This window comes from Anabrus simplex, chromosome X (genome assembly GCF_040414725.1).
Source record: "Anabrus simplex isolate iqAnaSimp1 chromosome X, ASM4041472v1, whole genome shotgun sequence".
NCBI lineage: Eukaryota > Metazoa > Arthropoda > Insecta > Orthoptera > Tettigoniidae > Anabrus > Anabrus simplex.
Genome location: NC_090279.1, coordinates 57,918,665 through 57,990,753, shown reverse-complemented (window position 1 = coordinate 57,990,753; position 72,089 = coordinate 57,918,665). Strand labels below are relative to the sequence as shown.

General features: G+C 39.9%; 1 protein-coding gene across 1 annotated transcript; it reads left to right on the top strand.

The window, feature by feature from the left end:
• The first annotated feature begins 11,997 nt into the window (after nt 1-11,997).
• LOC136886136 (uncharacterized) lies at nt 11,998-49,607 on the top strand. The gene is made up of 6 exons (XM_068230814.1): nt 11,998-12,067; nt 15,322-15,451; nt 18,301-18,396; nt 20,082-20,164; nt 29,157-29,320; nt 49,423-49,607. The coding sequence occupies exons 2-6, from the start codon at nt 15,386-15,388 to the stop codon at nt 49,605-49,607; spliced, it is 594 nt and encodes a 197-aa protein (XP_068086915.1). The 5' UTR covers nt 11,998-12,067; nt 15,322-15,385.
• The last annotated feature ends 22,482 nt before the right edge of the window (nt 49,608-72,089 follow it).

Sequence of the window (72,089 nt, the reverse complement as noted above, 5' to 3'; positions counted from 1 at the left end):
CCTAGGCCCCATCGTGCCGGGCGAATCGTATATGAGCGTTTCAGTTTGATGTGCGAGACATTCATTGATCTGAAAATATGGTCCCAGATGAATTAAACCGAATGTTTTCCGGCGATTCTGATGTTGTTGACTCGAAGAGAAGCCTGTTGCCTTATATTTCCAGTGCCATTATAAGTTCCATTCTAACTGAAGCCCCTTTGTTATTTTATGATATAGCGAAATACCAACGTGAAGATCAGTGCTGGCTCCTATTATGGTAACCCTTTCTTCTGGGGAACATGTTGTCTATTATGTCTTGATGAATGGGGTTCTGTGTTGCCCTTCGAGGCATGATTAGATGATGCAAATTGTGGTTCCAGCTGTTCTAGCGCTTATGATTTTCAAGCATTACCATGAGGCCCCATTAAATGGACATCTAGGCGTCTTCAAAACTAGAGGAAGTACAAGGGACATGTTTATCTGGAAGAGTATGGACAGCGAGATTAGGGAACTCGTGAAAGCATGTATGTCTTTTTTAATTAGCGATTTCGTCGCCATAAGACCTATCTGTGTCGGTGCGATGTAAAGCCCCTAGCAAAAAAAAAATTAGCGACTGTACATCGAATGCATCGGACCCTTCCCTCAATCTAAAGGGTCGTCGCCATAAGACCTATCTGTGTCGGTGCGACGTAAAGCAACTAGCAAAAAAAATCTAAAGGGAATGGGAATAAATTCATTCTTGTATGTGTATGGTTCCAAACGTTTCTCATTGCTGTTTCCGACTGGGATTGACACCGATCAGTCCACTGTTTCTTGTCTCAATACTACTTTTCCATTTTTAGGACCCTGTCAATATATGGTTTCTGATAACGCTAATTCGTTCCCTCTAATTTATTTCCGAAGTTCTGTTTCGATCTCTCTATTCACATGTCACGACGTCTGCGTACCACCCATAGCCATCTCTAGCTCAGCGGGTTAATCATAATCCCCGAACTGCCCTTATTGCTTTCCACTAGGAAGATCATCCTCGTTGGGACACTTCCTTACACTGGTTATCATTAGCTTTTAACTGGGCCGTTCATGAGTCCCACAAGTTTTCTCCACTTTCTCTTATGTTTACGTTTGTCCCAAATGTTCCTTTGTCAAATTTGTTGTCAATCAATGAGCTATTGCCAGAGACAATAGATCCAGAGAATATCCGAGATTTATGGAGAAAAGCTAGAAATAACCTTAAGTCCTCTCATAGGGAAGTAAAAATTGGGCATGACCGTGGACAAAGACCCACCAATTTAGGAAATTGGAGATCAGGTTGTGGTTAAAATATTATTCCCGCGGGCAACCTTGCCCCCAGATTTCAGGGAACTTGCATAATACTCGGTTTCCTTACTCCTGTCACCCTTTTGGTGAGTAACCCGAGAAACGAAAGGATTTTAGGGATCCACCTGTCTCAAGTAAATCCTGTGTGAAGGCCTTCGCTTTTTCATTATATACCACCAAATGATGATATTGCTGATTTAATTATATTTCTTTCCTTAGCATCTTATTAATTTAAGTTTTATACAAGCAAGTTAGAATAAGGAGGCCTTCTGACCCAGTGGGTTGTGAAATATTCTTTGTATTTAAGTTATATCCAAGTTAACTTCCATTTTTTTGTTAAAATACTTTTTGAAAACCTTCCCATCAATTATTTCATTACTATTCTGCCTTTAAGTATCCTGCCTCCAAACGTGTGCTAGAAAATTCTTGCATTCGTCTTCCAAAGTCGCCAACCTTACCTGTCCCACATGTGATACTCTCTATGAATCAGTTACTGTTGCCACGAAGTTCAATGTTACAGCGCCCAACTTTCACCTGAGGCCACATCGTGTCAACCTGCGAGAGATGCCGGCGCGTGGTATGGGCCCTCCTCTTTCCGGCCGAGACTCCGTCTAAACTGCCTCCTTTGGGACTATCATCCTTAGGAGTGACTTGGAAGCTGGACTCCAATGGCCGACTCTATCCTTCGCCCGAACAATGCTATTTGGTACTTTGTGACCATGCCTTGGTTGCTCCCCACAATATACGGAAGGATGGTATCTCAAGGTACCTTGGGAGTCCGGGCGACCCCATCCAGTCATCGTCAGCGGCAGCCGCTCTTGCCATCGACTCTGGGCGCAACAGCCCGAAATTCTACTACTTCGCAAACACTATCTGAAATACATTACTTCAACAAATAAACAAGAAAGGACTCTCTATCAAGTGATACTCCAACTTATATATATGTTCTCTCAAAAATTATGCATGGCAAGATTCAAGATTTCAATGCTGCTCATACCGTGGTAAGAGCTTGGGGGGTGGCGGTCCTTACCGAGTGTGCACCTTCTCGGTCCGGTCGAACTTCGTGCCTTATATAAGGCCATCTATATAATGGAATTTGAAATAATGTTATGCAAGACACTTGGATTTTCAACTGTTAGATGTCTCTACCATCGGCCTAAGTGTCCCCTCTGACGGGATAAAGGAAAATTAATTCTTAAGAGAAAGCTAATTTTAGAGGTGGCTTAGCTTAGTTTTGAAAATTATTTTGTTCTTGTGTCAAGGTTGTCAACACATCTGCCTCCCCCCTCTACCTTCTGTATCTGTCAAACAATTCGTAATTTTGTGAATATTTTCTCTAGCCAAATAACATTTGGGGTGTGTACAAGCATCCAGACTATCAGTAAAGAGTTCACTAACATCTGCTCGAGATACTATAAAAGCTGGGCGCGTTAAGGCCGCATTGTAATTGTCATGGCTCCAGTTTATTGTGTGCGGCGTATACTAAAGTAGCAGAGGTCGCAGATCGGCATTCGAAAGGCCCAGCAATACAAGGTATTGACAGAAATTTCTTAACATGTGATAGCTCCCGGAGATAGCACGAGGGGAATGTTTCAAAGCTCTTTTATTTCGTGTACATTTCCAAACCCGCTGGTTTAAATGTAAAATTTTCGCCAGTCTAAGGACTCTGTTTTATTCCCTACTGGGAAATATGTAATGCAGGGGACAAGAGAGATTACCCTCTGTTGACCACCATTCAACTCGGTATGGGGTGACTAAAGTTTCTTATCCTCCAAAATTTTTAACAGTGTTTGGTATTTAATGTGTTTTGTTTAGTCGCCCTGGCGCGGAATAGCCTTAGCCTCTGTGTCTTGGGGCCATGAGCTCACTTAAGGTTTCAACAGTTTTCTAGAAGGAGTGCAGGATTTTCGCCTCCCTGCGTTTTGTTTTTGGCCGATGATTATCAACTTTTTCCTGTTTACTTTGTGGCCATTTAATATGGGCACCCATTTTGCCTCCTTATATTTCCGGAAAGTAATACGAAAATAATTGTGCAGAAGTGACTGTACCGTTTCAGAGATAAAAGTACTCATCCATCGTATATTATCATGGTGATAATTTTCTCTAGTCTTGTACCTGATTTTGGACTTTAAGTCGCTGTTGTTGGAGCTACATTATTTCATTGTTACTGTTTATTCAGATCTCCTATTTACCAAATTTTAAGTAAGAGAAACAAGAAGGAAGGAATAAAATTTCAAAACTTAGTGCATGAAATTTTGCTCTTGTCAGTTCCTTGTCCATCCGTTCAGCCCAGCACCTCCTTACACCCCTGTGATCCACGATATTTCTGGAATAATATAATAATAATAATAATAATAATAATAATAATAATAATAATAATAATAATAATAATAATAATAATAATAATAATAATACATTTTTTCCTAGTTGGTTTACGTCGCACAGACATAGATAAGCGACGATGGGACAGGAAAGGGCTAGGAGTGGGAAGAAAGGAAGCGGCCGTTGCCTTAATTAAGGTACAGCCCCAGCATTTGCTTGGTGTGAAAATGGGAAATCATGGAAAACTATTTTCAGGGCTGCCGACAGTGGGGTTCGAACCTACTATCTCCCGAATACAGGATACTGGCCTCCCTTAAGCGACTGCAGCCATCGAGCTCGGTAATAATAATAACTGATGGTTTATGTTGTGGGTTACTGTAGTCACGTTCTAGTTCGTGAAATATGGGCAACGGCTGCGTGGCCTAGTAAGTGGTCCTTAGAGTATGGATATCAGTTGCTATGGAACGGGAATGGGTTCTGGGATATAGTCCGTGCAATGGCGCTTCTTATGCTCAGGTGGCTAGGAATACAAAATCCACCCGTGGTCCCTAACCCGTTAGAGGAGAGATCCTATCTTGGACTATGTGTAAGTAGGGTAGCATCCTGCTTCATGTATTTACCGAGTTCAGAACGTTTAAAGCAAACCTCGGACCTATGGGAGTAATGGAGTCCCACTACCAGTCCAGGCGATGGACTCCTTGCAAACGATTGGGCGAACGAAATGGAATTCGACGGTTAACTATCAGGATTAATGGGGCTATTCGAAGAAAGAAAGTAGAACTGGCTGATTCAGCAAAGAGGACGCATCCGGATGTACTAGGGGTAAGTGATATTCGGGTAAGAGATAACGAGGAAGAGACATGAGATGGTAAAGGATACTTGACTCGTGTTAAAAAGGAAAGGGCAGAGTATGTGGAAGAACTCTTTATGAGGAATACTACTGTACGCTGCATAGTTTCTTTTAGGCACGTAAATGAGCGAACGATGTGGGTATATATGGCAGTTGGAGGAATTAGGACGAGAATTGTCTCAGTGTATTCACCACGTGAGGTTGCAGATAAGGATGAAGTTCAAAAGTTTGATAAAACATCGAGTGACACCGTAGTCAGCGTCAACAGCAAGGATGAGGAGGGTGCTAATGGGCGATATCAATGCGAGAGTTGGAAATAGAACTGAAGTATTCGAACGGGTGATTGGTAAATGTGGGGTATACATGGAAGCTAATGGGAATGGGATGCGTTCGTTGGACTTTTGTGGTAGTTTGTGTTTAGCAGTTACGAATACATTCTTAAGCATAAGGCTATTCACATGGGGGCTACGGATACCAGATCCATAAAATAGACCACACCATAACCAACATTACATTCAGGAAGTCTGTTAGGAATGTATTAGTTTTTCGGGGATATTTCTGTGATTCAGACCACTATCTGATATGTAGTGAACTAAGCATTTCTAGGCCTACGATAGAAAAACTGAAATCTGTCTGCAAACGAATAAGAGTAGAAAATCTCCAGGCCGAGGAAATTAGACAGAAGTACATGGGAATGATTAGTGAGAAGTTTTGAACAGTGGACTGTAAGCAGGTTCAGGATATAGAAAGAGAATAGTTGGCATAAACGGATGCTATAGTATAAACAGCAAGGGAATACCTAGGAACGACTATGTGTAAAGGCGGGGGAAAGCGAACAACTTGATGGAATGATCAAGTGACAGCAGCTTGTAAACGTAAAAAAAAAGCTTATTAGAAAGGGCTCCAAACAAGGGCTGATGCAGACAGGGAGTTGCACGTAGATGAATGAAACAGAGCTAAACAAGTAGTAGTTGAATCCACAAGGAAACCGTGGGAAGATTTTGGTAAAAACCTGGAAAGACTATGTCAAGCAGCAGCGAAACCTTTCTGGACAGTAATAAAGATTCTTAGGAAGGAAAAGTTAGAGCAGTGTTTTGGGTAATTCAGGTGAACTCATAATAGATCCCTGGGAATCACTGGAGATGTAGAGGGAATATTTTGAAAATCTTCTCATCGTAAAAGGAAACTTCCTGGTGGTGTCGTGAACAACCAAGCTAATGGACAGGAAGAAAGTGATTTTGGTGAAATTACGATAGATGAAGTGGAATGGATAGTAAATAAACTCCATTGCCATAAAGCAGCAGCAATGGATGAAATTAGACCCAAAATGGTGAGATATAGTGGGAAGACAGGGATGAAATGGCTTCATAGAGTAGTAAGATTAGAATGGAGTGTTGGTAAGGTACCTTCAGATTGGACAAATGCAGTAATTGCACCTACCTATAAGCAAGGGAACAGGAAGGACTGCAACAATTATCGATATACCGGGATCTCATTGATTAGTATACCAAGCAAAGTATTCACTGGCATCTGCGAAGGGAGGGTGCGATCAGTGGTTGAGAGGAAGTTGTATGAAAACCAGTGTGGTTACAGAGCACGGAGAGGCTGTCAATGTCCGATTTTCAGTACGCGCCAGGTAAATGCAAAATGTTACGATATGAATAGGCAGTTGTGTTTATAGATCTAGAGAAAGCATATGACGGGGTACCGAGGGAAATGTTGTTCACCATACTGGGGGGCGGGGGGGGGGGTTGAAATTAAGGGTAGATTATTAAAACCAATTAAAGGCATTCATGATGACAATTGGGCTGCAGTGAGAATTGATGGTAGAACGAGTTCATGGTTCAGGATACTTACAGGAGTTAGACCAGGCTGTAATCTTTCACCTTTGCTCTTCGCAGTTCAAGTGGATCATCTGCTGAGAGGTATAAATTGGCAGGAAGTGATTCAGGCAGGTGGAAATTTAGTTAGCAGTCTGACCTCTGCTGACGACTTCGTCTTAATGGCAGATTGTGCCGAAAGCCTGCAGTCTAATGTCTTGGAACTTGAAAATAGGTGCAATGCGTATGGAATGACAATTAGCCTCTCGAAGACTAAACTGATGTTAGTAGGTAAGAAAGTCAACAGAATTGAAAGTCAGATTGGTGATACAAAGCTGGAACAGGTAGATAATTTTAAGTATCTTTTGTGTGTCCCCCCAGGGCGGTAATATGGTATGTGAGACTCAATCAAGGTGTAATAAAGCTAATTTAGTGTGCTGACAGTTGCGATCAACAGTGGTCTGTAAGAGGGAAGTCAGCTCCCGGACGAAACTGTCTTTATATCGGTGTGTTTCCAGACCATCCTTGCTTCACGAGAGCGAAAGCTTTGTATACTCAGGATATCTTATTCATAAATTGGAAGTAACAGACCTGAAAGTAGCGAGAAGTATTGCTTTTACAAACAGGTGGGAAAAATGGCAGGAGAGTACTCAGAACAAGCAGATAACGCCTAAGTTAGGAATGAACTCGATGGATGAAGCTGAACGCGTAAACCGTCTTCGGTGGCGAGATATATGCGACGAATGGAGGATAGGTTACGTAGGAGAATAACAGTCTCTATTATGGAGGGTAAGAGGAGTAGAGGGAGATCAAGATGACAATGGTTTGACTCAGTTTCTAACGATTTAAAGATAAGAGGTATAGAACTAAATGAGGCAACGGCACTGGTTGCAAATGGAGGATTGTCGCGACGTGCCATTTTGTTAAATTCACAGAGGCCTGCAGACTGAACACTGAAAGGCATAACGGACTATAATGGTAATGAATGTATGTATGTATGTATAGAAAACCGTACGATTTTATTTCCTTTAGTGTACGAAGAATTGGATCATTAAATTCAGTCAGTTGATCCCTCCTTCTATGGCTGTCCACATACACGGACCTGCTTTCGTATTCTTCCAACCAACCAACCAACCGACCGACCGACCGACCGACCGACCGACCGACCAACCAACCTGATTTGCATTTAGGGCAGTCGCACAGGTGGCATATTCCCTATCTGTTGTTTTCCTAGCCTTTTCTTAAAACCTAATGATTACAATGACATTGGAAATTTATTGAACATCTCCCTTGGTAAGTTATTCCAATCCCTAATGCCCCTCCTATAAATGAATATTTGTCCCAATTTGTCCTCTTGTATTCCAAGTTTATCTTCATATTGTGATCTTTCCTACTTTTAAAGGCACCACTCGATCTTATTCGTCTACTAACGTCATTCTACGCCATTTGTCCGCTGACAGCTCAGAACATATCCTTCAGGCGAGCAGCTTGTCTCCTTTCTCCCAGTTCTTCCCAGACCAAATCGAGCTGCTCTTCTTTTGATTTTTGCTGGTTCTTGGATCAAGCAATCCTGGTGAAGGTCCCATACACTAGAACCATACTCTAGTTGGGGTCTTACCAGAGACTTATAAGCCCTATCCTTTACATCCTTACTACAACCCCTAAACACCTTTATAACCATGTGAAGAGATCTGTACCCTTTATTTACAATCCCATTTATATGATTACCCCAATGAAGATATTTCCTTATATTAACACCCAAAAGGAACTTTCACCCCATCAACGCAGTAATTAAAACTCAGAGGACTTTTCCTATTTGCGAAACTCACAACCTGACTTATAACCCCGTTTATCAATATACCATTGCCTACTGTCCATCTCACAACATTATCAAGGTCATTTTGCAATTGCTCACAATCTTGTAACTTATTTATTACTCTATAGAGAATAACATCATCCACAAAAAGCCTTACATCTGATTCCACTCCTTAATTCATATCATTTATATATATATATATAAGAAAACATAAATGTCCAATAATACTGCCTTGACGAATTCCCATCTTATTTCTCACAGGGTCAGATAAAACTTCGCCTAATCTAATTCTCTGAGATCTATTTTCTAGAAATATAGAAACCCATTCAGTCACTCTTTTGTCTAGTCCAATTGCACTCATTTTTGCCAGTAGTCTCCCAGGATCCATCCTATCAAATGCTTTAGACAGGTCAAACATGATACAGTCCATTTGACCTCCAGAATTCTAAATATCAGCTATATCTTGCTGGAATCCTATAATTTGAACTTCAGTGGAATAACCTTTCCTAAAACCGAAATGCCTTCTATCGAACCAGTTATTAATTTTGCAAACATGTGTAATGTAATCAGAAAGAATGCCTTCCCAAAGTTTACATGCAATGCATGTCTAACTTACTGGCCTGTAATTTTCAGGTTTTTGTCTATCACCCTTTCCTTACTACAGCAACTCTCCATTCATTTGGTATAGCTCATTCAACCAAACAATAATCAAATAAGTACTTCAGATATGGAACTATATCCCAACCCATTGTCTTAAGTATATCCCAAGAAATCTTATCAATTCCAGTCACTTTGCTAGTTTTCAACTTTTGTATCGTATTGTAAATATAATTTTTATCATATGTAAATTTTAATACTTCTTTAGTATTAGGCACCTCCTCTATCTGGAAATTTTCTTTGTAAACAACAATCTTTACATACTGCTGACTGAATACTTCTGCCTTTTGAAGATCCTCACATACTCACTCTCCTTGTTTATTAATTATTCCTGGAATGTCCTTCTTGGAACCTGTTTCTGCCTTAATATACCTACACATACCATTCTATTTTTCACTAAAATTTATATGACTGCCAATTATGCTTATGCTTATGCCAATTATCCTTAGCTGCACTCTTTGCTAGATTCAATTTCCTAGTAAGTTCCTTCAACTTCTCCTTACTTCCACAGCCATTTCTGACTCTTTTTCTTTCCAATCTGCACCTCCTTCTAAGTCACTTTATTTCTCTAAAATAATAAGGTGGGTCTTTACCATTCCTTACCACCTTTAAAGGAACAAACCTGTTTTCACATTCCTCAACAATTTCTTTAAACCCATTCCAGAATCTGTTTACATTCTTATTTACCGTTTTCCACCGATCATAATTACTTTTTAAAAACTGCCTCATGCCTTCTTTATCAGCCACATGGTACTGCCTAATAGTCCTACTTTTAAAACCTTCTTTTCTATCACATTTATTTTTAACTACGACAAAAACAGCTTCATGATCGCTAATACCATATATTACTTCGGTTTTTCTATAGAGCTCATCTGGTTTAATCAGCACCACGTCCAGGATATTTTTCCCTCTAGTTGGTACCGCCTCTTTCTGAATCAGCTGTCCTTCCCATATTAGCTTATTTGCCATTTGTTGGTCATGCTTCGTATCATTCACATTTCCTTCCCAATTGACATTTGGTAAATTATGATCTCCCGCTACAATCACATTCCTTTCCATGTCGTTTCCCACATAGCTGATTACCTTATCAAATAATTCTGAATCCATGTCAGCACTCCCCTTCCCTGGTATGTACACTCCAAAGATATCAAGTTGCCTATTATCTTTAGAAATAAGCCTTAGACCTAGAATTTCATGTTTCTCATCTTTAACTTTTTCGTAGCTTACAAATTCTTCTTTCACCAGAATGAATACTCCCCGTCCGACCATTCCTACCCCATCTCTATGATACACACTCCAGTTCTGTGAGAAATTTTCTACATTCATTATATCATTTCTCAGCCATGATTCAACTCCTATTACAATATCAGGTAAATATATATCTATTAAGTTACTTAATTCTATACCTTTCTATACAATACTTCTACAGTTCAACACTAACATTTTTATGTTATCCCTAATTGACTTCCAGATCTCTGTACCCTCATCACCACTACCTAGAGAACACCGTTTTTCCTGAATGTACCTCCCTGTTACCCTTCTAAGCAAATTTCCTAACTTGTACGTACCACTGCGATTTAAGTGAAGGCCATCAGAGTGCAGGTCCCTATCTCCTGCCCACCCATTCGTATCTAAACATTTCACTCCCAGTTTTCCACATACCCACTCCATACTCATTTAAATCCCCAATCACCCTCCAGTCAGTATCCCTACTACACAGTATTCCACTGATAACAATCTCCACTTTCTTAAACTTCACCTGTGCTGCATTTACCAGGTCCCACACATCTCCAACTATGTTGGTACTTATATTAGCTTGCCTTACGTTGTTGGTACCAAACCGAAAAACTACCACCTTCTCCTTCCTCTCCTCCTTCTCTTCTACTTTTCTCAGCATCTGCTTTAACCTAATTTCTGTATAACACTCTACCCTGGTTCCCTTTCCTCCACGCACTTTCCCCACGTGTTTAATGATGGAATCCCCCATGACCAGAGCCTCAACCCTACCCACCTCCTTTGACCCACTCCCCTCTTGGTCAGCCCTATCTTTTCTGATAGGCACAGAAGCTACTTCCTCCTCCCTTTTCTCCCTCCCATGACCCTGTTCCACCTGTCTTTTCCTATTCTCTACCCTACATTTTCCTTTCCTACTTTTTCCCTTCCTCCTACTTCCACACATCTCAGCAACAGTTCCATGTTCCTCATCTTCCGTCTGTTGCTCTACCTCATAGATACCTGTCCTGAGTTCTGATCCTGAATAGAGCCCTTAGTCTGCAATCTCCTTCCCCTTAGAACATTAGACCACCTGTCTTCTGCAGTTCCCTCCTTTCCTTCCCCTCCCTCTTGTACACCTACTATAACCTGTACGTTGTTTGAAGGAGTACCGGTACTATCTTCCTTCCTGTCTTCTGTGAGAATCCTAATTATCTCCATCAAACTCTCCAACTCCTCCCTCATACCCCTCAATGCCACGCCACACACGGAGTTCCTACACTTGCACTATTTATCCATTCTTTACAAAAAATGAAAAGAAAAGGAAAAATAAAATAACTTGTTTTGTGCAAAAAAAAAAATGAACGAAAAGAAATATTGTCTACGATAGTACTCAAAGATCACACGACAATTAGGTAATTAATATACTACTACACTATAATACTACTTAGTCGTATTCTATGTTTATCCCACAACACCCTAACAGGAAAAAACTACTGTTAATTACTGAATACCGAAAGGAATCCACAAAAAATTACACAATTCTATACTGCAGTTAAGCCTCTCCTAATTACCCCAGAATTTTAGTAAGAGAGTTTCTACAGATACCTCTACTATACTACACAAACATTCTACAATAATAAAGTAAGCACGACTATTTCTAATAAAATATTACTCGTATACTACTGTACAGTATACTACAATAATTTTAAACTACGTTCAGGCGCATCCTAATTACAATACCGGTACCATACGTCCCTACTAAGCACAAACATAAAGATAAATTTCTCTCTTCAGTAAGTGTCTCATACTCTGTAGTTGTCACTAGTAATACACCCTTCCTAAATTCAGCCTATTCTACCGACTGTTACAAATGAAATTTGTTCTTCAAGAGTTTGTTAAAGGTGTTTTTAAGTGATTAAACCACATTCAAATATCCGGTTTGGTTTCGAAGTGGCTTGTATGTTGTTATGAAAGATGCGTTTTAGCCAATCCTACAGCTTATTCCGTTAAGTGAGTTACGGATTTACTTCATTGAGGAATTTGTGATTTCTATCATTTTACGCTGTGTCCACAACCTCTAACCTATTGTCGGTAATGTTCAAGTTCAATAATTTGCTGTTGCTAAATTTATTGATCTCAATTGAGAATATTAGAAGTTAATACTAATCTTTCTCAGTGTCAGCATTCTACATATTTTTAATACTTAATGTTATTAATTTTCTTAAATTGTATTTTTAATTAAGCATTAAAAATGAATATGCATATAACTAGCTTGCTTGTTAGAAAACTCCCAGCCTATGCGTTGAAAGTGCCTGCAAGTTGTGTCTAGTAGCAATATATCGTATATCTTAATTTACTGGAATGAGGATTTTTTTCTGAAGAGCAACGCAGATGAATTTTAATTATTGTTTTGCTGTGTATTTACCTCTGTGTGCAATTTTATAGTGAAGCTGTGAATGTTAAGTTGTTCTTTACACTGTATGCTGCGACATATGTTAGTACGGTTCAAAATTTTGAGATGTTTCCATTTAGGATGTATGTATCTTGTTATATCAGTGTTGTTATGGAGATTCTTCTGTATCACATCGTTACCCCACAGCAGCTATATCCGGTATTTATTCGTAATGATTTAAGTAACAGTTGCCTACCTCTCTGATTTATGGGTTTGTAAAAGATTTTCAGGGGCGAGAGGCGGTTAGTTTGCATGGGGTCGAATCCTAGGATCTGCAGCCTTGAAAAACGTTTCCGTGGTTTCCCCATTTTATCATTAATTAACGTTAATTAATGCTGATGCGTACCTAAAATTATCCCTTTCCCTTGGAGTTGTTAGTGCAATATTAAAGTGCTAGCAGGAATGGAAGAACAATCTTCAGGAAGAAATTCTGGCTGTGGAAACTGTAAAAGGTAGTTGCTTGAAAGCAAAGCCAATAACATATTGATAGAATAACCTGTGATGGCCAGAACAAGTAAATATGGCACACTACAGTAAGGATTGACTCAATTAGCCACAGGTACGAAGCTTGTATTACCTGTAGAAGAAATTGTAGTATTAATTGTTGGTGCAGTATGATTACATTTACAGTAAAATATTACAAAGTGGCTAATGAACACCGCTATTGGTTGAAATGGATTCTCTGAGGCACTACTCGAGGTATTCAACATAGACAATTTTTGTACCACCTGGAGAACAATAAAAACTGCTAAACATTTAAACCAATTGTTTGACATGGAACTCCCTACAAGGGAAACTCTCGTAAACACCACTCGGTTGTGTCATTAGATATGACATGCAAAGAAAAAAAAAGAAAGGACACTTAAATTAATGTTGGTGGCATTGTTCGATCAAATGAGCTATAGCAGCATTGGTTAAATTTTTGTCTTCATTTCAACAGAATTTTCTTCATTTTCCATTTCCAGTTTACTGGGTTGAAATGTGAATCAAGAACCTCCTCAGTTTTTCTCTCTCAACCACTCCCTTATTTCCTCGAATATTTTTTCTACTTTTACTACACTCTTCTCTGTACTCTCCTTACCGTATCCATTCACCCCTTTCTGGGCATTCTCCGATGTCTTTCTCCTATGACTTTCTCTGTATATACTTATTTTGGAACTCTATCCCCATCCATTCTCATCATGTTTCCATACTATTTTAGCTTACGGGTCTCTATCTTGCCTTTCAGTTCAGGGAATCCGATTCTCTCCCTGATTTCTATGTTTCTGACTTGATATCTTCATGCCCTCCCTATTATTTCTGTAAGGAATTTCACCTTGGCCTCTTGCATTCTGCTTTCATTATATTTTCTTGTTGTCCATGTGCCTGATGCATATGTCAAAATTGGTGTGTAATACATTGGGTGCAAAATTTTCTTGCATTCCGTTTGGACATCCCAGTTACAGACTATACATCTCACACATTGGTAAAACTCATTGGCTTGTTCAATTCTCTTTCCAATTTTTTAATTTATTTTCCCATCTTCTGTAATTATTCTCCCCGAATACTTGAAGCATTCCACAACTTATAGTTGTCTTCCTTTACTTCAATATTCCCACTTCCTTCTCTATTACCTCGCATCACCACTACTATCATACACTTTTCCACACTTATTTTCATTCCATATTCCTCTGTCTCCTGATTCCATACAGTATCTTGTTCTTGTACTTCCATTTCATCTTTTCCACATATTACTGTCTCATCTGCAAAGATGCCATTTTTTCTTGTATAGTTTTGTGGATTTCATCCATGACCATAATGAATATTGGCGGGGATAAAACACATCCTTTTTGAACTCCTGTTTCTACTTTGAACCAGTTTGTTAGTCCTGTCATAGTATTCATAACACCCTCTTATCGTTCATGGCCTTTATAATTGGTTCTTCTGCTCTCCCTGCCTTCTTTTTTATCAATGCATCCAAGACCACTTGCCGTGGTACACTGATATATGCCTTCTCAATATCGATAAATATCATAACTGAATCCAGCCTAAATTCCCATCTGTTCTCCATCATGTTCTATAGATTCAACGGATTGAAAAATTTAGAAATAATATTTACACTGAGTATGGAGTACGACGCCATATAGAAGTGAAACATAAACATTAACTGGTGCCGAGAAAACAGCGTTGAATATTTGATGGCCATGTTATCAGAAGTTCTTGAAAATCAGATTGATAATATATGTCTCAAATAAAGAGGTAGTGAATCAGCTTGATGAGAGGAGAATGGTTTGAGAAAATTTGATCCCGGGAATAAAAATCTTTATAGAATAAATCGGAAAGAACTGTGAACTTGTTAGGTTAGTTTTGAAGCTAATTGCAAAGGATAAAATTAGTAGGAAGATTCCAAGATATAAACACAGGTGATCAGAGTGGTATACCAATGGAATAGTCACTGGAATTTCAAGAAGTGTTGTGAATTTCGATCACAAGCAATGTACGTTGGATTTTTAACAAGAAAGGTCATCTTGTTGTGGCTTCAGTTCCATATAAAGCTGTATGTTATATAGCTATTTATATGATATAATGTGTCATGTAATATTAGGGGTCCTTTAACTATGATCTTGATATCGACAGATATGTTAACTTATATTTCCTATGGAAGTGATCACTGTTGTAGAAGTCATGCAAAACTGGAGGTCTTTAGCGTTGATTGAAGTATCAGTCATAGAAAACTGAGGTCCTATAGGTATGATCGCAATATCGAGTCATGTAAAGTTTTGAGTTTTTCGGTATGATTAATATTGACGGTCATGTAAAATTGCATGTAAAACTTGTTGCTTACTCAGTTGAAAAACAACATAACTAGCAATGACATCAATAATGTAGTATAATTTTCTGGCTTATGTTTCAGTGTAAGGTCATTGGAAGTAATCAAAGACCTCAGCACATTCTAACTACTTCAGTTGGAGTGCGAAATGGACCTGGAAGTAAAGATCAAAGAGGAACCAGCCTGGCTTGAAGGAATAACAACTGCATCGGTTGTAAGTCTCATTCCAGATAACTTTATAGAGGTCAGAAATTAAACCTTAATAGCTGAATAAGTTTGGAGGGGGCATAATTTTCTGTGTGCTTCCTGATTATTAACACCAGCAGTCATCAATTTCTGAATGAGCATTTAGGCATAATATGACTGTTTGATTTCTATGTCTGAGAATACCCCACAGCACTCTACACAAAGCTGCCAACTCTTAGGAACTTAAGGTTGGGGATGGATTAGTCTGTACTTTTTACTGTCAGTATCAAAATTACTTTGGTTTAGGGGTTGCACCTCTTCTATTTTTCCTCTCTGATTATAATAGAGGATGGTTGGCCCATTGTATTTTAAAAAAAAACTAAAATCCTCTAACTCTTGCTGCACCACCATTAGCACCACATGTTAAAAATTATTACTACTACCATAATTCATGTAGAAGAAGTTAAATTACAAATCTTTTGTTAGTGTTTTTGAGACTGGATGCACCAGTCTGCTAAACAAAATGTCAACACAGGTGTGATTATTCTGTGTTATCCTCACATTCACAATGTGCTGGTAGATATTATGTGTGTTAAGGAAAGAGAAGATTTGTCTATGGCATACAAGGGATAAAATAGCTCAAAATCTGGATGTACGTTCTCTCAAAGTAAGTATTTTGCTCAAGACGTTGAATTCATTTAGAAAGGCAGAATAGTGATTAGCTCATTTTATTCCTCAGATACAGGTTAGATTCTATGTTATATAGAGAAACATGCCTAAAGGCTCTTAGAATGCATGATTTCTGAGAATAATTTCTTTAATATGTCCCTTCTTATTGGGCTCTGACACTTTAAGGACTTACGGCACATTAAACATATTTTTTTTCTTTTCTGTTTGTCATTATTTCCCTGTCCTTTTTGTGCATTCTTTTTATCAATTCCTTAGTTCAGCTACTGTTGCCTTTTGTATTGAATGGGTTAAGTCAGTATATTGTAGAACTTGATATTTTAATTCACATTTATTAGTAAGTTAACTTATATTAGAATATAAGCTTTTGGTCACAGTCCTTCTCCCCAACCCTTTAGTGCTGGCAAGTTTTTATGAATCCAAGTGAGAAATTTAAATGTCTCATAATATATCATAAAAGATCTTCTGAAACTGCAGTTGTACACTCCAACTCTGCTGACTCTCCACTGACAGTGTTCTTATCCCCACAGTTCTTCTAAAAACACTTCATAACATGTTTGTAGTAGTAAAATATTTCATTTGTGGTTGGTTTGACTTTGGGCTACATCACATCTTTTGCCGGTGTATGACTGAGACAAGCCTTCTTCTTTCATATTTATGTTTTTTTTATTTTACACTTAACTGTCCTAATGCTTTATGTAGTCCCTGTGATTTCAGCAAAACCAGAGTAGAGAATGTGATTCCATTATTTCACGTTATTTTTATCTGTCCATAAACAAACTATACTGAGAACAAAAAATTATTATTATTTTTTTTTTTTTTTTTTTTGCTAGGGGCTTTACGTCGCACCGACACAGATAGGTCTTTTGGCGACGAAAAAAATTATTTAGAACAGTTGTAACACTTCTAATTGGTTCAAAGAACTTTTAAGATTTGATTTGTATGATTGTACATATGAAAACAGTTCATACAATTTAGTGTTTATGCCTATGGTTGCTTCCTTCCAAATTCTGCACGAGATGGCCCCAATTCCATCCCTTGTAGTACATCTTCTGATATGGCTAGAAAATGTTTTTGCATGTTATATTTTGTTCTCAGTCTCATTATTTCTGTGATATAAGGAGTGAGCAAGAATTGTAACACCATTCTCAGTACAACCTTTGGTTATAACAATCCTGTGCTGGTAGAAATCTTCCTTAACCCTTACCCCTCGAATTGAAGTTCTCTGTGTTGCCTCTACTACTCGTATTTAAAATGTACATTTTTGTCTTATATGACCTGTATTAATCTTTCACAATTTTGGAGATAGCACTTGGTTTTAAATGATGTAGTTAGGCTATGCACGTTTACAGCAAGCTATACGGGAGCAAATAAAAGCAATATGTGGAATTTAAGACGAATTATTGTGCATTTTATTATTATTATTATTACTACCGTTATCGCATACCGATTGGTTTCTTTAATAATTTGGTGTACAAATTATCGCTAAAAAGCAATTGAAAAACTCTATTCAGTCTCTGTTTTCATACCTTGCGGTAGTTCGTAGGCTGAAACCACTGTAAACGGCAATTTCTTGAAATCTGAATCCGTTGATTTATAATTGTGCCAGCCGTCAGCATCAGGTACATGTTGGGTTACGGTACACAAACCGACCATCGTCAGTTCACTTTTAGGCATCGTGAAATGCTATTAGATATATTCATTAGGAGCAGAGGTGCGAGAATACTGAGGTTTTGTGTGTTGCCTGACATATACAACATATATATGACTAGAAGAGCACATGGCGGCCATGTTTGTTTACTACGTGCGTGATTTGACAGCTGACGGCTACACTCCCATCTAAATAATGGATTTTTGACTGATTGTCGAATAGTATCTGGATTCTACAAAGTTCCACGCGGAACCAAAAGATGGCAGTACAGTATAACATCGTGTATTTTGTCGGCTAAGAGTCGGCAGACGAGCGGTGGGCGATAAAATGCCGTGTCGGGTCTCCCCCAACATGCGACCGGAACGGGAATATCGTAATGTCGGGCCTCACCCGACAGACGAGTGGTAAAGGTTAAACATTAGTGAAATATCTGAAAGTAATTGTAATACTGGAAATTAAAGAATGAACATGCTCATTTTTTGTGGCTATATTTGTAGATGTGTGTTATGAGCATACCTAATATATCTTATTTTTCACAGGAAAATTTTGAATATGTATCAGAAGTGATAGCTCTGAAAGAAGAAGTTAAACCAGAGTTAGCAGAGCCAGGGTCATTGCAGGAAAACTATCTTGAGGTAATGTACATAATTTGATAAGCCATCGTCAGGTAATGGAAATGTTTATAAAATGGCTCAACAGATACCAGGGTTTGATCCTTCATTTCAGTGGCACTATGAGAGTATGAGACCGTCACCATTATTACTTGATTAGAGAACAGGAAATAATTCACAGAAACAGCTCCATTTCTTGTAGGTGTTTTCTGGCAAAAGAGTTGTGTTACAGAGATGTTGCAAAGTTTTGACTGGGAAGATGAGGAGAAAGGAGACAAGTTGTTCAGTTAAGCAGTATATTCTGAGATGTCATTGGAGAGATGACATGGTATGGCACTATTGGATTAATACATTTAAGTTGTGTTCTTTAAATGTAGGAAAGGTCACAACATGAAGATAAGTAGGAATTCAAGGGGACAAATTTTGGCAAATGTTCACTTATAGGAAGATGATTTAGTGAATGAAATAATTTACCAAGGGAGTTGTTTCATACATATCCACAATCTTTTGCTACATAAACAACCAAAGCCCTAAATGCTGTTGATTGATTGATTGATTGATTGATTGATTGATTGATGTTTTTCTCTTAATGTGATGTACAGAGAGGGACGATGGATTATTTCTATGGTTATGATTTAAGCGTTGTCCTCTTAATGAGAAAGTGGTAGCAATAATGTGTGATTATTTGATATTACAGTGAAGTGTTTTGTGAAAAAAAGTATATAGGAACATGGAAATGAACAAAGAGGTGACAAGTCAAGTCATGTGTAGAAAGAAGGGAACAGGGGAATGTGAATGTAAGAGGATAAAGAAAATTGCTAGTCATTGTAGAAATAGGAATCAACAGAAAGAAAAAGAGAAGCATGAAATGGTATTGGGTAATGATTTGGAGATAGCAATTATTATTATTATTATTATTATTATTATTATTTATGTATTTATTTATTTATTTATTTTCCTTATATTGTACATATACACATAGACGGAAGTGCCTCCATCGCCACATGTATTTGTACATATGCTCTGCTGAATATTCACAAAGTGTAGGTAATTTTTAATTTTTATATTTACAAATGTTCCTCCTTTTTTATTGCTCCCTTGTGTACTGCTATCCTACAGTGTGTTCCTTTTCATGTTCTTATCTCTCTTATCAGTTATCCGAAAAGCAGTGGAAAGGGACTAGGGTTAAAGATGCAGCAGGTCATTATGCAAGTTAGGTTTAAAAAATGCTGTGTAAATTTTATTCTAATAGGGGTTGTGTAGTATAATTTTTAGTAATTCCACATGTTGTATATGAGTTGAATATGTTTGTAAATACAGAAGATATTGTGAGTAGAATTTTATAAATAATATAAATTCACTATGGATGAGCTTTTTGTGTGATAGAAAAAATTCAGTATACATTTTTTATATTTTATATTGTATATATTTTAGGAAATGGTCTTCTTCTCTGAACATTTAATATTTAGTGCTTGATAATAATGTATTGTTATGTACCATTTGCCGCCAAAGTAGACTCCTCTTTTGCATTTAAAGTGATTTTGATATGATTGTTCCTTTCCATTCTTATATTTTTAAAATGGGAGATAAACTAATTATACTCTTTTTCTGCCTCTATGAAATTTATTTTCTCAGCTATTTCTTGTTTAGGTCTATATATTTTTGTTCCCTTACATCTTAATTCTACTTTTCTTATTTCTTGCTTATAGCCTTCCAAAGATATTAAGGAGGAGATATTCATAGAAGAACATACCGATGATCAGCTGTTGGCATACATCAAAGAAGAAATGAAGTATGTACACTATAAAGCCTTTAAAATATGGAATATGTTTTAACTAAACACAGTTGTGTTAAGTAGTGGTTGGTTTATCTCCGAAAACTGGCCATTTTCATCAGTTTAATCCTTTCTTTACAAGGTTACATTTAAACAATAATATCTTAAAATTCTGTTATTTAAAATTATCTACAAATTCAGGAACTTTAAGATCATATTTAATGTTCTGTCATGTAGTTGTATTGAATATATATCTACAAAAGGAATCTCTGGTAAAGATAGACATTTTTGAAGTGTATTGGTTTACAATACATGTAAGGAACCATGGAAAATGTGTTCTTTCTTTCACGGTCACTGCATCATTTGCTCTTCACATTCTTATCATCTGAAATGCCATGTGAAACTATTACCTCCAGATATTCTCGGTAATTTTGTACATTCGTACCAACAGTGACATGCAGAAAAAGCCACGTTTGTAGATCATGAAATAAATCTACAAATTCAAAATTTTTAAGTTTTATGTACATTGTAAACAATATAATAATTTCAAACTAACATAATTAGGTTCATTAAACAATAATATGTTGGCTGACTTCAATAGTGCAATAGCTCAAAGAATGTTATATTTAAATTATTTATTTTGTTAGATTCCTATTTTTAATGATTTTTCTGTTCTCTTTTGTGTTAAGTCAGATTTGTCTATTTTTGGACGCCAAACCAGATAATGTGCTGTAGAAATGAAACGTTCAGATAAGTAGTGCTACATCTTAGATATCATAGTTTTCAAATAAAACTTTCTCATTATTGTAAGCTTAAAAAAATCATGGTATTGAACTTATGTTTGTTCCAGTTTTGTGGTCACACTTGATGATTGTTGCCAATTCCCACTTTTCATTTTAGTGCTCATTGTCAGTTAATTGCTTGTAATGTGTTAATTGTAAGCACATTTACACAATTAGTATAAACTAATAAAATGGACAGCTACAAGTGAAGTTTTAAAATCTTGCAGGTTGTCTAAAAAAAATTCAGGATTCCTCAAGTAAGTGAATTTATAAACTCGTAAAAGTAAGGTAAATAATAATGTAATGATATAATATTATTATTATTATTATTATTATTATTTCAAAATTGTAATTTTATCACTGACATTAAAAAGTCGCACAAGTGTGTATCATGTTTTCAAACATTTAATGCAGTAGTTACTTTTGAAGTGTAGGTGTGCCATTGGACTACTTGCTAATTAATTTTTGGCTGCCATGCCTTTGTTGGTTACTGTGTGAAACGATCTTCGAAAATCCCTGGGAAATGCTTGTATAATCTCGGATTGGTGCTATTATCAGATAAAAAATTAGATGTATGGCTTTTCCAGCGTTTGCTCTATTAACCAGCGTTTCGTCTTAGGTCTGACACTAGACTTTTCAGAGTGGGGTGTGTCAGACCCTGACGCTGGGGTGTATGCAGGTGAACTTATCAGAAGCCCATTTAAGAGGCCCAGTCTGACAACTGCATACAGGAGATAAAAGTGCACAATGGAATTAATGCCCGCTTAGCAATTCCGAATGGAAATTCTAAGTTCCCATCGAGGGAGTTAGATATTTTTTCACCAATAGAGCATATCAAAAATCAGATAAAATATTATATGTATAGCTATTCTGGCGTTTGCTCTATTAACCAGCGTGTCGTCTTAGGTCTGACACTAGACTTTTCAGAGTGGGGTGTGTCAGACCCTACCCACTGACGCTGGGGTGTATGCAGGTGAACTTATCAGAAGCCCATTTAAGAGGCACAGTCTGACAACTGCATATGGGAGATAAAACTTCACAATGGAATTAATGCCCTTCTAACAATTCTGAATGGAAATTCTAAGTTCCCATGGAGGGAATTAGATATTTTTCCACCAATAGAGCATATCAACGTCAGATAAAAAATTATATGTATGGCTTTTTCGGCGTTTGCTCTATTAACCAGCGTTTCATTTTAGGTCTGACACTAGACTCTTCAGAGTTGGATGTGTCAGACCCTACCAACTGACGCTCGGGTGTATGCAGGTGAACTTATGAGAAGCCCATTTAAGAGGTACAGTCCGACAACTGCATGCGGGAGATACAACTCCACCATGGAATTGATGCCCCCCTAGATATTCCGAGTGGAAATTCTACGTTCCCATGGAGGGCATTAGATATTTTTCCACCAATAGAGCATATCAACGTCAGATAAAAAATTATATCTATGGCTTTTTCGGCGTTTGCTCTATTAACCAGCGTTTCGTTTTAGGTCTGACACTAGACTCTTCAGAGTGGGATGTGTCAGACCCTACCCACTGACACTCGGGTGTATGCAGGTGAACTTATCAGAAGCCCATATAAGAGGCACAGTCCGACAACTGCATGTGGGAGATAAAACTCCACAATGGAATTGATGCGCCCCTAGCAATTCCGAATAGAAATTCTACATTCCCATGGAGGGCATTAGATATTTTTCCACCAATAGAGCATATCAACGTCAGATAAATTATATGTATGGCTTTTCCGGCGTTTGTTCTAGTAACCAGCGTTTCGTCTTAGGTCTGACACTAGACTCTTCAGAGTTGGATGTGTCAGACCCTACCCACTGACCCTGGGGTGTATGAAGGTGAACTTATCAGAAGCCTATTTAAGAGGCACAGTCTGACAACTGCATATGGGAGATAAAACTCCACAATGGAATTGGTAGAAAAATATCTAATTACCTCCATGGGAACTTAGAATTTCCATTTGGTGCTATTAACCGAGCCCTTGTATCGGTAGGTCCTGCAATGGCTAGTCATAGCCTGAGGTTTGACTTCAAACCAGATTAGTGATGAAAACTATTATTCTGGAAGGTTTATTTGATTTTGTGGGTGGTTGGAGTCTTTTCGACTGTCATGTGACGCATTGACTTGTTCCTACTCTACATTCACAACTAGTGGCAAGAAATATTCATTTCAGTCCTCAGAACTGCCCAGCACCAGATTACACACTCTCATTAGTAAGAGTAGTACCATGCACACAACTGAAAATCACCCAAATACGTCAACTCTTTGGGATTCTAATTCCGCTGTTTCTTCGTAATTCATGTGTAAGAGGACATGATACGCTACGTTAGAGGACAGTAATATATTATGACCACCAATAAAAATGTTTCTTATGAATACTTTTCACACACAAAATGCATATTTGTATTTTTGTATGGAGTTTAAATTGGCTTTCTTCCTCCTAAACATATCTTGTGCAGAGCCACTCTCGAACCAGCAAAGCGACAAGCCATTAATGTCTATTGTTTTTCCTTGGTACTGTATATAAGGCAGGGATCTGTCTATTGTCTACGTAGCTTAGTCCATTATATATCACATATTTTAGATGCTTCTGAAGGATTCAGTCAGCCGGATCTTAATCTATTGCTTCCCACTTTGTTTTATATCTCACCTCAGGTGCTATGTCATCCTGACTCTCATTTCAGAAGTCTACAAATATCATGCAGCGACTTTATTGAATTCTTTTAAAATGTATAAATGATTTGCCATGTCAGTTTGGTACTTAATTCCATAAGAACAGGTTTTTGAGATTTGTAAAATTTCCTAAATGCTGACTTGTGGAAAGACAAATATTTCTGAGCTTACCAATTAGTGATGGTATTACCTTCTATTTGTTGAGAGACACATCGCCCTGAGCTAAACAATTAGTGATGAGGCTAACTTGCGTTTGTGTAGACACACATGGTCCTGAATTAATCACGTAGTAATGGGGTTTCCTTCCACTTGTAGAATGTCGAGTGCCTTACAGTCCTGAGCTGACCACTTTATGCCACACCTCCATTTTCCTGATATTCATGGAAATGATCGGGGTAAAACTATCTAATTGATAATTCTGATCGTCTGCTATCTATGACGGATGTAAGCAGAAATATGAATTGCAAAATTCCCTTCAGGCTAGTATACACTGACGGACGGCCCTCTTGTGGTACTCGTAGAATTTCACCAGATACTCAAACTGTCACCCCAAATAATACAGATAATCCTGAAATTTTTATTTTGTTGAGTTATATATTTTTCTTTATAATGCATTTGTAGGAGTCACATAAACACAAAATCCAGAAGTGTTCTGTCATTCAAACACTATTTTGTGAAAATAAATCCTTATAGGTATTGGACATAGGCTTTAGGGGGAGAATTTGAACATACTAAGTTGAATGATAGGATGTGAAAAATATTCATTGTATCTCGTTTTTATAACAAAATATTCATCAATCTGCTTCTTGTTATTCTGCTTCGTTAGTGTTTATCCTGCCTGGTGCCAGGGTCCGGCGTTGTGATTCATTGTCTCCAGTTATTTCGGTCTTGGGCCATGTCTGTGTGTAGTCTTACAGGTTTCAGTACGTTGGGTAATTTATCTGCCCTATGCTGTCTTGTTCGTCGCTTGTGCCTCTCTTCACTGACTTTCTGTGTATGCGCTGACTTTCGCAGGGGGCCCCGTTGTCCGTTCTCCACTTCAGCCAGGCTTAGTATATCCTTAAGTTGAATTCATCAGCAACTTAGCCATCATCAGAGATTGTGGAGCCATGATACTTAAATTTCTCTACTCGTGCTATTTCACCGTCAACATGCATGGCTCCAACTTCTCGACCATGTAATGTCCTGTTTCTGTCTTCTTTTTGTTGAGGCGCGTGACCTATTTCGCTAGTCGATTGTTCCAGTCTTGTGTTTGAAGCTGGAGATGAAGCTTATCCTCTGCAGCCAAGGTGACATCATTTGCATAGGGAAATGTCCATGGTATTGGTCTGTGCAGGTCTGATCTTATGGTGCCCATCACAAGAATGAACAGCAGTGGTGATAGGGCAGGGCCTTGATGGACTCTTAAAGTTATGCGGAATTTATCAGATGCTCCTGCGCCTGCTGGAACTCTTTGGTTCTTCGTAGAGCAATTATACCCTCTCAACAAGGTACTCTGGAATGTGACGTTCTTGTAGAGCTAACTAATTATGTTATTAGGTACCCGATGGAAGGCCTTCTCAAGGTCCAGAAAGTCATGATGAAGCCTCTTATTCTTTACACAATGTCTCTCAAGTAACAGCCCGCAGCGTGGGTTGCTACTGTTGCGCCACTTTTTTTTTTACAAATCCGGCTTGGCTGGTAGGTTTGGATAAATCGGTAATCCTTTTGTCGATGATTTTTTCGAAATATCTCATTGTGTGTCTCAGAAGTATGATCGGGTGGTAATTAGAAAAATCAGTTGGGCTTTCCTTATTTTGGAATGGATACTGCATTGCCACTCTGCTGCCTTTGGACCTTCTTTGATGTTCTGACTGGAAAGCTTGCTTTAGCAACGGTGCTACATCCCCATTGAGAGAAACAAATCTATGCCGCAAAATAATCTGGACAGATGACTTTTCCTGGTTTCATTTCCTTCAGCATAGCCTGGACTTCGGTGTCGTCAATTTCCTACATTGGGCCGTCTACAGCAGAGGTGCCCAGGCCAGTTTGTGGAACGGAAATTCCAAGATTGAATTTTTGTCAAAATAATTCTGCCAGCGTCCTCGCGCTTCCTGCCAGTCAAGTAGCAAATTGTCTCTTTCCTCATTGATGCCGTAAAAACGATGGACTTCTTCCGGTTTGCGATGCATCAATTCACCTAGCCGTTAAATATTCCGCTCATTTTCGTCCGTGGCAAGTTTTACATATAGACCTGCTTTCCGGTTTCCTTTTGTTACAGCAATGACCTCCTTCACTTTACTAGTGGCTGCTTGGTAGGCATTCCAACGAGCAAGAAACTCGTGGTACACCTGTTTCTTCAACCATATTGCATACTTAACATCGTCATCCCGAAGCCACATGTCATAGTTAATCCTTCGTTGTCATCGCCCTGGCGTAGTTGTTCCAAGAACAGAGCTTGCGGCTTCTTCCAGTCTAGTCCGGCTCACTTCAAATGTGGAGATTTGTGTCATTGTAACTTTGGCAACAATGTTGGCCTACTTCAGGCTCCCGATTGATCCCATTTGGTCCATTTCCTGTGAAGTATTGAGCTCTTGGTGGCTTTATCCGCAGCTTACAGATGACTGGTCATGTTGCGTCACAACGGTCTCGTAATGAACAACTGTTCTCTTTAGGACATCTCTGTGAAATTCCTTTGTCTCAAAAGGATGTAATCAGGATGGGAGCCACTGTAGTACGTGACTAGGTGAATATCACGCTTTATGAACCGTGTGTTCGCAATGATCAGTTTCTGCATAATCGGGAATTTGTTGGCCATCGCCGTTCTTCCGTCCATATCCATGAACGCCATGGACTGTGTGTTCTTCTTTCCTCCGTCCAACACGTCCATTCAGATCACTGGCAACGATATAGTCAACGGTCTTTTTGTCAGGCAGTGCCCAGACCAGTTTGTGGAACATTCCACTGAAAAAGTAGCATTTACTTCTCTCCCCAATGTGGACGAGTTACATCAAGCGATTGTTGTACTTTTGCACCTCGGAGACTGAAACGTCAAATTTTGCTGATATAACCGTGCCAACACCATTAGTTTTCTTCGGCTTCCGTTGTACATTGTTAGTAACCGCACCCAATTTTGCATGACTTGTCTCCACACCATCTCTTTTCCTGCACATCACAGATGCCTATATGCCTTCTCTGAAGTGCTGTGGGTAATTTGCTACTTCATCCAGACATAGTTCACTGATGCGATACAGAATGGGGGTACTCGCTTGCTTAGCCCTCACAGCCCATGCGACGGTAACCCTTGCATCTTTTAATGTTGACTCGGCCCTGCCAGCGCGCTTCCCTTCCCGAGGAGCCCTAACCTTGGTTTGGATTCCATGAGACATATTTCTGTAATCATGTGACGGAATTATTTTACGGCCGGCTTGTCTTGAAGCATTTTGGAGCTCATGACACCAGGTCGTTACGCCCCTCCGGACATGGGGAACAGATCCCTTTTTCAGCCGCTTCTCTAGAGATAAAACACTACGTTCCTTTGTGCATTGACTTCCAGAGAGGTAGAGTACCCCTCCTGGCAGCTGCTTCGTACCGAAGGTCTCCCTCTCCACCAAAATTGCCATTAAAGACTTTGTGGGTGTTTGGTCCGCGAGAGCTATTTTATTTTGCTCAAGTCTGCCGGCATGCCACTGGGGAACCTGTATTCGTTACCTGGGATGCGCCACATGTTACAGCAATATAGTTGCTTCGTGGAGAATATTTATCAATGCAAAATGAAATACCATTTTACTGAAAAACTAATTGTGATCCTGATAAATCTCTCATCACAAAAATCACGTAATCACATAAAGAAGAATGGCCACATAATTTTGCACCTTTTGCTTGGCGTGATATGCCACAAAACGTATGACATATAATCCAGTGTCGTATTTTCTGCCCCCTGTTGTCTAGTGTTGTCAACATCAATATCTTGTGTGAAAATTAAGATGTCTGGCCTGTCGTATCTGGAACCAATGTCCCCCTTTTTTGTTGCCCAATTATTTTCTCCTCAGAATGCAGTAACAACACCTGGTCAAGCCTCCCATTACTTTGCTTGTGAGTAAATCATGCATTCGACTGGGCCATGTGAATTCAGTGCATACAGCATGAATTGGCAAGTTCCAGTTCATTTTACAATATATTTTGGTCTGCGTGATTGACAGTTCCCATCTGCCTGTTGTAAGCAGATCTCACCTTTAACCAAGAAATTTCTATTACTCTCTCTTCTTTCCTAGAATATCTAGAACCATTTGGCGATGGGGAGACAGGCATGGACTTGCATGCTATCCAACTATGTTATCAATGCACTAAAATAATCACGTTGTAATTGATATTTTGAAATAAAAGGAATCTCATTCCTTCAGTTACATAGCAGCAATTCATTGTCCCAATATATTGAGTTTTGGCTCAAGCCTTGATTTTCATGCTCCTTCTAGCCGTAGTGTTTAAGGGACACTTGTAAGATTATTGAAGGACATGATAGCTTGCATTGGGTTCGAATTCAGGATATCAGGACATTGTAATAAAACACTACTACCAAAGCCATATTCTATGTCACTTTCACAATGTCTATGACAGCAGTGTCTGGAGGAGAACAGAAAGTATCGGTGTTATGGAGAGAGCTATTATCTGCTTCTTATATTTCACCTTTTCAGGGATTTCATCAGGATTAGTTGTTTCCATGTTGCATACGGCCTCTTTTAAAGACAGCATTTAAGTCATAGGCTGATGTAATACATGGTAGTATGTATGAATTTCCTTGGATAAACCCACCGTCCTATATGTAGGTTGGCTGTTTTTGAATGCACATCAAATCTACATAATTAGAAATAACCACACTGTGATGTAATAGCATGTTACACTGATATGATAACAATGTACAATGTACTATATATATATTTGCATGACTGTAAATAACATTCATAAAATGCTAGCCATGGTTTAGCAAATCTTGCTGACTGTCGGCAAATATTGTTCTCAAATATATTAATATCTGCAACATTGAGATTCTCCCAGACAGTCTCAACAACAAGGGCTTTTACATAAATTATTACTTGCCTGCCACAAAGTGCAGAATGTTTGAACAATATCAAAACTCCAAAGCATGCGCCATCCTTTGCGTAGGACAACAGACATATTCGGATTTCAATAGATAAATGTGTGACGGATTAAAGAGCTTGTATTACACCTTTTGGTCTGACAACTTCTCATACATTCTTTAAACGAGTTTTTCTGTTAACTCGTACATTCCTAAATCCTCAGAAGTTTCTTGCGCATGATATTTTAATTCTGGAGAAAAGACGCAACACATCCTCGTAACTAGGAAAAACTTTTGAAATTTAAGTCTACACTCTGAGTTTGAGTTTAGATAATATTTACCCTCAGGAATATGATGATCATGAGTAACGAGCTCTCTGCATGGGGTATCAGTCTGTGGAATGTTCAGGAGGAATCCTTTTGTGTGAGAGTTGTAGTGGAGTTGGCTGTTGGAACTATTGGTCACGTGGTTTTAATTTGTCTCTGTAGATCGAGATCCTCCAAGGTGAGCTACGCAGATCATCAACCTACGGATGGCGGAGATCCTTGTTGTAGGTGCAGTGTGTGCGGTAAAATCCTGGCCGGTAAGTTGGGCCTCTTGCGACATCTGAAGGGGCACAAGTATAATCATCACTTCAAGAGCGATCACTGTGGTAAGCTGTTCGGTGGCGGAAGGTCCTTGTCGGAACACCTAACGATCCACCCGCCTCTAGTTTGCGAATTTTGCCATAAATGCTTTCCAAAGCGGAACATGCTGACAGAGCACATCCGGTCTCATAAAGGAAGTAAGTCAAATTGTGGCAATATCTGTGGCAAATCATTCAACATCAAATCTACCCTAGCAGTTGAAATGGGCACTCACAGAGGCGGGAATCCGTACTGGTGTAATGTTTGTGGCAAATCCTTCATTCAGAAAGGTATCCTAACAAGACACATGTCGACACACACAGGCGAGAAGTCATTTGCTTGTCTTGTGTGTGGCAAGTCATTCAGCAGGAAATTCCACCTTGAACGTCACATGCTGTCTCACAAAAGGAAGAAAGATTACTGGTGTCGTATCTGTAGGAAGTTCTTCACTGAGAAAAGGGCCATCTCGCAACATATGCGTATTCATACAGGCGAGAAGTCGTACTGTTGCGAAATCTGTGGCAAGTTATTCAGCAGGAAACCCGACGTAGCACGTCACATGAAGACACACACAGTCCGTGAGCTCACTTCATCCATAAATGCAACGTAGGAAGACACATGCGGACTCACACGGGCGAATAGCTACAACTTACTGTATCTCTAGAAAACACTTCGCCGGTAGAATCGCACTTATGAAACGCTTACAGACTGTGTGTGGCAAGTCTTCAGCCAGAAAATCAATCTAACAGCTCAGATAGGTACAGGAGTGCTCAGTAATGCTATAAAATGTTAAGAGAGTCATGTAACTTAATCAGGCACATGTGCACCACACTAGAGGAATGCCGCATTCCTTCGTGTTTTGTGGCAAATCGTCCGCACGTAGCACCACGCTGTCGGTGCACACGGGCGAGACGGCGAACGAGTGTTACGTTACGCCGGGATGGAGCCGCACGTGATTTTATTTTAATGTTATATTTCATTACGTCCCACTAACTACTGTACGAGAGTTCGGAGTTCCACAAGACCTTCTCCAATTCTGAAGATGTATCCAGGCACATGCCATAACACACAGCAGAGAAATACTAAGTTCTTCAGGCAGACTGGCACCTTCTCCGCACACCCCATGATGTATACAGGATTGCGGTCCATCCCTTTGTTCCATTTTATCTGAGATACGTTTTTCGGGTAACATAATGTCAGGTCTGTGTGTGAAAGGATCAAAGGACATTTCGTGAGTTATCTCCTCATCAATCACAGATATATGACAACCGCTTGTTCTCAGCCTTGGACGACCCTTTTTCTGTTTTCGGACTTCGGTAGAAGTGTGCTCAGTAACACCCATTGAGGAGCCGTCCAGTTGCGAGGATAAAAAGTAATCCGGATGAACGCAGAAAAATCTTACGACTAAGACAAGTTGTAAAAGCCTAGAAGCGCAGGAAAAAAATTAAAACGTTTGAATAAACAATTCAAGAGAATATGTAAGTGCCGAATCAAGTTATAATAGGGTATGTACCGAGCTCGATAGCTGCAGTCGCTGAAGTGCGGCCAGTAACCAGTAATCGGGTGATAGTTGGTTCTAGCCCCACTGTCAGCAACCCTGAAGATTTTTTTCCGTGGTTTCCCATTTTCACACCAGGCATATGCTGGGGCTCTACCTTAATTAATGCCACGGCCACTTCCTTCCAAGTCCTAGGCCATTCCTATCCCATCGTCGCCATAAGATGGTGCGACGTAAAGCAAATAGAAAAAAATATGGTATGCAATTGAAGAAATTGTTGCTGGAGGCTGAGCACACCTGTGCTCCCCTTCCTACACGCCATGTGTTACTTTAATTATGAGTAGAGCAGTAGCTCAAAACTATACCTGCTCCCTCGGCACTTGTACGATGATAATGTGTTTGTCAACCGGTTCTGAGTGCAAATTGAAAGTTCAACATCAGTGCCCATAGCTATTCATGAAGATCATGTAGTTCTCGAAGAGGCACCTGTAAGTAAGGACTCGTATGTCGAAAGCTGCTGTATAATCGCGCTTAAGTTTGTTCATTTTTACCTGGTGGCAGAAAATTGGCCACTCGCTTTTCTCTAATGAAACCACAAAAAGTCACCAAAATCTCTTATATCTCAACGAGCAAGTGTTGCACGATACATACTGAGTGTTGAACCCTTTTCCTCATGTCAGAGTGATATTTGCCTGTTCCAGGTCTTCAACATTAATTGTTAACTGTTGTGTTTCAGGGGGTGTTACTGGCTCTTTGTCACTTCCAGATATGACTATCGGTTATCAAGTCCTACTTAAATTAAAAGCATACATAATCTGACTATGTTTATTCAGTCGAAAACAATGAAATGTAATGGCGGGTGTGATTACAAATATGGCCATAAACTGCTGGCTGCGGTCAATGGCCTTAATATAATGCTGCGGCTGGACGTTTGAAATTAATATACACCACAAAAGAAAGCTTGAAGGGCTATTTACCGAAAACCACTTTTTGGTTAAGTAAAAAACAACATGAGATTCAATCTGCTCGGCTCCATAAACAACTGTGCGTTATGTTTCCGATTTCTCGAACGTCTAAATATCAGGCAATGATCTCCAGGCCTTTTTTTAATTTAGGCTGTTCACTAACTGACCATCAGCATAGGACGAGTTACCTGGACCCTCAATTGTATTTGAGTAAACTCCAGTTCACATCACTGAGCTATAATGGTCATCCAACAAAATTAATGTTTTAGGTTAAGGAAACGTGCCTGATGGCCAAAGTGACCTCTTATTGAACTTAAGTTAATTGGACGTCACTGATGACCAAAGTGACCCTTCACTGAAGTTAATTGAATGCGCATGATGACCAAAGTGACCCTCCAAACAAGAGGACTTCATGTGCCAGTGAATTAATAGCAAAATATCGCACAACATAAAATTGTATTATTTATATTAAATGCTATTTCACAAACCAGAACAACAGGTTGAAGTCGGTAATTGGAATAAATCCATGAAAACCTGTGAAAAGAAATCCTGTTATAATTCTGATATAACGTTAAATCAAACCCCAAAATAAACTCGACTCATGGGTATTGCTTAAATGTTATTGGTCACAGAGTTTAACTACATCTTATATAGTCCTACTAAAATATAAACACTCAAAATATTACAACTCCTTTATGAACAACTTGGGCATAAATAATTGACAGCACATGGTCTAATGGCACAGTGCTTCTACATCTTATGGAATACCATGTGGTACCGACTCTTTGTCAAACTAGAATACTTGCCTCTCATCTAGGAGCAGTTTGCTTTCTACAACATTGTACGGTCCTAGCATGACCGAGCAATCCCAAGAATCCCTTCCATGCACTGCAACCACCATCCTACTTTCCAGTGGAGGACAAGCCATCGGCAATCCGTAATGCCTAGCTGCACTAGGAATATATCAAAAAATGGAAATCCTAAATATGTGAGGACATCCTTCTGACACCAAAATAATTATTTAAATGCTCACTGGGAATACGAACTATGACTGTGTTATTGAAACACCCGTACTGGAAAACAAAGTCGAATATTCCAAACTGTTACTGAGAATCAACTCTGTTATTTGCCCATGCAATAGAATTGAAATTCAAATAACTCCCCAGTTATTTTAACATCAATTATGTTGTAACACGCACTTCAGTTTCCGAACAGGTTCCGCTTCATATAAACATGAACACCTGTTATCTCGTCAAACAGGTTTATCCTTACTGCTCTCAACTGGCTTACAAGTGAGCAAACAAATCTCACCACGGATGGCCTTTTACTAAAGCACAAATCTTCGCCCAAACCCTTGTACGTATTATCAGAAAATTTATCGGTCAATATTATTGCCATCACTAATGAGCTCAAGTCTAATGGAATATGATACACATTTCACTGGTGTTAGTGGAGTTACTAGATGAACAAAGGATCCCTCTGGATATAGGATACTATTCAATGGTCAAACCATAGACCTTACCATATTTTTTTTTAAAAATTGTCCCGTGCTATCACCTCCTGACAAATGTATTGCAGCCTGACCTTCCATGAAACAAAGCATACCAGTCGGATAATAACTATTACTCATTCCATTATTCTTATTTCCAAATGTTCTGCCCAACTAAGGAGCGTGACTCTACTTATTTTGTAGATGAGTGTGCTTTCCTATTTTCCCAGATTCCCTTCTTCCTTCGCTGTGTTTTTCATCCCTTCTTCCATCCATGCAGTGGTGTTCTCATCTTGAGTTTTTAGCAAAATGGTGTGTGTTCACCAATGTTCTAAAATTAGGTGTGTCCCATATAATTTCATCTGGTGTTCTGATTTCTCAAAATTCTTTTTCAATTTCTCTTATCAAATTATTCTTAACTTTTAGTGAGGAGGCACAATTAAATATCTTGTTAGTGAGTCTTTCATCATCCATTCTTTGAATATGGCCATCAGATTTCAATCGGCTTTTTCCAATTGTATCTCATAGTTTCTCAGTATATTGGTATAATTCTGGAGACTTCCTGTTCATCTACACTTCTTGTATGCATACTGGGCCAAAGATTTCCTGGAGGACTTCTCTTGTTTTTTGATAATTTTATGTAGTGATCTTTCTACAATGATCAAGGTTTCTGACGTGTGTTATGCTTCAGGCTTATTTACGGTGTTATAATGTTTTAATTTAACGTTCTGAGATTTTGTTGTTGTACCTTTTCCACGTGATTCTATGGCCAACTTTTAATATAGAAATCTCTCTCTCTTCTCTTTATGATTTAATGCAGAGAGTTGGATGAATTCCCCAAGTATTTGATATATATGTGTGGAATTTTGCCAAACTGTGTTACCAGATTTTGTTTGTGTAAGTATCGAGTAGATCATTCTATGTATCGGGTTATCTGATATGAGATTTGTATTCATTTTAGATGCAATTGTATGAAGTGTTTCAAGGGACTGGATTCATTCTTGCCTATTGTTGCATAGAATAACTAAACCATATGCGAAGGCCAAACATTTTATATGAATTTTATCATTAACTGGCTTGCAATAAAATGCCTCGAGGCAACCTCTAATGCTAAATACCTTGGTTATACTGCTGAGATAAATTTAAATTGAACTCTCCCCTGTCTTCAATTTGCTAGCTTGATGGAATCAATTTTCATTGTTATTATTATGATTATTAGTATGAGATAATTATTGTAAATATTAATGGTTGTAGTGATGTATCTATATGCCAAATAAATTAATGAATACTAATTATTGTAATTATTGACATTTACAAATTCCAACTTGACTAAAACTTTCCAATTTACGTACGCAACTGATTCTACGTCTGTGGATATTAAATACCGCAAATTAACATACTTAACCCTGCAGTGACCACGCGTGGGTCTCACTCACCCCCACGCTTACAAATGATTGTGTATTATCGTTCAAACTTTGGCAATAACGCTGTGACTAAAGCTTCCTGAAATATCGTTACTCCACATTCCTTGACTTGTTATTATCTAGTCTTTACGTGTTCATAGCACACTGGAAATAAATTCCAGCAGGCTGTCCGGTGCATCCCCACATAGTAAGAGATGCAAAACTTCTCACTCAGCACATCATATTACTTTTAGGTAAGAAACCATGTTACATACTGAAGTTATAAACACTGTTATATCAGCTCACACTTAGTACCGCATGTTTTTTTGGAATTCATTTCTTTATCTGATAACCGATTTCTTGTTGGAGTACGATAGATGGCATAGATGTAATAAGAATATGACCTATGCTTGAAAACTAATTTGAAGAGGAAAAATGGTTGATTATGATGAGTCTTCTCATTCTGAATCAGATATTAATTGTAAATTGGTACACGGGTGAAGTGTACCTGTGACATCCATCTCTTCAACAAAAAAATATTTCTAAAGCAAGTTGATTTGTTTGCCCAAGAATGAAAGACTTGAACACCAAGACGTATTGTTGCAAATGTTACAGAAAACTATAGTTGATGATTGTTTGAAAGGCAGCCTTGATATGGAAAGTGATAGGGAATGAATGTGCGTTTTTCTGAACTGTATTGTGTGGTACTAGTACTGTGAGGTGGTAACTGAATGTTTTAAATATTGTAGTACAATGTAAGTGACAATGATAATAGAGTATATTTGCACAAGTCTATGTTTCATTTAAAATTCTTAAATAGCAGAAAAGGATGGGGGTCTGCCAACACCCCATGTGGTAACTCACGTTTCCTTTCTTGACGTGGGTACTGCAGGGTTAAAATTCCTCTAAATTTCACTGTTCTACTGCAAACATGTTCCTCATTACGTCTGATCAAATTCGATGAGAAATGCACTAAATTTAACGTCCCATCCCGAAGAAAAATATGACGAAAATTCTGTTATAACACAGTGACAGTTCTAACGCACCCAAGCATCGTAAATTTCGCCTCATGTCTTCTCAGCACAAAAATAAATAGTTGATGCTGTGATAAACTTCCACTAAAATAATACAAGGTCAAATCAGCCCTACACATAGCAAAATACACTAGACTACTTTGTAGATGTCACTGGAACACACAGACATTATTTATCTCTTACCAGCTCCAATTTTCTGCTCATCGTCGTCCTCTGTATGTATGTATGGATTTACTGGTTAATTTTATACGCAAGTTTACATCATAATATCCGGCATTTTGATTATTTTATTTCTATTATTGACTTAATTCTAAGAATCTGAAAAAGAACACAAAGTATATACCCTCGCAATTTTCTCCACACGCTAACAATATTCATTCAGGATATTCACCGAGACTTGAATCTCCGCCATCTAAAAATCAAGGGCATGCGTTTAGTGGTTGAACACCCTCTCTGTAGACATCACCTGCTCTAGTTGCAGATCCAAAGTAAATCATGTTAGGGCCAGGAACCGTCAATTCCCAGATCGCTTGGAACGTGAGAAAATTGAATAGAAGCTGCTCTGTGACTACGAAGATTCCTGGACGACATGGAAGTCTTCAAACAGACTGCGAATTGGGAGGTCTGCGGACAACGCAAAGAAGAACATCCACCTGATACTAATGCTAGTATCTGGCACTAGGCAGCACCACTGTAATATGTATCAGCTTTCTTGTAATTTTTACTGTATTATGGAACTGGCTCAAGTAAATAAGTGACCAACTTCAGTTTATCTTATATATGGCACTTAAGGAAAGAGGAGTAGGAAGAGATGGATAAAATCTTGCATACGTAATCTACGAGAATGATATGGACTATGTTCCCCCACACTTTTCCGACTTGCTGAGAACAAGTCAGATCGCCGTGATGACAGCCGACATGCGATGAGGATATTGTAGGAGAAGAAGAACTGTTGCTGGTTTTATATTATGATTGTATCTGTACAACGTACAGTATAAGCCTGAATTATTCCGCCTCGTGTAGACTTAAATACAGTTGTAACAGTAGATATGGGCTAAATGTCACTGCTGACTGTTACGAAACATTCGATGCGGCACAGCAGTGTGTCGACACACAGCGCATTTCCGTCTCGGAATGCAAGAGAAACAGTGTTTCTCGACGGCGTGATGGAATATAACCATAGCTTCATAGCTAAGTCCAATTCACACGTGCAGTCTCAAAACTTCGTCGTCGTCCTGATAAGGAGAGGGGAAGAGGGTCAGGTTTGAGATCGCACCAACAGCGCGTGACGCATGTTACATAAACGTGTATTCTCTTTACAAATTCGTAGGCTGCGGGTGCTTCTTAGCGATAAGTTATAGTAAGTCAATTGTAGCCATAGCATGGATCTGTTATATTCTACCGCTTTTCCCTCATTAGTGGGTGCGAGATGAGTCTCACATGTTGATTTGACTGTTTTACGATCTGATGCCCATCCCGACGCCAAGCCCACGTGATGGGATGTAATCACTATTGCGTGTTGTTAGTGTTGCATAAATATGAAGAGGAAAGTGTTGGGATAATCACAAACACCCAGTCCCCGAGCCAGAAGCAATTAAAATCGTGACCTTGCCGGGATTGGAACCCGGGACTCTCCGAACTGAAGACCTTAACGCTGACCTTTCAGCCAAGGAGTCGGACGGATATCTTACATTTATTATTTTGCTCCTTATTTTAGAAATAAGAAACACTTTTAAGGAAATTCAGTCGTGCGATACATCTACGTCTGCATGCGCACCACCCAGCCTCTTCACGTTGTCGGCCATCTGAAGCAACCAAACTCTAGCGTCCTTGACTTATCGTATGTTGGAAATGATTGTCAATTTCTCTTAACGTATGAACCAAAACCAACTACAATATTATCAGACCTTAATCATATATCGACACGTGACAAGATGGCTGCCACATACTAACCACAGTAATAGAACTGTGTAAATATATTTTCAATAAGTACCACTGGTCTTATGTGCTTACTACAAAATTTCAGACAGACAGTTCAGAGGGAAGATTTGGTGTCTACAGGAGATTGAATGGTTGCACTTATAATGTTTTTCTGGAATGAATTCTTGAGTCTAATTCTGGGTGGTGCTCATACATACGTACAAGTAGCGCGCGCACGTCTGATGCGGTCTGCAAAACTTGGTGAATTTTATTTTTAAGGACTTCGCTCATAACGTCTATATCAATAGCCATGACGAAATTATTGATCATTCAGATGTGTTAGAGCCTGCATTAGAAGAATTAGTTCACATCACAGTTCTCCTTGAACACTGTGGATTTTGAACTGCATTGCTGGCTACACCAGTTTGCAAGTGATATAAATATATGTCTGCTTTAAAATGTTGCATTCTGAAGAGGAATTGCTTGTGGATAGTGACAGGGAAATGATGATGTATTTTAATCTAGTGAAGAGAGGTGGTTTGAAGTGTCCATCATTTATGGTCATGACCTTGTGATATAATGTGTTGAGACTTTTCCAGGTGTTAATTAGTGACAGTTACAAACCAGAATTTCTTAAGATAGAGAATCAACCCTCTGCCATATCGCATTCAACCTTGCATAGGGTGACTAGAGTTTTCAAAACCTCAGAATTTCGTAAATCCTTTTAGCAGTAATGTTTCTCATTTGGGCGCCCCGGTGTTAGCCTCTGTAAGTCCACTTAGGGTTCTTAACAAATTCTTGAACGAGTACAAGAGTTTCGCCTCCTTGCCTTTTGTTTATGGCCGGTCATGTGCAACCTGTTTTTTTTTACAACTATTATGGGTTATTATGCCCCTGCATATTCTTTTCAGACTGTAAAATTTTCCGTGGATTAGTTCCATTTGGGAACAGTGATTATTGTGAAATGGATAAGCCTATATTGGGGCAACTGTGCATGAACACTTTAATGTGAGGTGTGCCGTCCGCGAGGCTAGACTATGGTATAGTGCCCAGACTCCTGGGAGCAAATCCTGCTCTTATTGAATATTTGTACCAGTCAACAGCAGCAACGCTGTTAATTAAAGCAAGTTTTGTACCGGACTTCTAAGTTCCTGTTATTTTTAGTGCTGACGAGGTCATTAATGTTGTTCAAATTGTCTATTTCTTAATTTTTAAATGAGAAAACACAGAGAAATGCAATTTCAAAATTTGTGTTAAGTTATGCTCCAGCCATTCAACCCACACGCTTCTCATCCCTCTGTGAGCCACGAAATGCCCGTACCAATTATTATTATTATTATTGACGTTATTTCCTTTTAAATTACGTGTCTGTACGGCTGGACTTAAATGCTGATATGCATTGGACATTGTCAAAGTTTTTTTAACTCATTTCTTATGTTACGGTGTTGGCATATCGTCATCGAGTTATTGAGAAACATTCTATCGTGTAGCCGAATGTACTGTGTGTGCGATGGACGAGCGAACTCCTACGCCATCTGTCTGTGAGCTCAATTACCAATCACTAGAGCGCGCAACTACCGCCACACACTACCACTAGTGCGGGCTACTTCAGAAAGCTGCTGTCTACCGTGGACACTGACCGACACCTGACGCTGGAGGCCATGTCTCCACTTTACTCTGCTAAAATGAAAGACTACCCAAATGGAGTATAATATCCCGTTTAGGGCTTAATTTATCTTGTTTTATTCAATGTGCTAATGTAACATTAGTATGTAATACTTTAATTTGTTTAAACGTTTCCTTTGTGTGTTACCAGTGCATAAGTTGATACCGGTAAGTTGCTATGGATATCTCGCTACTCATGTAAGTACTACGTCTTAAAAATTTTCTTTGGGTCATGTAATATTACTTTAATTCTTCGTTTTATTTTCTGGTGTGCTCCTGGTGGTGAGATTTCTCTATTGGTATTCTCTTTTCTGTACGCCGTTTACCGCCATGTTGGTGCCATTCAACTATTATGCAAATTGTTGACCGGGAAATGTGAATTTATTTTGCTTTTCCAAATTTGATTTTCCCTCTCTGATTAAAAATTTTTCTGCTCGCTTATCGTGATACCATGTTTTATTTCGTTAGTGCGTGTGTTTTCGCTATTTTATAATCATGTGTTTTGTTGATATCGTTATCCTTGCCCCGTATTCTTGCTAGTTTTCATTTGTCGTTCATTTCTGGTTTATTCGATTTCATTACGTTTGTGTCGACTCCTTAATGACCTTGTGTTTACCTGTGCGCAGCGTAATCACCATATCTTCCCCTTTTTCTTTCTTACTTAATGTTTTATTGTTATTATTATTATTATTATTATTATTATTATTATTATTATTATTATTATTATTATTATTTATGTTGTAGTTATTGATGATGTTTATAGAAAACAAATACAGTAATTGGAAAGGAGTGATGCATTGTGTGTTTAATGAGCACTTAAAGCATCGTGGGGACGAACGTAAAACATGAATAATTGTCAGAGAGATAACATTAGAACTACATCAAAACATAAACAAAATTCAAGGAGTTTATATACACATATTAATACTCGAGTCCACCACACACTCCCTCCGCAGTGACAGCGTCCATGTATTTTCGAGGGAAGGTGACCCTTTGACCTGATCTGGCGATCCGTGGTGCAGGTGTATTGGGTTGATTGCTGCCTGTCGTCTTCTGAAGGTTGACAGTCTTTGGAATGGAATGTCCAAAGTGGTTTCTCCAGATGTGTCTTCCTTGTTGTCCGACGATAGGTCTGCCAGGAGGAAGGAAGGTTTCAATCTGTCAATGCTAATAGTGTGTTTCCCTGTTGGCATATCCACCTCGATGTGTTTGTCACTGCTAGGCAGGACTGGGTATGGCCCGTCATATGGTGATTGAAGAGGTGTTCTGGCCGCATCATGCCGAACGAAAACGAACTTGCTCGTCATCAGCCGTGGGTGAACAAAGATCTTTTTGTGGTCGTGATGTTCTGTTGGGACTGGTCTTAGGTTCCTCAACTGTTTCATCAATTTGAAAACGAAGGTTGGGATGTCTGTTACTAATTTCTGTTCGTTGAGAAATGCTGCTGGTAACCTAATTGTTGAGCCGTAAGTCATTTCCACTGGCGACGTATTGACTTGCGGAATTATGTAGGAACGAAGTCCTAACAAGACCAGAGGAAGCTTCGAAACCCAATCACCACACATCTGTGCCTTCAAAGCAGATTTTAGTTGACGGTGCCAGCGTTCAATTTTTCCATTTGCTGCCGGATGGTATGCTGTCGTTTTAATGTGGACGATGCCCAGTGCCCTTGTGAGACATTTGAAAAGTTGACATTCAAACTGCCTTCCGCGGTCAGTAGTTATGATATGAGGCACGCCAAAACGAGATATCCATGTTGAGACTATGGCAAATGAAACTGCTTCTGCTGTGATGTCAGCTAATGTAACTGCTTCTGGTCATCAGGAGAAACGATCAATAATTGTTATTAAATAGTGATATGCTTGTGATGGAGGTAGTGGTCCAACTACGTCCACGTTAATGTGACTGAATCTTGCTGCCGTTGGAGGATAATGTCCCACTGCACTGTTGGTGTGTCTCCAGACTTTACTTCGTTGGCAAGGAATACATGCGGATGTCCAGGCCTTTACGTCCTTTCTTAGTGATGGCCAAATGAAGTGCCTTTTTATTAAATTAATGGTTGCTTGAATCCCAGGGTGAGCTAGATTGTGTAGCGAGTTGAAAATTGCTTGTCGTAGTTGTTGAGGTAAATTTATGCGAATCATATCTTCAGTCATGTCGCAAACGAGTTCTTCACCATTGGGCAACATTATTGTTCGAAGTGCAAGTGACGTATTCTTAATGTGTAGAAGTTCTTCGTCACATTGTTGGCTTTCTGCTATTTCTTCCATGGTAACAGTTGGAGGTATAGTGATTGAAGCAATTCGTGAACAAGCATCAGCTGCGATGTTCTCCTTATCAGTAGTGTAACGTATGTCTGTGGTGAACTGTCCGATGAAACTAATGTGTCGGATCTGACGTGGAGAAGTTTTGCCTGAACGTTGTTTGAACATGAAGTTGAGTGGCTTGTGGTCGGAGTAAATCGGAAAATCACGTCCTTCATGCATGTACTGAAAGTGCTTCACAGCTGAGTAGACAACGAGGTGTTCTCTGTCGTAGGTTGAGTAATTCCTCTCTGCATTTGTCAGTTTCTTGGAGAAGAATGCTAATGGTTGCAGATTACTGTCTTTGATTTGTTGCAAGAATCTACCATTAAAATTAGGGGTAAATTCGAAGATGGATGAGATAGAAGTGCTGAATCGGCCAAGCTTTTTTTAGGTCATTAAAGGCTTGCCGAAGATTTTTTGTCCAATTAATTTTTCTGTTGTCATTTTTCTTAGTCCCTTGGAGAAGGTTCAAAAGCTCTGCTTGTTTACTGGCTGAATTTAGCAGTGCTCTTCGGTAAAAGTTAATGAGGCCAAGAAACCGGCGCAGTTCTTTTATTGTGTTGTCAACAATGGTTTGTACCCGCTCTGGTAGTGGTCTGATTCCTTCCTCGGTTATCATTTATCCCAGGAAAGGTACTTCTGTTGAACTGAAAATGCATTTGCTCAGATTGATTCTGATGTTGAACTTGCTGCGGCGTTCGAAAAGCATTTGAAAATGCTTCTTGTGCTCTTTTTCATCTTGTGATGCCACTAGGATATCATCTATATAACAGTACACGAAATCGAGGTCTCTGAGTATACTGTCGATATATCTTTGAAAAGTTTGAGCCGCATTACGGAGTCCAAATGAGAATCTCAAAAATTCAAATAAACCAAATGGAGTTATCACTGCTGTCTTAGGTACATCGTCCGGATGTACAGGGATGTGATGATAAGCTCTGATCAGATCTATTTTTGAAAATATTCGTTTTCCATGTAGTTGGCTGTTAAAATCTTGAAGGTCAGGAATAGGATATCTGTCAGGCTTGGTGATGTCGTTGAGAGCACGGTAGTCTCCGCAAGGTCTCCAGGATCCGTCTTTCTTGGGAACTAAGTGGAGGGCACTTGCCCAGGCGCTCACTGACGGCTGGCAGATTTTCATATTGATCATTTGTTGGAACTCTGCTTTAGCTGCTTTGAGTTTATCTGGTGGTAGTCGTCGTGCCTTGCTGCTACAGGATGTCCTTCTGTGACAGTGGTATGAAAAATAGAGGTATCTGGGGTGTCGAAATGGACGTTTTCATGGAGAAATTTGGGAAATTTCTTTAGAATCTCGGCATGTTTTGGATCTGGTGGCATTACATAAACTGTTTCTATGCCCGAGACTTTAATCAATGTGCCAGGTGTCTCTGCTGACGTTAATGTGTCAATGAGTCGCATGTTCTTTAGATCTACGATAAGGTTATAACGGTGAATGAAGTCGGCTCCGATAATCGGTGATTTCACGTCTGCAATTACGAAATTCCTTGTGAAATTGCGTCGTAAGCCCAAACTGAGTACTAGCAGACGTTCTCCGTAAATATTAAAGCCAGTGCCGTTTGCTGCATCAAGTCTACGATCTGTTTTTTGGGCGATCACTATCCGAAGGCGGAATCACAGAAATGTCAGCTCCGGTATCGACTAGGAAACGACTTCCGCTACTTCTGTCTGTGAGAAATAGGCGGCGTGAAAAATGACTCCGATCACCCGCCGCCGCTAGTGTGGAGTGTTTTAGTTTGACTGCTTGTTGGAATTCTAGCGGAAGGTGGTTGATATGAGCATGGGCTCTGACATTTCTTTGCCCTGCTGCGATATTTAAAGTGATACCAACATAGTGCTCCATTAGAATTAAAAGACTGGGCTGACCGGACCTGTCTCGTGATCTTCTTGGTGAAGAACGAGATGATCGTGAGCTACTTCTTGAAGAACGTGACAACGTTTTCAATTCATTGATTGCCAGTGTTAATTCAGTGATCTGCATTTCTAGTCTTGAGATAGGATCGTTACTGACATCATTTATTTTTTTGACTGAAATGGTGGATGATGCCTACACGGTTGTGAAATTTCAACAATTTTGTCAGCCATAGTAGTTATGGTGTCCAGATCATCTTTACTCGTAGCTAATATAGAACGTGCGGTAACAGGAAGCCGCTGCATAAATATGGTTTCCAAAAAATCGTCCTTGACCTGCATACCGGCTAAAGTTCGCATCTCACGCAAGAGCTGAGTTGGCTTTCTATCACCTAATTCTAATTCTGTTAATAATTTCGTCACTTTTCTGTTCTCTGACTCTTCAAATTCCTGAATTAGTCTTGCTTTAAGCTCTGTGAACGGAGTGGTAGATAATGGTCGAGATAAAAAGTCGGAAATTAATTTCACAATATCCGCTTCTAATGACGCAACAACATGATTAAATTTCGTGGTTTCGTTGGTGATACCAAACATAGTAAACTGTGTTTCAACTTGAAGAAACCATACCTTTATGTTTTTCTTCCAGATGGGCGGATTCCTCACCGAAATGCGAGCAATACCCGCTTCGTTCCATACTGTTGTTGGCGGTGGATTTGCTTCGTTGCTGGCGTCGGTCATTTTCACACTTGACTAACCACAAAATCTGTTCCGCGCGTTTATGTGCTTAAATGAATAATAGAAAAGGGATGGTGTATTTAAATGTTTAATTAACACTCCAAGTATCATGGGGACGAACGTAAAACATGAATAATTATCAGAGAGAATATAGATAACATTAGAAGCACAGAACATCAATATACAGAAGTCTTCAAAACATAAACAAAGTTCAAGGAGTTTATAAACATATGAGTTTATACACATATATTAATACTCGAGGCCGCCACACGCTAAATGGCTAATGAGCTAAAGGACTAATAGGCTAGGGTGCCTCTCTTCTCTTTATCCGGTCTTGACACCGGCTCTACATCTAGAGGCGGAGTTAACTTCCTAAGGAAGGGAGAATGTTGGAAAATAATAATATATACAAATATAGCTACTCGATCGACTATATACTACAGAAGGATGACTTAGGTGAGGGTAAGCGCTGGGATTGTAGGAAGGTGTTTAAGCTGTTGTACTGTCGAGAGAGAGCTATTACTTAATAATACCTACACGACGTAATTCTTGCTCTATTTCAAAAGTATCTGCTTTGTACTCTGTGTAACCAGCATCATGATAGGCTCTTAGAAGTTGCAAACGTTTTACGAGTACGTTGTGGTCTTTACAGTATCTTATGTCTACATAGGGTAACAGAGGCTTGTTGTGAACTTTGAGCCTATATGCAGATAGTTGATGTGTAGGGACTTATTTTGATGTAATACGTGCTTCAGCAGTAGCGTTTCTAGGTACAAACTTAACTTGTGCGATAGCAATGAAGCGTTGACATTTCCTTCTTCTTCTTCTTGCATCTCTTCTTGAGATGTTTGCACTGCGACAGAACGTGTAGTAGGCTTAGAAAATGAAGCAAAATCATCAAGCTGTAACGGCAATGAAACATTGAGATCTTCGTTTTCTTCTTTTTCTACTTTCCCTTTACTACTGTTTTGATCAACATCATTATCCTTATTATCATAATCATGATTTTGCCTCTCTTTATCTTGAAATTTGTGCTTAGTAATAGAACTTGTAGCAGGCCTAGACAACAAGGGGGAATTAAAAATCTCTCGCAGTGGTGTACTTTTTTTAAAATAAATTAGTGTTCGCTTGACTACGGTTGAGCTCTTTGTATTTTCTTCTCGATGAAGCTACATTACACGCGGCTTCATGACGTTGAGCGTTGTATGCGTTCTTGAACTCTCTTCTACAATGTTTGCATTGAAGAATTGTCCTACATGATATATCATGACGTCTCTTGTGATAGCTTAGGAAAAATGCTTTTCCACACTCTTTGCAAATATACCTAGAAATAGGTTTTTCCATGACGGACTTTTATCTTCTGCTAACAGATTCTTCTTTAAATCTGCTAGACACTTGTTACGCGCTACTTCTATGATGCGAACAGCTTAGCGATTATCACTAAACTAACACAAAAGCGTATAAACCAAGGTAGCAACAGTGAGGTTTAACACCGTCAAGATAGCAGCAGTGAGGTTAGCGATGTGCTGTTGTTGGATTTTAAATTCCGCGCTACGACAGGCATAAGTTACCAGCCGCGAGGTTTAGTGCCGTGAAGATGGCAGCAGCGAGGTTAGCGATGCTGTATTGTCCTTAAAAGTGAGGATAGGGTCCGTCAAGATGACAGCTGTCAGAAACGCACATCGCTTTGTTTACAAACAAGAGCACGTGGTCGTGACGTCACGGTCACGTGGTATGCTGCGTTAGCGTGTGACGTTCAAAATCCACGCCCACGTATTTAGAAATCGTCAAAAGCATAACGATTTTCAATTCTATGCTCTATGTCGTGAAGAGCAGCATTAAAAAGTTATGTTTAAAAATCTTGTGAACATAGCAGTGGTAAGTTTTTATTTTCAAGTGCTAGAGCGTGTACACATCACCTATCGATTTTGTATGCATCGACCATCATATTAAACTTCTTCCGCTAGAGTGTACAACGTTCGCATGTGTGTACTGCTCTTAGCATAACCTATGTGCACGAACTTAAAGCACAAGGAATAGCTATGTTTAAAAGCGTGTACACATCACATATCGATGATGCATGCATCGACCCTCATACTAAACTTATTCCACTAGAATGTACAACGATCGCATGTGCGTGTGTGTGTGTGTGTGTGTGTGGGTGCTGTTATCTTAGCATAACCTATGCGCACGAACTTAAAGCACAAAGAATACCAATGTTTAAAAGAGTGTACATATCACCTAGCAATAATGTATGCACCGACTATCGTACTAAACTTATTCCACTAGAATGTACAACGTTCGCATATTTGTACTGCTATCTTAGCATAACCTATGTGCAGGAACTTAAAGCATAAAGAATAGCTATGTGTAAAAATCTTGTGACCATAGCAGAGTTTTAACCACGTAGGCGTGGATTTTAAACGTCGCATGCTGACGCAGCATACCACGTGACCGTGGCACACGACCACGTGCTCTTGTTTGTAAACAAAGGCACGTGCGTTTCTGACAGCTGTCAACTTGACAGACCAAAACCTCACTTTTTATGACAGCCGCCATCTATTAGTCGCCATCTTGCGCAAGCATCCCTAGGGAGTCTCATAAAAGCAGCAGCCATCTTGTGCAAGAACCCTTAAGCAATCTCATAAGAGCAGCCGCCATCTTGTAGAATTACATAGCTGTCAATGCCCAAGGGCCTAAGTAGGAACCGAACCATTGATCTCATCATTAGACTACTTTTTCTTATGCTCTCGTATTCCCGGTACTGCGAACCTTGATATTAGGCAGAAAAATTTTGTTCGTTTCGCTCTACGACGCACCGTTTTCGAGATATTTAACATTTTGCATTTAAGCCCCAAATTTAATAAATCTAACCAGCACGGTACGTTTTACTCTCTACCATAACAAGACCTGACGAAGTTACGAAAACTTGCTTCAATACAAGCTAAAACGGACCAAATGGAAAGGGCCCAAGTAGGAACCGAACCGTTGATCTCATCATTAGACTATTTTCTCTTATTCCATCATGTTCCTGATACTGCGAACCTGGGTATTTGGCTGAAAAATGTTGTTCGTTTTGCTCTACGACGCACCGTTTTCGAGATATTTAACATTTTACATTTAAGCCCCAGATTTAATGAATCGAACTAGCACGGCACGTTAGCCTCTAAGCTAGTTTTCTTGATAAGAGCAGCAGCCATCTTGCGCAAGCACCCTTAAGGCATCTCATAAGAGCAGCCGCCATCTTTCGCAAGCACCCTTAAGGCGTCTCATAAGGAGCTATGTATAGCCGCCATCTTGTAGCCGCAATCTTGCGCAAGCATCCCAAGGGAGTCTCATAAGAGTCTATGTATAGCAGCCATCTTGCGAAAGCACCATTGAGGCGTCTCATAAGGAGTCATGTATAGTCGCCATCTTGTGCAGTTGGCGTCGAGAAGGGCATCCGGCCATAAAACAGAGGTTAGGTCCTTCTATGAGGTTAGGTTTGCTGTCTTGCATGTCAAAAGTTCTTGCGCAAGCACCCTTATGGCGTCTCATAAGGAGTCATGTATAGCCGCCATCTTGTGCAATTGACGTCGGGAAGGGCATCCGGACGTAAAACTGAGGTTAAATCCTTCCGTGATGTTAGTCTAGCTCTCTTACAAATAAAAGGATAGGTTAAGCCCCTCCAAGATAGCTAATGTGACGTTAGGGTCGCGCTCTTAGGCATCAGGAAGGGCATCCGGTTGTAAAACTCAGGTTAGGCACTGCCATGAGGTTAGGCTAGTTCTCTTACGCATAAAAAGTTAGGTTAAGCCCCTCCAAGATGGCGGATGTGAGGTTAGGATCGTGCTCTTAGCCAGCGTGAGGAGGAGGCCTCTCCCGAGAACGTGTGGAGGTGGTGGTGGAGGAGGCCTCTGCGGAGGGCTGATGGAGGTGGAGGCGGCCGAACCCGTGACTTATACTACTATCTTTATATAGGAACAACAGAAGGAAAGCCATGCGGCTTCTCCTGGGAGACGAAGGATCGAGGTGTAACATAGATATTGAGACTGTGACTCAGCACTTTAAAGAGACTGCTGAGGGAAAACAAGCAACTTACCTGATTTCAATTCCCGACCACCAGAGAGTACCCCATGCGTGAATACCACCAGAATCACGCCAAATGAAGTACAAAGTCGCTGACAAAGATGTGAAAACACAGCTCCAGGGGACGACTGCCTTGCTTACAAACACTGGAAGGTGGTCGATCCTGCCTGTATACTGCCGGCCAGAATATTTTATATCTGTCTGAAGTACGAGAAGATACCAGGGATTGGAAGCAGCCAGTCACAATCTTATTATTCAAGAAAGGTGATCCACATGGCATCACTAACTGGCGACCCATTGCCATCATGCCATCAGGTGTGTTAGCCAAGAGAATAACCACCTGGATGATAGACAACAATATTTTAGCACCAGCGCAGAAAGGTTTTCTGCCACATTACGGAGTTTTTGAGCATAACTTCACACTCAAAATGAAATCTGATAAGGCAAGATGTGAGAAAGGTCAATTCCTAGCAGCTTGGTTGAATTTTTTTAATGCCGTCGGCTACGTGTCGCATGACGCTATCTTTGCGGCCCTTGAAAGAAGTGGAGCTGGCACTAAACTAAAGAAGATAAGTAAAAATATGTATACTGGTTCTTCCACCCATATACAGACTGGAAATCGGGTCACAGACGATATTTACATCGAATGAGGAGTAAGGCAAGGTTGTCCTATGAATGGACTTCTCTTTAACCCTGTTATTGACCCCGCAGTTAGAGCTATTCAGAGCGCGAATACAGACCATCAGATTCTCGCCTATGCTAATGACATCGTACTATTATCCGACGACTCGATAAAGCTACAAAACAACATTGTCATCAATACTATGTCAAAGAAGATCAACATAAGTCTTACAGCTCCAAAGTTCTTCAGCCTACATCTGTCTGTTGAGACCCCTGTAGGGACGAGAAACTCCATTTTTAAAATTGACAATGAAGATAAAGGCTTTGAAAGATGGAGTGTTTGAGAAGTTCCTTGGGAAGACTGTAGGATTCCGCATCTCATCCGACACGAAAAAACTAGCTGACCTCATCTTCATGGCACAGAACATCTTACATTCCAAGAGAGTTATAATATAAAGGCCGAGGTTGAGAAGACCCTATACCTATCCCATGAGGCCTCTAACGACTATTTATGTTGTCCTACAAAGGCAGGTTATCTTGGATTTCCTGTTGCAGAGAACGATTCAGACTATCACCTGATCGATAATGCCTTCAAGGTCCTGACTTCAACTTTCATCTGTACTGCAGGGCTTGCTCTTGAGAACCTGAAGATCTTAGTCCAGAAGAGAGTTGGAATACCTGTCCCTCATGAAGACGTATCAGCTTTCCTGAATGGCCATAACGAGGGCGAGTTCAGATAGAACTCGAATCCATTATAATCTGTCTGGACTCAAGCTCGCAAGGCCTCGAGAAGAAACCAGATTATATGGAAAATGGAGGACTTCGTACAATCGGTTACCATCTATGAAAAGACCATGTTGAGCAATGATCGCCATAAGGCACTAAAAGCACTCAGAATAAACCTTCAGTCTAAGCACCTTAATAGATTGATCAGCCTGCCCAATCAAGGTAAAGTAATGGAATGCGTAGTCTCAGACACAGCTAGCTACTACTTCTCGAGAACCGGTCTGTTTGCCAGATGAGCAGACTGGAGATTTATCCACCGAGCTAAACTGGATGTACTACCGCTCAATGCGAGTCGCCGTTCTGCATCCGATGGCAACACGAAGTGTAGGAGATGCGGCAACGAGAATGAGACTCTGCCTCATATAGCTAATCATTGCATGATTTACTCTGCATTTTATGTGCGGAGACACAGTGTTGTAGTCTGCGGGGTCAGAAGGACAGCTGCTACAAGATAAAGTATCTACAGCGATAACCAGGTCGTGCATGACAACCTACGCCCAGACTTGGTTATTGCCAAGGATATCACTGGACATTTCATTTCCATTTGAGAACAGGAAATCTGCTTTCAAATATGCCAGACAGGCCAAAAGAGAGGAATACGCGATCTTGGCGACGGCTCTTCGTACACGTTTTATATCGGAGGAGGTAAATGCCATCTTAGTTGGGTCATTGGGATCTTGGGACCCAGCTAATGACAAAGTGCTACCTTCCATCTGTAGCAAGAAATACCTTAACTTATTCAAGAAACTGTGTGTGTCGGCACAATTAGCTTCACGCGCGACATTTATGTGTAGCACATCTCCAAGTGTCCGATAGAGATGACCAAGTGCCCTGGCTGGGGTATTCCCATGGATTCCCCCAGTCTTTCAAGGTAAATAGCGGGGTAGTGAGGTCATATAAGGCCGTGGTTATGACAGTGAGGCTGAAATAGACTGCTCACCCGATTATATGAACTACATAAATGTGGTGAGTTACGTAGTGTTTTGTGTGTAGTGTCCACGAATATGAAAAAACAATTCCAGGCATTTTTATGCCAGTTTTCTGATGTGAAATGTGGGGTTTTTAATATTATTTTTGTAATTTGCCTTAAACATTACTTATGTTACAGTGCGTGACATTCAAGATGTGCATTTTCTTTAGTGTTTACATCAAGGTTAATTAATATGTGTAGGACCAGGACAACGTCAAGATGGACTTAATATGTCGCAGTAGCGGGGACACTTGTTCTTGCCACCATCAGTAGCCTGATGATATGTAAATCTAACAACCAGAAATACATAAACATTCTAAAGTCTCTCGAAAAGGAACTTTTCAGGAACCATTTGCAGAAGAGAGCTGACAACAAACACAACAACAGGGAAGAGAGCTGGAAGAACGCGAAAAGGAGAAAGTGGTAAGCACTTGCTATTGGTGTACGGACAGTAAGTCTCAGCTCTCATATGTTAAATGCAAGAAGTTCACATGTCTGCAAAGTCATTTGTAGAGAGCGCCTGCAGTAACAATGTCCGGCTCCATGGCTAAATGGTTAGCGTGCTGGCCTTTGTCCAGAGGGGTCCCGGGTTCGATTCCAGGCAGGGTCGGGAATTTTAACCTTAATTGGTTAATTTCGCTGGCACGGGGGCTGGGTGTATGTGTCGTCTTCATCATCATTTCATTCTCATCACGATGCGCAGGTCGCCTACGGGCGTCGAATGAAAAGACCTGCATCTGGCGAGCCGAACTTGTCCTCGGACACTCCCGGCACTAAAAGCTATACGCCATTTTTCTTTTCACAGTAACAATTCTGAAATCGTTTTACTCTTTACCTTGTTCTCACTGATATTTACTGTTATCTGATGTCCGTAGGAGTGAAAAGTGTGAGAGACTAAATTGCAGACGCAGTGTGACACTGTATTTGTAGAAACGTATGTATGATATTTAACGGTGTAGATTAGCAATTTTATTCTGTAAATGATAAATATAGTAGTAATAATAAACCATAACAAAATATTTCTAAAGTCCATATGAATACGTCATTTTTATATCCTGACCCGTAGTCCATAAGAAGGGGGGTGCACCATGTGGGTCTGAGAGTAGCAATGGCGCTGGCAAGGGATACCTAGCCCCATCTACAGAGGGATCAGCTCTAGATCACAAGATAACATGTACTCACCAACTCCTCCACCATCAAGTTTTCGCTTCATTTTTCTTCCATTTATACTCTTCCGTTTCTCAGCAACGATCGCGCTTTGTTGTATCTGACACATTGTTTTGTTACAGAAATATTTAGAGAATACGGTAATTCTGATGCTGTTTATTTGGTAATAAGTCCCTCGATGTTGTTTTCCTGGTATGAAGACGCTACAAAATGAATTCTTTATGAAATGTTCGATATCAAAATCATCACAACTCGTAGATGATGACAAATTGACTCACTTCTTGAACTTTATTTTCCTGTCTTTCCCTATGCATGGGGACGTAGACTGATCCTTTCCCTCAATACGTTCATCTTTCTGTTCATTCTCTTGAGCGGACTCTATGTCATGCCACCTATACTACCTGAGCTTTCATTTCAGCTTCCAGAGCTTGTGTAGATGTCTGCAGTAGTGTAAATTTGGGAGTTCTGACGCCGCCACCACCACCTCCGGCCCACTGTCGAGGCCTCCATCTCATTGACTGTGCTGACGTAACCTCACATGACCTCACTAGAGGGGCTTGACCTTACAAACCTCGTTCTCGACCCTGGGCTTAATGGCCTAAGACCCAAGTTCGATGCAAAAAGGTGCAAGCTTAACCTAACAGCCACTGTGATGATGGTTAAGAGGGGAGCTTAACCTAACAGGCATGACGTGTCTAGACTTAAACTCGCAGATCCCTGGTTCGACTCCAGACCTAAGGGCGTTAACCGTACAGAGCCTAGTTCGATGCCTAAGAGTACAAGCTTTAAAATAAGAGACTCAAAGCTCAACACACGCGCTATCCGCATAAGAGAATAAGATTAACCTAACATACTTCAAGTTCGATACCCGGGCTAACTGCAGGCTTAAGGTTACGCTGACCACGCGTTAAACTAACTTAACGTCCCAGAACTTGGAACTGAACGTGGAACTAGATGGCGGCTATAAGACTTAATGCATGTGTTTTATACATGGGGGGGCGTAACATTGGAAAGTGATTTAGTGGAGCTTTGAGCTGAATTTGGAACTGGATGGCGGCTATAAGACTTAATGTATGTGCTTTATACATAGGAGGCGTAACAATGGAAAGTGATTCAGTGTTGCTTGGATCTGAACTTCGAAAATTTTGGTGGCTCTAAGGCTCAATAAATTTGTATAATTCATAGGGGCGTAATATCGGAAGGTTACTTCGGGGCTCAGATCTGAACTAAGAACAAGACGGCAGCTGCACATGTACCAGGGGGATTGTGTAATATTTAATACATGTACTTTATTGATAGTGGGTGTAACAACGGGAAACACCTTTGGGGCTCGAAGCTGAGCAACTGTATAATTATTCCTCCTCCTCATATACTTAGACTTCCTCCTCATAGTTTTAGACATCCTCAACCTCCTCCTTCTCATCATAGATTTAATAGCGTATGACTATCTCCCCTCCTTCTCATAGATATAACCACCTCCTCCTCATAGACATAGACATCCTCCTCATCCTCCTCATAGACTTAGACTTCCTACTCCTCCTGCTCATCATCACCACAGAATAGCGTATGACTATCTCCTCGTCTTCCTCCTGAGTGCAAGCTTAACCTAACTGGGCTGAGCATGTAACATAATAAGGCCATACGGTTGTTGACACGCAGTGATCACGTGGTCATGGATATGCATCTTTAGACTTGTTCACTATTAGGCCCTATCTCTTGCAAATTAATGTCTTTGTATGTGCTATCAGTAGACATTGTTTTATTAAGTCGACAAGATACTGTAACATAGAGGTGATCGCTTTGAAGTTCATCATGACAAGGACACTGGCAGTTGATGTTCAAGGCTTTAAAGTGAACGGAAACAAATTCGTGTTCAGAGAGATGGCTGTGTTTGTCTGCACTGTGTTGTGGGCACCAAAAGTCGTGAGTTTAGTATTTAGCCCAACATCTTCTTACTGCTTGCAGATGGATGAAGATAAAAGGCAAACCCTATGGGTGAAGAAACATTTAGGACTTCGGTGGGAAGAAGAAGTAATTCCATAGCGCTTTCTACCTATGATACTGAACGGTTATTTGTCAAAAGAGCCGATTTCTTTTTTCTACTGGTTGTGAAAAGAAGGAATGGTTGCCTGAGTGAATTGATCTTCATGTATGAATTAGGATGTCCACCATTTTAAACTCTTGTCAAGGAGCATAGTGGAGAAACATTTAAACAGTCTTCACGACATGTGTGCATGCTTTCGATTGGTTGTGTCGCAGTGCATTCGCGGAGGTGAACAACATCTGTAAACTGCAGTGTCGAAATGACAACAGTGTGAAATAAACATTTGAGGAGTAAAGACATTCTGTCATTTCTATCTGATACTAAGTGTAACGAAGTTGGAAAGGGAACCGTAAAGCTTTGTGCTAGCAGAAGGAAACTAAACACTTTTACTGAAGAAGTGTTGAATGCTTTGCCAAATGCATTTTTGGTCAATGTAGCTGCGAATACTGTAAAGAAGATCTGGGATAAGGTGCCTCGTGAGTGAACTCAAGATCCTGTTTTGTTAGAGATTCAAAAGTGTAGTTTACATCACGAATATGCGAGACTATCAGTGAGACAGTGCCGTACATGTTAAAACAAACGACTTGACTTCGCTTGTAAACACTTCTCATAATTGCAAGCAAAGGTGAAGAAACGTGCTGGGAAAAATGTGAGGAAGCATGCTGGGCATGGACTCATCAATAAGGTGATTGATCTCCTCACTTTTGAGCTTCATTTTCCTAGTTACCATACTGTGGCCCCCGAACTCGACTTGACGTCTCCTTACCACGCGGTGATCCTGGTACTAATATGTTAGATGCTACCTGCAAAGAGCATGGCATTGCTTATCGTCAAAATAAACATGAAATAAGACATGTAACTGCTGAAAATCTGCTTCGTAAAATTACGGAGCGTGTGACGTCACCTAATGCTACAGTTTCCGAGAAGATAGCAGCACTTGTCGTTGCCGTGGCAATGAAAGGGAAACTGTTGCAGGGTGGAGGTCTTAAAAGACAAAAACGGCAGAGAAATATCTAAGGACTAAACAGGTTTACTTTGGTGAATAAAGAAATTGTACATACACGCTGAAATAAGTAACATTTGTAAAACATTGTGCACGTGTTGCTTGATTACTCTTTTAACTTCTCTCTTGTCCAGCACTATTCCAAATCCTAACTTAACTAGTAGTAGTGGTGTTGACAAACGAGTTTATGCAATCTTAACTAGTAGTAGTGGTGTTGACTAATAAGTTTATGAAATAGTAGGGAGGAGAGGGAGAGATTCTAGAGAAAAAAATAATATTAAACCAACGTTTTAAAATGCATCCTCTTTATTAATCCACTAATTGAGTGTGTTATTAAATTCAAGCCATTAGACATACAGTTTATTACCGCGACAACGAATAACACGTTCTATTAAATAATAATTAGGATGTTTCGTTTCCTGAAGCTCATCTATGTAGAATCCTCCTTTGGTAGGCTGTCGTGAAAGATCGTGAAGTTAATAGGCCACTGGATTAGTAAGCTTAACTCTGCATATTTGAACATTTTCTGTGCTCCAGTTAGGGCTGTATGCTTTTGCGAAAACTTACTTATGTTTGCTGATGGGAACATAATCACCTTTTTTGATAGTGATGGCGATGTGGATCAGCTGTTTTGATTATGAGATGAATAGAGTTTAACCGTTGTGTATTGTTGGTAACAAGACGTGTCTTTGTGCTGATTGTGCGATGAGGCGTATCGTTGTAAGTAGATACGTGTCTAGGTAGGAGATCAATCCATCGATAAGAGCCTTGAGGTGTAAATTCTCGCCACATCACAGTCTTCAGTGTCCGGTTAAAGCGCTCCACAAGGCTAGCTTTGAGATTGTTGTACGTATAATTGTGATGAATGCCGATTGACCTGAGATAAGTAGAAGAAACGTTGCTGTAAAACTCTTTACCATGGTCAGCTTGGATAAGCCGTGGGCAGCGTTTTTATTGTTGAACCATACGTTGAAAGGCGTCTTTGACTTGAGCTGCTGTCTTAGAACGCACCGGTTGTATGAAAGCGATCTCAGAGTAAACATCGATGCCAGTAGGTAGATACTTATACTGTTTATTGCTAGAGGCATACGGAATCATTTCTACTAAGTCATCCTTTCCACTTGTGAAGACACGTCTGCGACGGTAGGCGCGACGAGCTGGTTTATGTAACTCGTGTGCGATACTTAGTTTTACAGGCGAGGTCTTGCTTTGAAGAGCCATTACTTGATAATACCAGCATGACGTAATTCCTCTTCTACTTCTTGAATCTCTAATTCATGACCTGTGTGACCGGCATCTTGAAAAGTTGCATAGGTTGTACGAGTAAGTTAGGGTGTTCCAGTAAATTAGGTCTACATGGGGTAACAGAGGCTTGTAGTCAACATTAGGACCACGTGCACACAGTTGATTCGAAAGAAACGGCTTAGATATAAAATCGCGAAACTTGCGACTCTTATTTGCATTTACGGCTTATGTCCCCATTTAATTACGTCGAGTAGTGTTGGTAGCAAAAAGCATTTAGATAATCTTCCAAAATTATATTTTTGTCAGGTATCCGAGGAAAAAAGGAGTTTTAAAGACCTCTAGTAGTTTTATAAGTTACACAATTTACAATGAAAGTGTTAGCATTAATTTTTACATTTGCATTACCTTTCCGAAAACAGTCGTTTTCATAGCAAATACCGTAGGTTGTGTCGGTTTGCCCTGTAAGGAATTATTTTTGTATTAGGTGCAAAAGGTGAGCCGTAGGTGTTTCGAATAAAAGTCACCAACTGATTATGATGCTCCGGTGTGATTAGCACCTCAGACAAGGAAGGTAAATCGTGTTTTGATGTATTAGGTGTTTCAGCAACAACGTCTGTAGTTAAAACTTAACTCGCTTGCGTGGTAAAGAGACGTAAAGATCATCATCTTCGTCCTCCTCTTCCTCATCCTTACCCTGCTTCTCTTCATCCTCATCTTGCTTCTCTTCTTTTTTCTTGTTCTTCTTAGTCTTCAGGCTTCTGTTCTGGCTTCTCGTCTGGCTTCTCGTTGTTTTTAGATATTTGCATAGTACCACAACTTGATTCAGACTGAGACGATGACGCAGAATTAAAAATTACTTTTAGTGTTGCACGGAATTGCGTTTTTAAAATGAAATCAGTGTCTGCTTGAATACGTTTAAGCTCTTTAAATTTACGTCGAATGCTGTTTGGCGCATGGATAATAGGTTGAGAAATCTCTTAACTTGATGTGGACATGATGTCGGTTTTAGATCAAGTGCAGTGTGTAGCCGCTGTCTTGATGTTTATAAAATGATAAAAGTCCATGCCATACCGTCCGCGATGATTATTACTCTCTTTATCAATAACTAAGAAGCCGTAACCAACATGTAGCGCACAGTCGTTTAAAGTCATTGCATGTAATATCAGTGTTAACATGATCGTCATACACATGATGTCGCATGGTGAGTTCATCTTGTCGATAAAAGCACAATAATATGAGCGTTGTCACGTATCAACTGTCTAGGTACACGAGAATAGGTTTGACATAAATAAAAACAATCTACATATTTATAACGTCTTTTACTAATGTATACACCAAAAACATCCTGCCGTTCTCTAGTGACATCGTCAAAGATCATAAGGGAATTTGGTAGCACATCATGTGGTATCAATACTTGCTCACGCGCATTTAATTGATAAAATCTCAAACTAGCTTTTACGAGATCTTGCATAATAAGTTGTAGAGCAGTAAACAATGGTTGATAGAGTGATTTTGCGAAAATGTTAATGTAAATTAAATGTAGTTTAAAGAGGTAATAAGTGTAAGTAAAACATTTGTCTTGCAGAATCCTGATGGTGCAGTTATGAACATCGAACTGTAGAAGGAAATAATGCTCCATGACGACTTTGCGTAGTTGTAGCCGAACTCGGTAGGAGATGTGACACTATGTCACTGACAGGTACGGTAATGTGTCTTGCTGCTTTATAATCTTCATGCTGACTGAATAAAGAAGTGGCATATCACAAGAATACATCACGAATGACGTAACAACAAGTAACTATCCGCTCATAAATCGCTGTTCGCAAGAGAAGTCATGCCGAGAATGGTGAAACAAAGGTATCCTGATATTATGAAGAATAAAACTGAGAATGTTGCATGGAAAGAAGTTGTAAAGGCTGCGGGAAAATCTACTCGAGGAGAATACAATCCACGAGTTCGTATTACTAAAGCACTACGTGCAGCTAGAGCGAGAAATTCTCGTAAGAGTAAAGCAATGTTTAGCAATTGCGCTCGAATTATTCCTGTACCGAAACGAGGCGAATTCCTTCCAGGGCTGTTTTCTGGACTGGTGGCTTTAGGATCCCTGTTAGGTGGTGCCAGTGCTGTAGCAAGATCTGTTAAGGCTGTGAAAGACGTGAGGCAGAAATTGAAAGAATGTGACCGTCATAATAAGAAGATAGAAGCCATTGCAATGCGAGGTAAAGGTTTGCAAATACGCTAGCGCCGTACAGGATAGGTGTTGGTATCTACATATCGCCATATAACGCCTACTGAATGCACTGCCACATCGAGCTCAGTCCCAAGAAGTAGGTGCTACGTATGCTAATCAACAAGGAATTCACGATTTTCGCTGTGTGTATATGCGAGATCAGCTACCAGCATGCCCTAACGGAACCTTGAGATTGCTGTAATCAACTTAGACGACAGTCGTGGTCCCGGAACTCATTAGGTTGCCTTCGTGAAACATAACACTAAATTGTGGTATTTCGATAGTAATGGAGACTTACCCGCTCCATCTGAGCTCATACAATATTTCGGAAGCAGTGCAGACATTGTCTACAATAAAGGCGTGTGCAAAACTTCAATACACGCATGTGTGTGCGATAAAGTCCAATGTTCTCGTATTAAACCCAGACTGAAGACGAAAGGCATTAGTGTGCACATGATGATAATCGTTGCAAGAACGTTTACTGTACGTGGAGAAGGACTTTAAACAACTGACTATTTTAAACCACCGATTGAACTCAATCATCGGCTACATAGTTTTGGGCTAGTATCATCCGAAAGCTACAATAACATCTATAACGTGCGAGATGGCGGAAACAAGTTCTACTACGACGAGTACATCCTAACCCTACCGTCAGGCACTTATTCATGAATACATTGAAAGTGTGTTGATTGAACCGTTTGGTGATGAGAGTTTTAGTAACTGTTACGGGGACATCGTGGTTTACAGAGCTGAAAGAAGGTGCGGGTATGAATGGGTGGATATAAGAAAATCAAAAGGTTGATTTAAAACTTTAAAATTGGCAGTTTTATTTCATTCCATGACCTTTCCTTTTTTAAATCTTTGATATTTACACTTTGCTGAGCAAATAACAGCAAACCAGAACGAGGCTAGCTCGTAATCTTGCGTGACAAAATTAACCAAAAAAACCTGTTTTCAACATGAGCTTGACGCTTCCATGCCGAACTAAACTATTGCGGCGTGTTAACCGTGCGTTTAGAGTCGCGGGAGGTAGTGTGTTCGAACCCCACTGTCGGCAGCCATGAAGATGGGTTTATTTTGCGTGACTCCACTTTTCATATAAGGCTAATACAGAGTCTGTACCTGAATTAAAGCTACTGCTATTTCCTTCTCAAGCCTAGGCCTTTCCTATCCCAGCGTCGCCAATAGCCCATTTGTGTTGCTACGACGTAAAGCACATAATAACTTGACAAGGCAAAATTGCTAACTATATATTGAAAGAGTTCACTAAAAACAGACTGGACCCATTTGCTGCATGTTTGTTGTATTCTTTCCGGAATTACTTGCCGGATAATCATGAAACGTTGATAGGTTTCTAATATCAACCAACTATGGGTGATCATAAAACCAAATCATTAAATGATCACTCCAGTAACTGCAGGGGGAGACTTACCCTAACCCGCAATACACTCCGCAGTCAGCAGGTTGCTAAGCGGCTAGCACTTTCATTAATATTTTGATATGAGATTTTCATCCTCAGTAATGCCATTGCATGCAGCCAGAGAGTACACACTTCCTCTCATCACGGAAGAGTACTATTCCCTGCTAGACAGTTCTGCTTGGACCAGCGTGCGTGCAAGTCAGGGCAGCTAGAGAGCTCTCAAACTGTGTGTACGGCCTAACGAGTCTGTTATTACTTGTGTGTGACTACCTGACAAACTCTTGACAGTGGTGACAGATTGGGTTGTTCAAGACATCAATGTGTTCGTAGTTAAAAGATCATGATAGTTGAAAGGAAAAACACGATTGTGATAAACTTCACCGAAAGAGACACGCCAAGACTAGCCCCATACCAAGTGCATGACTGGATTTTCGACACCTTGCATCTACAAGAAAGTAACATCAAGATGATCCAGCTTAATTCTACATCGCAGCAAATATACATAAAATGCAAGAAGCAGGAAACAACTAAAAAACTGCTACAGCATTATGCAGGTGAGCACTCTTTCTTACACAGTAATGGATTCCGTAGCAAAGTGAATATTGATTCTGCGGGTCTTGGTACAAAGTTGGTGCGAATTTTTAATGTTCCGATGAAGGTACCACATAGAATAATTGTGGAACAAATTAGTAAATATTGGCCCATGTTTTAGATTCAGGATGAAACATGGACCTCATGTTTCCGGTACAAGGTTCATAATGGTGAACGAGCAATTCGATTAATGTTAAAGCAACATATATCGTCTATTGGTGGGCATAAAGCCCTGATCAGTTACGAAAATCAGCCTACTACTTGTTCGTCTTGTAATGCAGTGGGCCACTTACGGGGTTAATGCCCACGACGTAAACAACCTGTCCATCAAACCGAACATCCTGCTAGTCCCACCTGGGCGACCTTGGCGAGTGGGAAACTGCCGACACAGCGCATTCCACTGCAAGTTACGCAGTTGACTTCTGAATACATCTCACACAGTTCGACACCTAGTGAATTACACGAAGCCACACAGAAAACACATAATGATCACCTGTACACTATGGCGGCCACTTTTGCGACGCATAGGGAGACAGAGATGTTAGGTCAAAAGGTGGGAGATCAGATAATTAAGAACGACAATTGTGATAATAATAATCAAATACCGCAACCGGAAAGGCTACCTACGATCGTGTCAGATGCATTATTGCCAGCACAACTACCCCAAGAAGCAAATCATTATCAGTTACAACCTCCAATAAATCAGAATATGGAAACAGTGGGCGGATATGTGTTGACACCAGAAACATGCAAATAGGGAAGAGCATAATATATATCACCGACCTTCGAAAGCGAGAGACGCCCGTCGGTAGAAGAAATGGAAATTACGGAAACAAAACTACCTCAAGTTAGGCACAGGGATCCTGGGTTAAAGCGGCCGGTAGATGTACTGGCAAAAGGAAAGGTACCAACATTGTCAAACATGTTACAAATAAATTACTTCAGCACTCGTCTCCATATGCAAACTAATTATTACGATTGGCGCTGTGTTATTTTCCTTTACCATTCTATTTCTTCATTACGTAGCATCACTTAATGTAAATTGCCTGAGAAGTCATGGCAAACAGGTACCATTACAATAATTTATTGGAGATTATGACATCGATATATTTTTCCTACAAGAAGTTAAGGTCTTTATTTTGCCTTACCTTAGGAACAATTACCAATATATTGCCAATCCTGGGGAAGACTCGAGAGGTACAACAATTATTTACTGATCTGGATTACACATGAAACTTTGTGAAAAACACTCTAGTAGGAGGATCACATCGATATTAACAGAAGATAGCACACTGTATATAAACATCTACCTGCACTCTGGAACACATCGTCGTCACGAGCGAGAGGAATTTCTGACCACACAACTACCATTCTTTTTACGACATAACTCCAAAAACTTAATTTTCGGTGGGGATTTTATTTGTGTTTTACGGGCAAAAGACCAGAGAGGATAATTCAGCCCTCCTCCAGCGCTTGAAATGATATGTCAGGACTTAGAGCTTCGTGATGGATGGGAAAGTAATCACGACAATTTCTTACAATTTACATTTTTCCGAGGAGCATCGGCTTCTAGAATTGACAGATTTTACGTAAACAGAGACCTAGCAGCGCACGTACATGACATCAGTGCTAAATAATACTCTTCAGTGATCATCACGCTGTCCTACTGAAAATTTGTACCACTAGGAGAAAACCTGTTATCGGGAAGTGATATTGGAAACTAATTAATACGTTCCTTGATGACGAGCAAGTGAAACAGAACTTTCAACGGATGTGGTCGAATATGCTCAGTCGTCTCATCCAACAGGGTGCTTTAACTGTACACAAATGGTTGCATAAGCTTAAACCGGCGATTCAAACCTTCTTTAAGAAACATGCAGCAGAAAAGCAAGCAACAGACGGAAAACTCTGCACTCTTACTACACTATACTAACTGTCCTTATGGTGCGTCAACAAGCAGGTTACAACGTAAACTGTCACATAGCCGCAGTTAAACGAAGAACAACAGGCATTCAGGAGAACATCCTACACGGTTCTTCAGTTCGTTCGTGTTCTAATTCACCCTTAGCATAAGAAAAACTCAGCTTTTTCATATAGCCCATGAAAAAAGAAACGGGGAGAGCAAAATAATATCTACTCTTCATACAAATGACAACAGACGACTTTTATCTACTAAAGACTGTCTAAATGAAACTGAGAAATACTTTAGAGAAACGTTCCGGGACTGTGTGAAATCCCCGCTAGTTCAAACGACCATTCTGTCTTTCTCCGAACAACAACTCAATGATAATGACAGGCAGCAGATCCTCCGTCCAACTGAAGAAATTGAACTATTCGAGACCCTACGAGCGGCCAGTAACACATCAGCTACAGGCCCTGATGGTCTGACTTATTTTTTCTACAAAAAGTACTGGATCATCACGAAAACAACGCTTTTAACACTGATGCAAATATTGTTCGCTAATCTACAAGATTGCACAGGCGCTAATGAAGGAATTATAATTATTATACATAAAGACTCCGCACCACGAACTGTATCGGATTTCCGCCCGATAATACTCCTCAACACCGATTACAAACTCTTCATGGAAACACTGGCGAAAAGAATACGACCCTACCTTAATAACATCATGAAAGTAGGGCAAACATGTGCTATTCCCGACAGGAAAAGAAACCACTTCCTACAAGCAGTAGGAAATGCAGTGTTACATTTTGAAGCAGAACCAACTGAAATGGCCGCGATATTAAACCTGGACTTCTGAAAAGCTTTCGACAGAGTGCATCATGGGTACTTGTTAACAGTGCTGCAACGCTTGCGTCTCCCAACCGCAATATGCAATCTTATTCGAACCCTTTATAGTTCGGCGCATTCTCGAATACTTCGTAATGGACACTTTTCCAGACCAATTCCAATTAAAACAAGGATGTCCCCTATCAATGACTCGTTTTGCTTTAAGTATTGACCCCTTTATTTGGGAAGTCCACTTTGTAATGTGCACGATTCCCGACCCTCAGAGCCTGTTTACGGTTGCAGCTTATGCTGATGACGTCACTATATTACTGTAGACACAGTTGAAGAGTTCATTACGCGTTTTCCTTCTTATTCAAATCCTAGCCGAAATATTCTTTCTGTAATGTGTTCCTTGGTTCAATACCCTCAGAGATTTACTTGCTTTTTGAAAAATATCCGCACCGAAGGCTTAAGTTAAACTCTGCATAGACTCACATTAGCGCTCGTAGTGGTAGCAAAAGGCAAACTGCTAATCTAATCGACCGGATAACGATGATTAAACAGAGCGTTGCAGTTTGTAGAAATAAATATAGAATATATTCTCATAGTTTGTTGTGATATTTTATTTACTTAAAATTCGTACGTCATATTTCTGGGATGATTTCAGCATCGAGTTGCTTGCCTGAAGGCCCAGAACTGTGGATATTCCTCTGTTTCCTTCTTGCGTTATGCCAGATGTAGAAGCACATGTGCTCATTATTGCCAATGTGTTCATAAAACATCCCTGCACACTTTTACTCATACCCCATCTGTCTTAAGATATGAAACATATGACACCATTTTAAACGTCCCATTATCAGGATCACCTGTTTATTATCAACATGTGATGTTCTCTTACCTCTGCTGCCAAGAGACCAATATTCCTTCAATAATCATTCTCGTACGGTTTCACGAAGTCTCTCTTTACACTTTGCTCGACAGTCTCTAAGTGGTTCCATTAGTCTGGCTATAAAATCGTATAAGATTTTCCCTTGCGCTGTTTTGAACCTGAGTACAGCATTCCTCTGGCGAGAAACATGATGGAAACATTAACATCTTTTCCACTTGAGCTTCCCACTTACACAGCCAGAAAATCTGGATCGTTTCCCTGTTGTCATTCACTTTTTCACTTTCATCTAACTGTTGAATGACTAACTATTCAGTGTCGCTAACCATACAGTTTAGGGACCCTACTTTCCGATACGACGTGTGGCACGTTGGCACTACACGTCATGATTTATTTCCTGAATTGTCAGAATTACGTATTGCCACTGCAGTCACTAGTCTTACATTTGCGGGTTTAATTTTAAATCTGTTTGGCCAATACCAGGTGGCATTTGATAACGTAGTTCGTGTGAACGCAGCATTTTATTAATTTTTGTTTTATTTCGTCCAATGCTTACGTACAGAATTCAATTAGGATGTCTGAGGAGAACGAAATGTCATCAAGAACTCCTACGAAATGAAAGCAACATTACTTCGATCAAAAAATTTACTTCGGACATTGCTACGGGGTATTGAAGGAGGAAGGCGGTGAGTTGTCACCCGTAGTGATGTGGACCTCATGACAGGAGTTTCACAATTAATTGGGGCAGGTGATAATTTTATTTTTATTTTTATTTTTATGGTAATTTTCTGATAATGAGAATCATTTGAAAAGGGAAAATATTTCGTTATGAACCTAACCTAACCTAAAAATGTCTTTTGTATTCTTATTGACTTACGGCATATATGCATGTAATATATTTTCCCATGTGTATTATTACAGTGAGGTTTCATTTAGATTCCTATTGTGTTTATTGAGTAACATCTGCCACCTGGGCGACTGTCCTAAATGCTTCCAGTAATGATGGGTGGTTTGCACACCATTTCCAATGGTGAAATCCTCCACTCTCTTGCAAATCAATAGTTTCAGATTGCAACTGAAGAGCACCCTGTATATTGTCACAGCTGCTTACTTCAGCAAGCTGCTTCTGAGATCTGGTAGCTAGGAAGGCTGCTGCCGCTGCTGTACCATATGTTACAGTTGTCAGTTCGTAGTTAGAGTGTGGGGTCTAGGAGATTCCCTCAGGATAATCCGCTGAACCTTCCTGTCATCTGCATGAACCATGACTTACCGCTACATATCAGTAATATCTGCAGTGGAGGCAAAGGTATGCATTATAAATCTTAGAATAATAGAGTAAATATCATCTTGTATTGTCGTCCCCACCATCAATATATCATTCAATGAAATATTGTTAGAAGGTTTAACATGCGCATTATATACAACCCTCGCTTTTGTAGTTCAGCTACTAAGCTTAAAACTGGATGATGGGGTAGATAAAAGCTTCCACCTTCATTCCCTCTCGTTAACCATATGCTCCATGGCCTCATACCCGTGAAGAAGGTTACAGTACTCGTGCTGAAGTGAGGGCTCCCATCTGAAAAATCGTTCTAGTTGAGTTAGTCTTCACGATTGAAAGAATTTCCCAGAACCTCAGGTTTCTGCTTGAGGGGTATCTACCTAAAGCATCCCTAGTGGTATTCTCTGTAAAGTGCCTTTCTGTGGCTCTCTCTTCTCTTGTCATGACTGGGGACATAAGGTCCTCTGCTTTCCAGAACTGCTGTAGCTGGGTGTCTAACGTGTCCTGTGACTTCAAGGAACATGTGATTAGAGTAAAACACTATTCTCTTCCCTCTGATGATAGTGTCCAGCAATAATCCATCATAGTTCAGTGTCTTAAAGAGTAGGATAATCTGGTGATCGAGTTCTGTGACCAAGTTTCAATAATGAAAAGAAATGTTCTGCGGCTATTAAAACTCAATGTCACCTGGCGGGAAGAACTTGGGGTCAGCGAGCTTCAAGTCAGGGAGCAAGTTCCAATGTTCATGATGAATGTAGAGCTAACCACTCTATCCCACCAAGTGCCAAGTTATGGATAGTGGAAGCCTTTACCTATCACCCTTCCAATGGCGGACATAATTTTGCTTTATGCTTTCAAAATACATGTTTATTATGTTTGTTTATTCATACTCCCTGCTTTGTAATTCAGTGACTATGGAATGGCTCTTGATGTTGTAAATTACCTATATTGATCTTTATTGAATACTTTTGTTGTTGTTGTTGTTATTATTATTATTACTAAACATCTATTAAAATATAAATAAACTAATATTTAATATAGTAACTAATATTTAATATAAGTTAGTAAATTATGCTTATCTTTTTGGATTCATTTATTTTATTGTATATAGTTATTGCTATGACAATATGACTTCTTTATGATGTAGATACAACATAAAAGTATTTCTTCCCAAATAGATTTGTTATACACCCCCTGTGGGTGAGGCACGCAGACGAAGAATACACCCACGGTATACCCTGCCTGTTGTAAGAGGCGACTATAAGGGGCGACCAAGGGATGTTAGTGTTAGAGCCATGAAACTAACTGCGATTAGTACCATCGTGCGGGGAACTCCATGGGTCGCCTTTACTTGCGAATAGTACCACTATGATAGGTACACAATAGGTTTGTGATTAGTAGCAACATAAGGTGAGTCTGTATGGGTTTTCCGGTACCCGTGATTAGTACCATTGTGAGAAACACCACGGGTCTAGGCGTTGTCTGTGATTAGTACCACTATATCAGCGACACCGCGGGTCTGCGTTGCCTGTAATTAGTACCCACTATATGAAGAACACCACGGGAATAACGGCACTCTGATTAGTACACCTGGGACAGGAACACCATGGGTTTGCGTTGCCTATGCGTAGCGCCATAATGTGAGAAACACCATAGGTCCGCGTTACCTATGCGAAGTAAAATACTTGTGTGTAGTACCACAATGTGTGGAACACCGTGAGTCTACGATATTTTTGATTAGTACAGCAACATGGCAAATACTATGATTCTACTTTACTAGCGTTAAGTGTATTTATGAGGGGCCGTTGATCAGATTTTTAGACCCCTTTAGACAACAAGCACCCTCGATTCTGAATTGTACTTTAGAAGCAGTCCGTTGGTCAGTAATACTATCGTTTATGATAGTATCTGGGTGGGATCCACCGATTGTTTTCAATTCATATCCACACATTTATTCTTCATCATCACGCTTTGTATTCTGGTCAGTGGATGGTTATGAACTTTTAAATTCTCATTATATTTCGTCTCATTTCATAACACTAGGGACTGATGACCTAGATGTTAGGCCCCTTTAAACAAAATGAATCATCTGGTTTATTATACTTGCACTAATAAGACTAGAGACTAGGGAAGTATCTTTTATTACATTATTATTACATCTTTTATTACATTACATAATGTTCTTTCTTATATTTACCAGGTGGCTCTCGAACGCCGTACATTCTACGTATAAATGCCCCGCGTGCACAAATGATGAATGGGAAGTCTACCAACTAATTTTCACAGGGGAATTACTGCCAGCGGGCAGGTTACATCAAAATAAGAAGTGATAAGAAACGGAGTGTTACTCAGCGCTTCCGGTCTAATGCACCGCTTGCATTGGTTAACATCGTTTTCGACCGCATAGTTCTAGGCTGGTGTATGGTACAGCCGCACTATATTTGCTGTCTGCATATCAGCAATGGCTAGTGTGATTAGTAGCGACGAATGCACAGACAATATTTTAATGTGGACAATCTGGTCGGAATGCAACAGAAGCTCCAAACAGAAGTATGCCTTCTACACACTTACTTCACCGAACAGTACTAGTTTTTGTTTCATACAAGCAACACTTCCATCGAGTGAAATGTCTACACGTGTATAAATTAATAAGTTATTAGATTTCCTTTTCTTCATCTTTGGCGTGTCTACAAACAGTAGCGGCGATTAGGAGTAAACATTATATTTTTATTCCACATTAGCCATATGGAACTAGGAAGTATTTTAAAAGAGCTATTTGTAAAAACCTTGTTATCTTATCTGCTAATTCCTTCGTTTATTTTCTTTAATTATTAACATAATTATTGACGGAAATACAAACAAAATGCTGTTCGTCGCGGCTAACTAATTTGTATAGCACTACGGCAAGTAGTGGGCCCAGGAAACGACCTGGGGGAGTCTCTACGAACATCTTGAGACTCTGGCTAGAAACGGGGGTGTGATGCGAATATATGAATTCACCAAGAGAGTTCACTTAGCCTCTCACACCTCAATTCTCCAAATCCTACCTACGCGTGGTGCCCCTGTTAAGCTGAGCAACCCAGTGGAAGGTTGGGTTTACAACCCCAGCGGGAAACTGGGTCAGTGAGCCAACAGGAGTGGAGGACAGTGGAAGGCAACGGGAAACCACCATTGTAATTTTCCCAAGAAAACCCCATGGCTTTGCTCAATTCAAAATATTCCGGAGTTTCAAGTTCCCCAGTCGGATCTCCGGGGGGAACTACGTTGAGGGAAGCCTCAAGAAATGTGCGATGCTGCAAGGAACAGTACTGTTTAGGAACTTGGAATGTAAGATCCATGTATCAAGGAAAGCTGGATATAGTCAAACGAGAAATGAAGAGACTGGGCATCGATATAGTGGGAATAAGCGAAGTGAGATGGACTGGTATTGGTGAATTTGCTACAGATGAGTACATGGTATACTATTCTGGACATGAAAACCAAAGGAAAAATGGAGTTGCCCTCATAGTTAGCAACAGGGTGCGTAACACTATAATGGGGCGCAATTTTAAAACTGATAGAATGATGTCTGTCGTTTTCAAGGCCAACCTTTTAACATCACAGTCATATAAATTCACGCACCAACCACTGAAGCTGAAGAGGAAGATATTGACCAGTTTTATGAAGACTTACGAGAATTGCTACAGTTAACACCAAATGAGGATGTCGTCTTCATTATTGGCGACTGGAATGCCAAAGTAGGAAATCAAACTGTAGATGGAGTAACGGGAAAATTTGGCCTTGGCACAACAAATGAAGCTGGACAGAGACTCCTAGAATTCTGTCAAGACAACTCACTGGTCATTACCAACACACTGTTTCAATTGCCCAAACGACGCCTATACACCTGGACCTCGCCAGATGGTAAATGTCGGAATCAGATCGACTACATACTCTGTAGTCAAAGGTGGAGGAGTGCTGTACAGTCATCCAAAACAAGGCCTGGGGCTGATTGTGGATCAGATCACGAGCTCTTAATTTCCAAATTCCGGCTTAAATTAAAGAGGATTGACAGAGCTAAACCATCAACCTAAATAGCATACCTCTTGAATATACAGTAGGGGTTAGAAACCGATTTAATGGTTTAGATTTAAGAGATAGAGTTCCAGAAGAGCTATGGTCAGAAGTACGTTATGTTGTTAAGGAGACAGCGGAAAAGCATATTTCCAAGAAAAAGAACAATAACAAGGCCAAATGGTTATCGGGTGAAGCACTACAAATAGCAGAAGAAAGAAGGAATGCAAAAATCAAAGGAGAAAGATCGAAAATGTCTAAATTAAATGCAGAGTTTCAGAAACTATCTAGAAGAGATAAGAATGTCTTTTTGAATGAACAGTGCAAGGAAGTTGAGGAAAATAACAGACTGGGTAAGACAAGAGATCTTTACATAAGAATTGGAGACATCAGAGGAAAATTCCAGGCTAAGATTGCAATGATAAAAGAAAAAAATGGGAAAAATCTTACTGAAGCAGAGGAGATTAAAGAAAGGTGGAGGGAATATGTAGGCAAATTGTATAGGAAAGATGGGAATACTCCTGATGATGAAGTTACTCTGTTGTCAGAGCCAGAACCAGATATCTTAGAAAGTGAGGTCAAGTGGGCCCTAGAAAGTATTGCAAACAATGAGGCAAGTGGTTACGATGGAATCCCAGCAGAACTGTTCAAAATCCTAGGAGAGGATGCTGTGAAAGTGCTACATTCAATATGTCAGCAAATATGGAAAACCCAGCAGTGGCCAAAAGATTGGAAAATCTCAGTGTTCATCCCAATTCCAAAGACGGGCAGCGCTAAAAAATGTTCAAACTACCGAACAATCGCACTTATATCGCATGCTAGTAAGGTTATGCTCAAGATCCTGCAAAATAGGCTTCGGCAGTATGTAGATCGAGAACTACCTGAAGAACAAGCCGGTTTCCGCAAAGGCAGAGGAACCAGAGATCAAATTGCTAATATTCGCTGGGTTATGGAGAAAGCAAGAGAATTCCAGAAAGACCTATACTTATGCTTTATTGACTATGCTCAAGCCTTTGACTGTGTCGACCACAATAAAATGTGGCCAAGTAGTCAAGACTATGGGAGTACCAGATCATCTTATTTGCCTTATGAGAAATCTCTACTCTGATCAGGAAGCTACGGTGAGAACCCTATATGGAACAACTGAATGGGTCAAGATAGAGAAAGGTGTACGTCAAGGCTGCATATTGTCACCTTACTTATTCAACTTATATGCAGAGTATGTGATGAGGAATGCCAAATTAGATGAAACAGAAACTGGAGCTAAAATTGGTGGGATACATATAAATAACCTTAGATATGCTGATGACACCACCCTGTTGGCAGAAAGTGAAGAACAACTTAAGTATCTACTAATGAAGGTGAAAGAAGAAAGTGCAAAAGCTGGACTAAGATTGAATGTCAAGAAAACAAAGATCATGGCAACTAAACCTATCACCTCCTGGCATATAAATGGTGAAACAATGGAGGTTGTTCCTAGTTTCATCTACTTGGGCTCCAAAATAACTGCTGATGGCGATTGCAGCCATGAAATTAAGAGACGCTTGCTCCTTGGGAGGAAGGCAATGGCCAACCTTGATAACGTTTTCAAGAGTAGAGACGTAACTTTAAGAACGAAGATTCGTATAGTGAAGGCTATGGTCTTCCCAGTAGCAATGTACGGAAGCGAAACCTGGACAGTAAGAAAGGCTGAGCGCCGAAGAATAGATGCATTTGAACGATGGTGTTGGAGAAAACTCCTTAGAGTTCCGTGGACTGCGAAGAGATCTAATAAGTCCATATTATAGGAAATCAACCCAGGCTGTTCACTGGAAGGTCAAATACTCAGGCAAAAACTAAAGTACTTCGGTCATATCATGAGAAAAGATGTTTCACTGGAAAAGACCTTAATGCTGGGAAGACTGATGGTAACAGGAGAAGAAGGCGACAACGAATGAGGTGGATTGATGACATCAAGGAAGCCACGGCTCTCAATTTAGAAAGACTTCGGAAAATAGTATACGACAGGAAGAAATGGCGCACTTTGGTCTATGGGGTCACGGAGAGTCGAAAGCGACTAAACGACTAACAACAACAACAACAACAACAACAACGGCAAGTAGTGGAGACTTTGCATGTGCTGTGATGAAGGGTAGTATGGGTACATATTTTTTGCCGAGGTCGTGGCCACTGAGTTATAATTCACCCACTTGCTGCGCGCATTCATCAGTCTGGCAGTCTCTTTAGTGTCTGTTAGTTTCTTAGTGAGTATTCAAATACTAAATGATTTTAATTGCATAATCATGCCGTAATTCCATTTAATAATACCGAGCGAGGTGGCCGTGGGGTTACGGGCGCGCAGCTCTGAGCTTGCACGCGGGAGGTAGCACTGTCAGCAGCCCTGAAGATGGTTTTCCGTGGTTTCCTATGTTAACACCAGGCAAGTGCTGGGGCTGTACCTTATTTCAGGCCACGGTCGCTTCCTTTCCACGCGTAGCCCTTTCCTGTCTCATCGTCGCCATAAATCCTATAAATGTCGGTGCGACGTAAAGCCAATAGTAAAAAAGTGTCGAGTTATAATCGCATTTCAACGGGAGCTATTACCAACGTTCCTAAATTATTTCTTTGTGTTGTATTATTTATTAAGTAAATTCCCCGCAGTATATTTGTGAGAGCTGGTGAAAATTTTATTAAACAGTATTGAATCAAAATTTAAAAAAACAAACTATTATTACGATTAAGCCAAGGGGTAGATTAATTACATTTGCATATAAAATAACATAATACAAACGAAATAATTTAGTCCGGTGAAAGTACATTTGGTATCCTCTCGCGTTG

Excerpts from the sequence above, each read along its gene's own strand:
- LOC136886136 (XM_068230814.1), top strand. The coding sequence starts at position 15,386 with ATGGACCTGGAAGTAAAGATCAAAGAGGAACCAGCCTGGCTTGAAGGA. Across the intron at positions 15,452-18,300 it reads GAATAACAACTGCATCGGTT|GAAAATTTTGAATATGTATC; the intron begins GTAAGTCTCATT and ends TATTTTTCACAG. Across the intron at positions 18,397-20,081 it reads TGCAGGAAAACTATCTTGAG|CCTTCCAAAGATATTAAGGA; the intron begins GTAATGTACATA and ends TCTTGCTTATAG.